Below are 72,089 nucleotides of genomic sequence, written 5' to 3'. Positions count from 1 at the left end.
CTATTAAAAAAACAAGACATGCAGAAAAAAAAAATCTCAGGAAAAGGGCAGCCACGTTAAACAGGACTTTCTTAAGTTTCTTTATTAAAACTGTAACTCAATTAGTTTCCAACGTCAGCTTCAGAATTTCAAATGATCTCTTCACTTTAAGAAGTGTTTACCTGAGAAACAGATTCAACCTCTACCATCTAATGTTTTTCAGTGTGTTTATAATTGATGGACATCTTAGACGTGGATAAAATATATGATGAATGTATAGTTGCAAAGGACCTGATAACAAACAGCTGATATACCAAAACAAGTATGGTGTAGTGGACATATTTGAAAATCTGCACAACTAATTCCACAAGCCTAAAAACTGCTGTTGGTGGTAATTTCTGAAGTGATCCGTGCTTGAACGCTTATTGAGAGCATATTGAACATTACGTGACCTGACAACAGGAATTCTCATAAGGAAGGCTTGATAAAGGAAGAATCGCGAGCCAGAGACGGTCATGTTTAACTGTATTCAATTATACCATTCCATGTAAGAAAAGAATTTCTTAAATTTTACTGACAATTCAACATAGCATTATTAGAAAGGGAAACAGAACAAATAATCTACAGTATCGTGGGACAAAAATAAAACAGTTCAATATTGGAGCACCTGGGTGTCTCGATAGGTTAATCATCTGACCAGCTCAGATCATGATCTCATGGTTCATGAGTTCTAGTCCCGCATGGGGTGAGCTCCTGCTCCACTTTGGGTAAGTTTGAGCCCTGCATCAGGTGAGCACCAACCCTGGTTTGGGTGAGCACTGCTTCTCTCTCTCTCTCTCAATCTCTCTCTTGGCCTCTTGTGGGATTCTTTCCCTCTCTCTGCCCCTCATTCACTTGTACCTTCTCTGTCCGTCTCAAAAAAAAAAAAAAAAGGTCAATATTGTTATATTATTAAATAGGTAATATCTGTTTATATAGTCCTATTACAATTGTATCCTCCCTTTAAAAGTCATTTTTGTAGCTTAAGAATATGTAATGATACAGCATACAGAATTTAAATACTCAATGAAAAATTAAAACATAAAGAAAATAAATGTTAAAATAAGTGTTAGAGATCATTTGAAATGTTAAAATAATGGTTAAAAACCAGCATACAATATTTTACCCAATGTTTTGCCACATGTTTTATTTGTTTAATTAGTCCTATCATTATTTACTAGTAGCTGCCACTGGTATGTGGCAAGACGGTTGTTTCGTTTCAATAACAGCATTTGTATAACAAAAAATAAATAGAACAACACGTAATTTCCAATAAATTACAATATTATTTTTAATACAAATTAATAAAATATGTATGTATGATCATTTATTATATATATATATATATATATATATATATATATTGTTGTTGTTATGACAGTGTCCAAATTTGGCTCTTTAAAAAGTTGATTATCATATGACTTGCCTTATAAACAAATTAAGTGTGCAATTCTCTCTTATAATCTTAAAAGGTTTGCATAAATTTATTCTTTAGTCTTCAAGTTTTGGTAGACTTCACCAGAAAAGACTATTAGTATCAGAAATTTTCTTTAGGAAATGTTTATTGCAAAACCAGTGCCTTCAGTAGACATGAGCTTTCTTAGTTTCTCTTTTTTGTTGCATTGTGCCAGTTTTTGGTAGTTAATGTGCTTTGTTTGTGTTAGGAATTTGTCCTTTTTGCTATAAATTACCTTTTTCACTAGGATGAACTTGCTTCTAATGTTTTTATTATCATTTTATTAAATAGTACTTATAATAATGCTCCTCCTTTATTCTTGCTCTTGATACTTTGCATGTAATATATTTTTACCTACATCTGTATCATTGGGTTATACCAAGTTTATTAATCTTTTCAAAGAATCAAAAATATTTTGGTCTACTGTTTGTTGTTTATTACATTGATTTCTACTTTTGTTTTTAATATTTCTTCCCCTCTACTTACCTTAGAGGAAAGGGGAATGTGAACTTTTAGAGTAATATGAACTATACTGCTCTCCATTTTTTAAGTTGTAAATTTAGTTAATAAATTTTAAGCATTTCTCCTTTTCAATATAACATTTACAGCTGTAAACATCTCCCTACGCACTAAACTACATCCCATAAGCTGTGATAAATTAGGTTTGTATTGTCCATCCGTTCAAAATACCTTGTCTGTTTTCTTCACCATTTCTTTTTCCACATAGGAATTATTTAGAAATTTTGTTCACATACATTTGTGAAATTTAACATATCTTATTGATATTTATTGCTAATGTAATATTGCTGTGAGTCAGAAACTATGTTTTGCATGATTTCAATTTCTTAGTATTTATTGATTCTTACTTTTGACCCAGAATATAGTCAATCTTCATGAACACCGAATGTGCACTTGATAATATTGTGCATTATAGTCTTGTATAATTATTGGCTAAGTCAAATTTCTTGATTCTATTGTTTTCATCTTCTATATTTCTACTGAGTTTTTTTCCTTTGATTTTTTTAATTCATTTTATTATTTTTAATGTTTACTTATTTTGAGAGAGAGAGAGAGAGAGAGAGAGAGAAAGGTGGAGGAGGTGAAGGGCAGAAAGAGAGAGTCAGAATCTGAAAGAGGCTCCAGGCTCCGAGCTGTCCTCCCAGAGTCCAACGTGGGGCTCAAACTCGTGAAACATGAGATCATGATCAGAGCTGAATTCAGATTCAACTAACTGAGCCACCCAGACACCCCTATTTTTGTTATTTAAAAAAATGTTTAGTTATTTGTTTTGAGAGAGAGAGAGAGAGTGCATGTGCACATGCTAGTGGGGAAATGGCAGAAAGAGAGGGAGAGAGAGAATCCCAAGCAGGCTCCATGCCCAGGGCAGAGACCCATGCAGGATTTGATCTCACGACTGTGATTTCATGATTTGAGCTTAAATCAAGAGTCAGAGGCTTAGCTGACTGAGCCATCTGTGTGCCCCTTACTTGATTTTTATTTACTGAGAAATATGCATCAAAACCTTAGCTATGATTGTGGGTGGATTTGTTGCTTTCTATCTTAAAATCTACCAATGTTTATTTAACAATTTGCAAGCACATATAGTATTATACATATTTTTGAGTAATTAATATTTTCCATTATAAAATGTTCTTTAACTCATAATTATGTTTTCTTGAAATCTTTCTGTTATTTATTTATTTTTATGTTTATACGATAGAACTTGCATCAGCTTTATTCTTTCTACCTACTGGGTCTTTACTTTTACAATTTTTTACAAACAATACATAATTTGGTCTTTTGCCTTTTTATTTTGATTTGTTTTCTCCGTCATTTTAGTTATTTTTAATCCAGTTGATAATCTCTGCCTTTTTAATTTGTGCATAATCTAATCACATTTAATACAAGTATTGGTCCAATTGTGTTAATAGTTTTTGTATTTGCATTTATTTTATATTTACCCCTTTTTTTCTGTTTGTTTGCTCTCCCTTTCCTGCCATGTTTTGGGTAAAAGATCCATTTTCAATTTACTATTTTTTTGCATTATTTTTTCATTGGTTGCCCTAGAAATTATAATTCTTATCTTCAAGTTATGGAAGTATGTCTTTAAATAATTCACTACCTTATGGACAATGTAAAAACTTACAGGAAATGTAAACTTGTTGACCCCCTTCATACTTTTCCTTTCATTGCCTTAAAGTTTGTTTCTATAACTATCCCATAAACACTACTGTATCTTTTATTATTCTTACCTTATTTACTCAATACTATTTTCAAATATAGGGAGACAATTATAAAAGGATATTTCATATTTAACAATATATTCATTGTTTCTGTTGTTCCTTATTTCTTCCTGCGTAGCTGGATTTTCCTGGTATTATTTCTTTCACACTAAATTTTTGTTGTTGTTGTTAGCATTTTGAGTTGTACAAGTCTGCTTGAAAAAAATTCTTTCACATTGTGACTACATAAAAATGACTATTTTCAATTTTGAAAACTATTTTAAGCAGATACAAAATTCTACTTTGACAGTTTTTTCAATGTCTTATTTATTACCTTCAATATTTTGTTTATCTTCTAACCACCTTTGTTTCTTATGAGAAGTCATTATTTTCTTGTAAGAACTGGTATTTTTTCTTTGAAAGCATTTAATATCTGTTCTGAACCTTTACTTTACAACATTTTTATAATGGTGTGTCTATGTGTGGTTTTCTATTGCATTTATACTTTGGGGGTTTACAGAACTCCTTGAATCTGTGGGTGGATTTTTTTTAATCGATTTTAGAAAGGAAATCTCTTCAAATTTTATTTCTGCCCATTATCTCCCTTCTCTCTTTTTTTAAAATTTTTTTAATGTTTATTTTTCAGAGAGAGAGAGAGACAGAGAGACAGAGAGACAGAGAGACAGAGATAGAGCATGAACAGCAAAGGGGCAGAGAGAGAGGGAGACACAGAATCCGAAACAGGCTCCAGGCTCTGAGCTGTCAACACACAGCCTAATGTGGGACACGAACTCACGAACCATGAGATCATGAGTCGAAGTGGGACACTTAATGGACTGAGCCACCCAGGCGCCCCTCTCCCTTCTTTTTTGAGGGGAGATTCCAAGTATACATACACTTATACTGTTTGGTACTAAACCTTAGATCTCAAATTTTCTGTTCCATTTTGTTCCATGGTTTGTTCTTTGTTTCAGTTTGGGTATTGTCTTTTTATCTGTCTTCATAGACACTGATTTTTCCTTCTGTTGCCTTCAATCTGCTATTAAGCACAAATCAGTTATTCATGATATTGTGTTTTCATTTCTAGCATTTCTATTGGGACTCTTCTCATTTTTGTGATTCTACTGAAATGTCACATATTTTCATGCATGTTACCCTTATATTTTATTATATTAGTTATTTTTTTTCCTTATAATCATTTCAGAGAACTGCTATATATTTATATATGACTGCCAGGCTTTTGTATCATTGATCTATTTGTTTTCCAGCTTAGTCCACTTTTTTCTGTGCCTCTGGTGATCTCTTACATCTTTATTTCTCCTTCCAAAGACTTTGAAATGCACATGGCAGATGCCACAGGCTTCTTGAAGACCTTGAGGGGTTCTTCTTTTCCTCTCCTTCCCTACATTCATTCTTCAGTGATTGAAATATTGGAATGATGGGCTTCCTGTACAGCCTTCAGTTTTCTTTTCTTTTTTAAAAATGTTTACTTTTCGTTTTGAGAGAGAGAGAAAGAGAGCGAGCATGCACGTGAGTGGAGGGAGGGGAAGAGAGAAAAGGAGAGAAAGGATCCCAAGCCGATCCACAATCTCAGTGCAACACCTGAAGCGGAGCTCATTCTCATAAATCATGAGATCAAGACCTGAGCCAAAATCAAGGGTCAGACCCTTAACCAACTGAGCCACACAGATGCCCTAGCCTTCAGTTTTCTTAAGCTGAAAGAGAAATACCTCTGATGGTTTTTTTTTTTTTTTCTGTTTTCCTGCTGTCTTCCATTCTTATGTGGGACTTCATATTTGGGAGAGATGCCACATGGCTGAGGGAAGATATCTCTAAACTCTTCTTTATAACTTAGGCACTTGAACTACCTTCTGCCATTGCAGTCCCTGAAACCGGCTGGCAAGTACAAACTTGTTCCAAGTGTGGGACTCTTCTGGATTCTAATCAGTCACTCCAGCAGACAAGTGATTGTTAAAATTTGATAAAAAATTAGTTCTTTAGTACTTTATTATTTTATTCATTCATCCATCAATCCATGCAACAAATACTCCTTAAGTGTCTTTGATATGCCTCAGCATGACGCTGGCGATTTAACAATGTGCAAGATAGAAATAACCCTGGCCTCTTGAGGCTTAAAGATTGGGGAATAACAGCTTCCAATTTAGCACTTTCTTCTTGATACCTTTCAAGGAATAGTGAAACAAGATAGAAATGAATATCCTGAAAACCCTTATCCATGGCGGTGTCTACAACAAATTGTTTCCACAAATGGGCAACAAATAAATATTCATAGACCATTTTGACTAGGAAGTCGTGCTGTAAATAATTCAAATATCATATTTTTATGTGTGGGTAAATATTCAGTTCAAATTATCTACTTATTCTCAAGGATTTATATATTACATCATGATATAATATATTTGTGCTGTGCTTTTGAGAATTGGCAGAATTTAATTCCATGGAGGTGTTCTTAGTGTGCACCATATGTGCTCATTCATCTCTCATCAATGGCCTATGGTAATTGAGATGACTGGCCATGGTCCATACCATCATCTGTCCTTTCCTGAAGATTTCTTCACAGATTCTCTGAAACATTACCTTCATAGACTGTGTAGAGCTACCAGTGTATAATATGAAGTAATGTCTCCCAATGATTTTGAGTTTCTTAATAAATATAAAGTATAATACAACTGGTAAACCATAATAATGATGGTAATGAAGAATGGAGCCCGGTGTTTAAAGCAGTGGTTGTGTATTTCATAAATAGTAACTATGGTGTCTGCCGTGACATCAACAAAATGGCAGAACAGTCACTTCAAAGCTCTCACCCACCCCACCCCCGCAGAAACACTAAAACACAAGCAGAAACTGTGAACCAATTTTGTCAGAGCTTTGGAAAATACACAAAGGTTTACAGCATCCAAATGAATGCTACATCAAGAAAAGGGCAACGTGAAAATGGGTGGAAAGCCTGGTGCCATTCCACTCGCTTGCTCCATTCCATCCAGTTTACACAGTCTTCCTTAAATCTTGGGCAGCCTGTATTCCCAGTGTGCGACCCTCCTCTCAGATTGCTGAGGAAGCAGAGCACACCTCACTTGCAAATTATTTCAACATTTGCTCCATCCTGGCTGGGGGCTATTTGAAGGACTGATATAAGGCACTTTTTTCCATTTTGCTTAACTAGGAATTCGAATTATATATATAATTATTATGTGTGTGTGTGTGTGTGTGTGTGTGTATGTGTGTGTGTGTGTGTGTGTAGCCACAGTAAATAAATAAATAAATAACTAGGGTGTCTGCTTTAAGATAAGCATAAGCTTTGTTCTGTGCAACTTTGTATGATGGTATTTTGGCAAAAGGCTTTTCAGTGGAGCCAGCATTTTGAGAGCTGTACTATACATCAATTTTATTAATTCATTCTTTCATTTATTTAATTACTAATAAAACATTCATTAATTACCAAATTTTGCTATGCTTGTTTCTAGATGCGGGTCATAAAATGATGAATTTGATAATGTTCCTTTCTTCAGAGTACTTACAGCTACTTTGAGGAGATTAAGAAATTGTTTTCATGAAGTGTCCTAAATGCTATGGTAGAGACAAGGAAGATAAAATAATTAGCAGCAGGGCACAGGTACTGATCGTAGAGAATGACTGCCAGTTGTGTCACAAAGAAAGGACGTTAGGCCAGTTAGTTGGATTTGTAGACAGTGTGACATATCTTAGGAAAGGAGATGGCCTCTCTCACTTGGTCAAGGCGGACTAAGTTGTCATGGTGGGTCACTAGTATGGCTTGTGGGAATAGCTGTGTACCACATGGTATGGAATTCTCTCAATAATTTTCCATTGATGTGTGTACCTCTTCCAGGGTTCACCCACTGGATGTCAGGCCTAGAGAGAACTAAACAAAGGTTCTCTAAGATCTAGAATTAAGACAATATAGAGTTAATCAACCCAAAGTTTATGGGTTAACAGGTTTTACCATTGCAGCTGTGGTAAGGCATGGGTAAGAATTATTCATATGAAAAAAAAAAAGGGAAGAGTGTCCAAATTCAGTGAGGCTAATAGTGTACCAATGAAGGGAAGCTTGAGGAATCACACAGTAGTTAACTACTGCTGGCCTACAATACAAAATGTTTGGGGACAATGAGAAGAAGTCCATCAGGAATGCTTCATAAATGCTTTGTACATAATGTCACTTGTACCTTTCAGTGAATCAAAAAGTGTTTAAGAATTGCTTAAGGGGGCGCCTGGGTGGCTCAGTCGGTTGAGCGTCTGACTTCGGCTCAGGTCATGATCACACAGTTTGTGGGTTCGAGCCCCGCATCGGGCTCTGTGCTGACAGCTCAGGGCCTGGAGCCTGCTTCGGATTCTGTGTCTCCCTCTGTCTCTGCCCCTCCCCTGCTCACACTCTGTCTCTCTCTCAAACATAAATAAAGATTTTTAAAAAAAATTTGTTTTTAAAGAATTGCTCGAGGAACTGATATAAAACATTTGCCTCTTAAAAAATCTCACTGTTAAGTCCATTTATAGTTCAGAAGGGGCAAAAATGAAAGCAAAGCATCATTTTATCAAAATAAAAGTCTAAGTGATAATTGTCACATTATAATAAATAAACGAATCAAAGTAACATGCCATAGGATTTAAACTTATGTAATGTTACATGTCAAATTTATTCCATAAAATAAGGAAATTTTTAATTTAAGAGTAAGAAAGGAAGGCTGAAGGCCAAAATTAGGATTGGAAATGAAAAAGAGAGAACAGAGTTTAATAATATCTAAGCAATTTTAAAAGACAACTTATGTATGTGGGTTCTGTTTTCTGCTTTGTCCAGCAAAGCCAAGGATGGCAGAAAGGATTACCCAAGACTTCATGCAAGTCAAGAGAGGTGAGAAGGATGCTGAGGGAAATCTCCCTGAGCTGCTTACAAGCTCCCATATTTATTGGGCACACATTTAGGGAAACAATGAACAGTATGTCAGTGGGCTATGTGCCAGTAAGAATGTGTAGAAAACATGCAGAAAAACAAGTTAAGACAGGGTAAAATATTCCATGGGATAAAACCTGGTCTAAGGAATTTATGAGTATAGGTAGGACCTAATCCCCTAGATATGCATGAACTAGATAAGTAAAGTGAGTGCCCCCTCCATAGACATGAACTAGATAAGCAAAGTGTGGCCACTGTTTTCAGCAAGGCCAGAAAGCAGTTTTCTGCTTTGCAATGTGTTCCCTATAATCTCCTAGCTCATGATATAACTGTTATGATTTCCCACATACGTACATCTGTTATTTTGGTCAAAAACTTACATGATGCCTAACTGATGAAACAAAATACATAACCTAGCCATATACAATCTTATATTCACATACATCCTTGATGGATTACATAGTGTCCCCTAACCAATGGCATAGGTTTAAGAAGTGTTTTATGAAGGCATGTTGTTGGAGCCTTGACAAGATAGCAGACCATAGCAAATCATAATGTGGATGCGTGCATGGAACTATAGGAAAGGGACGACTTGTTTTTGGCCATAGAGTCCTGTTTGGAATTATGAGTCTGAGATTTACAGGTTACTGCATTTCTTCCAGTGGACTACAGAGCTGTATATATAGTAAACAGGAGGACACCATAGAAGGCAGGCCTGTGAAAATGTAGCCCATCTATTAGGACATCTGGGGGAAGTTGGCTCCAAATAGGGCTATTCACCAAAGAAAACAATGATTGATGGAGTCAAGGAACTATTTAAACAGTTCTTCATGGAGACACACACTTTGTGGAACAGATTTTGAAATATACACAAAACTTGGGAATTGGAGGCAGACTGATCGGCTTTACCGATCTGTTTTTGTTTTTGTACTACCTGTGTAATCTAGAGTTGGTTACTTAATCCTTGTGAGTCTTAGTTCCTTATTCACAAGATGTGTAAATGAATAATGTGTAAATTAATTCACAAGATGTGTAATATTAATAATATGTACTGTGTTTCATTATTGTATAGATGAAATAATATACTGTATATAGAGATTCAGTTTTTACAGGGCTGACACAACGAATACATTAGCAGTTGTGCCCTCTGCCCCTTTGCCCATCTCAACACAAACCCACTGAATATCTGGCTAAACATTGTCCCCTCACCCCATTGTGATATTGGTTTATTTAAGTTTCTTCCAGACATCTAGTAGAGTCTGAACTCAGTAAATTAGTATCATCCTTACCATCACCTTGTAGATGAATGACCTAAAAACTCAGTGACACTATGTGAGATCAAAGAGTTTGAATTTTCAAAAAGAGTGACTTCTAGTTCTCATCTTTTTAACCCACTGCTCTGTCCATGTTAGCCTCCTGTCTTCTAAGAGCTGAAGGAATTTCTGTTAGTTCTTCCTTATCGGGGATACATTTTGTTCTGTCTCTGGTGGTGCCTGGGCGTTTGTCCATCTTCAAAATATGTATGTGAATTTCACAAGAAAAACTCAGAGCATTGTAGGCTCCATCAGGGCTATGTTTACCCCAAGTCAATTTAAGAGTCTATGGGAGAAGCATCTAAGTGATAAAATGCACTAGAAATTCCCATGCCATACTATATCATCCTTACATCAACCAATTATTTTTGTATTTTATTGATTGGTAAAGCAAGTTACATACTTAATATGATGGAGAAAAAACAGTTGGCCCTAGATCTCTCAGATTACAAAGTCCATCATAGCAGACCATAACTATCACTAAACTGAGTCTGTGCTGGAAAGAAAAATTTTATTAATTTCTAAGAAATTTTAATCAGTACAGTCCCCATAAGAAATTCTGTCTGGCTTATCAGAGCTCCTAGTACAGTTAGATAATAAAAATAAAAATAACTGTTACATCGTTTCAGTCAGTGCTCAAAGATGTGATTCATGGAGTATAAAGATAGAATAGGAATACTATATACATCTACACTCTAGCTTAAATAGATTTTTACACATCTAATTTAAATAGATATCTATATCCATAATTTTATATAGATATCTACACCTCTAAACTTACATAGATATCTACATTCCAACATTTATGTCAATATCTATCTTTCTAACTTTTATCTACTTCCTATGCTCATATAGAATTTATACCTGTAACTTAGATATTTATGCCCTTAACTTAAATAGCTATCTACAACTTTAGCGCTATAAAGCTGTCCACAATCCTAAACCTATATAGATAGCTACACCTCTAAATTTATATAGGTAGCTATGCTCCAAACTTAAATAGATATCAATGCTCTTAATCATATAGATGTCAACATCTAATTTAATTTATCTATAACTCTCTAATTACATAGACATTTATATCTCTAAACTTAAATAAATATCTATATATCTCATTTATGTAAATAGCTGTACCACTAACCGTATATTAATATTTTTATAAAAGAACACTATTTTTACAAATTAAAATTGGGAACAAATTCAGTGGCAAGAACTCTGTTTCCCTACTATAGTGATCTTTTATTAGAAGACAGATATTATCATTGAAGGGAGCTATGCTGTCATTAAAAAAAAAAATGAAAAAACAGTCAGGACTTTTTTCCTAAAGCTCATAATTTCTATCTGCACAACTTTAATCCCATTTGCCCATCTGCTTGGTCCAGATGGAATATGTTGCTCTTCTACTACCATCTGTGTTAGAAATTGACTGATATTACTCAGATTAATAATTAGATGAAGATATATAAGAGGTTTTAAAAAATCACCTTGTGAATATGATGGCTTTGTTGGGGATCAGTTTTGATTTGTGACATAATTAAATACAGCACAGACTCTCTATTGAATTTGAGTAATTACTTATCAGAAAAGGAAGATAGAAATGGTTCTGTGTCTCCCAGAAAAGAGGAAGGAATCTCAGGAGGCTCTCCTGGCCATGGAGTTTCCCTCCTTCTCCCCACCTCCCCCCCCCCTTAGAATAAATTTATTGGAAGAAAATTGAATTGCCTTTTCAATCTTAAGAGCCACAGGCTCTAGATCTGTGCATAACTATACAGGTTACTGATAGAGTGAGGGAGTGGGGTAAAAACAGGGGTGGGTGAATCATTAATATGCATAATTTGTGCAAAAAGAAGCAGCAAACTGTCACTTAAAGTCCTGCCTGTGTACTCAATAAAGGTTCAAAGTTGGCTTTCCCTGGAACATCTCAGTAACTGAGCAATGTCATTAGGAACCCAGGACCCCCCTTGTTGTCATGTGGCCATCAAAGTATGCCTGCTCTTGTTTCTAGGCTGGTGCACTTGTGTCTTCAAAGTGGTTGGCTGCGATATCTACTTCAGGTGTTTTCAAACAGCTTTATGTGAGGGAAGGCTATTCTCAACTATTGTTTCCCTGATAATGAGCAAAAATTTTTCCCACAAGCTTGTCAGCAGACTCACCTCACATTTTATTGTCCAGAAGGGGTTGCTTGCTTACTGTCAAGCAGCTTGCTTTTAGCACTGGTGTGATTGGCCTGAGCCAATCATGATTCACGTCAAAAAGTCAATAACTTGAGTTTCTGGACTATTTGAGAGAGAAAGAGCTTTTTTTGTGGATAGGCACTATGCCTGTCCCCCCAAATTCACACATTGAAATCTAACCCCCAATTTGATAGTATTAGAAGGTCGGGTCATTGGCAGATGATTAGGTCATGAGGGTGAATGAATCCTTTGTGACAGGATTCATGCCATTATAAGAAAAGACAGGCCATCTAAGCACCCAGTAAAAAGGTGACCATCTGCAAACCATGATACTCATTCTCACCAGGAAGCAGATTGGCTGGCACCTTAATCTTGGATTTCAAAACTGGGAAAAAAGTGATTGTAGTTTAAGTCCCTCAGCCTACGTTATTTTTATTGCAGCAGCTCAAACTAAGATACACGACCAGAACCATCAGAAGGAAGGCTAGATGGTCCCTTCATGTCCTCAGAAGCACATATGTCACTTCCCCCTGAACTCCAACTTTTCCTTTTAGTTCGTACTAAAGTTTTAGTTCTTAAAAGTCCCGTGGTATCTCTGAGGATTGTATCCTGCTGTCCCTTACTTACTTCCTGATTAGCCTTCCAAAACCATGCGTTCCAGTTCCAACAATGAAGTTAGCATGAGGCCAAGCCACCGAGATAAATTCTAGATCTTAGGTGACAACAAAATTTACACCATTTTCTTGCATTTTGGACTTTTGTCTTCTTTCCAGGTACCAATATATATGGTAAAGAAAAACCTGTAGATTGGAAGAAGAGAGTAAGAAACCCTCTACAAGTTTCTATGGCAACATAAAGATGTCACATCTTGACTTCATAAATTAAATTACATAGGCTAATGGAAGGTTTGGAAAAGCTCTGTTACTATCACTCGTTTTTCAGATGGTCTCCTATGAAATAAATCAATTTGGTATATTGGAGACAGGTAAAATCAGAGCTAAATAATTTCTATCTTGAATTATTTTGAGTTTTATTACCAAGACATGACTAAGGGAGACTTTTTTCATTCATTGGCTGTAGCTCTGGAAGATCCCATCAATAAGTTAGTATTTCATGCCAACAATACATTATTTGGACAGCTGCATACTTCCAATTTCTTCCTATTTAAATATCCTTTCATTAATTCAGAGTGCATCAAGGCAAATGTTTCAATTGAGCACTAAAGATTTTAACAAGAGTGTTCAACACCTGGTAATCTTTTACAGGAAGAAGGTACACCAAGAAAAAGGCAGTGTGAAAACAGAGAGGAGATGAAAGGTGACATTGGATTGACACCCAGAAGTGATTTTTTTAAGTCTCTGAAACTAAATTATTGCACCTGATCTTTATGGAAGACTATATGAATGAATGCATGACTTATAGGACTTATAAACTTTTGGAGCTGAAGGGATCTGAGAACTCATGTCTTTGATTTCCCTATATTTTATAGATTAATAAATCAAAGCATAGAGTGCTTGAGATAACTTATAAAAGATTATTCATGCATTTTTTGACAGAACCATGTCTAGAACCTTGAAGACTTAATAAGCATGCTTTCCGCAATACTATACTACATCTGAATCAGAAAATTGATGAACCACTAAATAGATTTTATTTCTCCCTTGTTAGGATATTCTGCAACACTTGCAGAAACGATGAACTTTTCCACATGGCCCATGCTTAGTCCTTTCTGATGCAACAAGCCCACTCATCTGAAACAGCATTAGTAATTTCAAGATAGTTATAGTTTCTTACTCACTCACCTCTTCTCTGAGCTAAGTCACCCCAATAAATCATTGTCACAGGCAGTGGCTGTATTTCTTCCCTTTTTCATTCCATGAAAACCAGACCTATTATTTTACAGGATCCTAAAATAGGTTCTCCCCTTGCTCAATGCAGTTGGCATCCTGCAGGGCAGAGCATATTTACAACAATGGATTAATAGTAGTATATTTTCTGTTTGTATTCATATCCATCTGTGTTTCGGCTTCCAAATTAAGAGATTCACACCTGTTTTACATTCATAGTCGATGATAAGGACTAAGAGTACTCACCCACAGGTGACTAACCTCTCCTTCTTGGCCAAGAAAATACTACACTTCCCCTCCCACTTTTCGTTTGGTGTAGCCATGTGACTAATTCCAGCTCATGAAGTTGAGTGAGCATGTGCTATATCATTTCTGGATGCAAACATTTCACAACGTATGTATTACCCTTCCACACTGTTTTCCTTTGTCATGTCAACCAGGGGATCATACAGGTTCCAGATGGTAAAGGCACAGGGTAATGGAGTTGCTATCTCCCTGGGTCTCTGAGAAGGTGGATGGTCTAGAGGGCTGCTGCCTTCTGTGGCAAATTTTGCATGAGTGGGAAGTGAAGCTTTGAGATTAGGAAGCTCTTTGTCTCTTCAGCATTATTTAGCTTATCCTGACTAATAATCTTTAGTCAGATAACTTAACCTTCTTCCAAGATGCTTTTAATATTCACATTTGGGAGAGTAAAGTTTGGTCATTCACTTATCTAGTCACACTCATCTATGAAATCTATTTGATTCTAAGAATTTTGCTAAGTACCAGGAACCTTAAAATGAACAGAACCCAAAATTGACCTGTAGTACTTCACAGTTTGGTACAGAAAACAAACAAAAGTATAATGGAGAGATAGATGCTAAAAATGAGGCATGTACTCAGCACCCTTGTTGAACCAAGAACAGATCTAACTCTGCATGGAAAGTCAATGGGGCTTTATCCAAGAGTTGACATTTGAGCTAAAAAGGGAATGAACATGAACTCACCTGTTGGGCAAAGGTTGGTTGACGACAAACCACAGAGAGGAAATAGCATGTGCAGTGGCACAGGGTGATAAAACAACATATTTTAGCAAATTTTCATGGCCTGGTTAAAATGAAGGACAATCATTAGAGATGAAGTTAGAACAAGAGGCGAGAGCCAGATCATGGAGGGATTTTGTGTCATTCCATGGGTTTGGGTTTTGGTTCTACAGATCTATGTTGGTACACAGGCTTTACCATGTCTGCAATCTACAACAAATTGCAGCAGCTCCCTGAAGCTCTGGGCCAAGATGGATTCAGAATGTGTTTATACTTAATTTGTAAAGTCCACCATGGGAGAACAGAGTAGTATCATACATGATCAAATCTTTGCAATGAATTAGCGTCAATCCAGTACACATAGGAGTAATTCACTAACTGAAGACCATACAAATACCCAGGGGTTCCATTTTGTGTTTTTGTTTGTTTTTTGTTTGTTTTTTTGTTTGTTTGTTTCATGAAAAAAAAACAACAACAATAACCACACACACACACACACACGCGCGCAGAATTCTGTAACTGTTACATCAATGAGAGTGTGAAATGGAATTCAGAGCTGAAATCAGCAGATAGAATACATCTTTCTAAAACCAATAAGTAAAAAGAATATAATCCTTTAGGGGTCTGTAAGATGTTTCTCCCTTCTAGATGGCTGTGCAAAGAGGAAATTATTAATCTCAAAAAATAATAAATTAAAACAGGAAGCTTCAAATAAGAGCATGGGGAAACTACACTGTCTCCAAATTCCAGCATTCAGGAGTAAGTGTCATTAACAATTGGAGGTCTTCATTGTAGATAGCATTCCATGTGTAAACACAGGTAAAAGATTGAGAGATGAATGTTTTGGGAATCAATGTGTTGGGGATGCAAAGCTTCTGAGTATGAAATTATATTATTGGCTATTTCATATTTATTTACAGGAAGTGCTACTACTTTATGGGGCATTCTTGGATGGAAAAACCTAATGGCTACCATGGAGGCAAGGAAACTAATTGTCACAGACTGAAGCTGTGGGTTCAGACAATATACCCCTACAGAGTCAAAAATTGTGTTTGTAGGATTTGCTTTTTGTTCAGGGTTACACAGCTGACGGAGACCATAACATATGCTTGACCTAAGGTAATGTTGACTGTGTGGTACATATCTTTGTTCTCCCCATGAGTTTGAGGTTTATCTTCACATATAGAGAATTTCTTTCTGAAAGGCAGAAGAAACAGCTGTCTCTGGAAATCATGTCTTTATCAACAGATTGTTAAACCCTAAGAAACTGAGATACCATATTGCTATCATGTGTTTCCCTTTACAAACATAATCTGTAAATATTGATTATAAAAAAAATCTGAATTACTTGAGTTGACCAATGATTTGATTAGATCACATAATAAGTATACTTCTCTGATTTTTACATTTTGTAAATCGTTTGGGATGTTAATATTCTGATTGCATTCTAATAAATCTTACTGGGTTCTCAGTTTAATCTTGTCTTCATGAAAAGTGGTTTCCAAATCTTCTCATACATCTGGAAATCTGAAACTAGAGTGCACAGAAACTGGGAAGTCAAAAACAGAGATCAAGAAAAAGGGAAGAATGCCCCAGGATCTATCCTGGCAACCAGAAAGCTCAAAGACTGTTGATTTTATATATAAAACTACTATTACAAGAATGGTTCCCACCAGAGCATTACAACACCTGAAGAAAAAAGAAATCCAATGCTTAGAGATTTCAAAGAAAATTATATTTAATTGACAACATTTTCCAAACAATCAATAGCTTACTGTCGTAATTTGCTATTAAATCTCATATGGCTCTAAGCAAACCATAGTCAGTTGAGTTATAATGTTGCATAAAGGCGAAATGAAAGCAATTATTATCTATTTTAATATAGAACTATAAAGTCACATAGACTAAAAAACGTTTGATAGTTCATATTCTAAAGAGTGTCAGAGGAAGCATAAGAGCAAAGTGGCTAGAAGGGAGTGTCAGGGTGAATGAAAACCGGCTTTCCATGACTTGCTTTTGTGCATTCCCCATAGGCATCTTCCTTTAAAAGGGCCAGGGAAGGAGATGCCAATCAAAGGCTACATTTCCTCTTGCATATGACATCTTCCCTTAAGAGGATAATTCTGGATTACTTCAAAGAACTATCGGCTAACTAATAAGAGGGACATACTCTATCATATATTTTACCATTTAACACAAAAAGCTGCAAGATTCTTGGCATGGATTTACTGCTGCTAGCATCTCTTATGGTCTACAATATGACACAAATTTACTTTTCCAATGCAACTTGAGTAAATATATGTCTGGTGGGAAATATTTTATCTGATGGGCATCTCAATGAAAAATTTTACTTCTAAAGTGGGAGGAACTTAAAGTGGTCAAGAAATATAGCTATAATAAAATATATATTCTAGGGAAACAGTGAAGAAACAGCTCCAGAAAAGAGAAAATCCAGAATAGAATAATTTATGCTTACAAATAAAAAACATGATGAGAGTCTTAATAGATTTGTTTATTTGGAAGCTATAAATGCCAAGAGAGGGTTTTTTTTTTCTTTTGGCACTTCTATATTTTTGTTTGAGGATAGAAATATTAACAGTAATGGGGTGAATCACAGAGGCAAGAAAAGCCCACAGTCACAGACCTGTGAACTGTATACAGGCATATAAACTTCACAGTAAAAATTCAAGGAGTGTGCACTCTGAGATGAAAAATGATAAATTTAACCTCAAGGTTTGATTGGCTTCAAATTGATGGTACGAAAGGAAAGAGAAACACCATAACAGAGACTGGATACAAAGTCCTAGCCATCCTAGTGCCTAATCCGTAATTCAGATGGCTGGGAAATTGACTCCCCAGATTCACAGCACTCACTGGAGTGCAATTAATTTGTGGTGTGGCCCCACCCTGCTAGGTAGGTGCAGGTGTATGTTCTCCCGAGCCAAATTTCCCATTCAGAGGAATCTTTAAGGTCACAAAAGCTACACTCCTGGACTGAAGAGGAAATTGGGCAAGCACTCAGGGGATAAAAAGAAAAGCAATGGAGGAAAATAACAGATATCCTTCCAAATGATTGAATTTCCAATCAGTTTCTGCTTGTGCAGCTGTACAATATTCTACTCACATTTTCAAAGACTTTTCACAGAAACACTAGGAATCCAGCTCAGTGTAGCTATTTAAAAAGAATATGATACTAACCATGATGACAATTATGATGACAGAAATTAGTATGATACTACTCAAAATTTTACATTTTAATCAAACTTTTGGCATTCAAGACAGATTTTAAATTATTGTTTTATTTCATTTTACAACAGTCCTATTTGGGAGGTAATCTCCAAACAAATTATTCTAGGAAAATCAACTTACTAAAGGCCAGAAATTAAGTCTTTGAAATCTGAGAGTAGCAAAGCATCCAATAGATTATGCTACATTATGTCTCATCAAAATGGTTCCTATCAGCAGAGCTAGAAAGACATATTTATCAATTTAAACAAATAATGTATTAACAATCTGGTGTATGCAAGTCACCGTGCCAAGCCATAAATATGTAGGAATACGTAAGAAATAGTTCATCTCATCATAGCCAATAGGGAGATAACTATGTAAACAAATGGATTAAAATACAATATTAATTTTTATGATGGCTGAGGTATAAGTTATAGAGGTAATGCAGGAGGGAGTGATGGTCACTCTGTCAGAGTGGAGAAAGACTCAAACAACATTTTCTGAGGTTAACAGTGCTTTAGAATGCCATTTAATGTTTTGAAATCTTTATAAGCCGTGGAGACTGATAAATTTTCTATCTGATAACTCACTGAAGTTTAGTAAAAGTTACAACGCAACTCAATAAACAAGTATTAAATCCCGCCTTACGCCAGACACTATAAATGCCGCGTGTAGTGCACGCCCCCATGAAGATTATGGAATGGGAGGAGATACAAACATATAGGAGCAAGTTTTCAAAATATTATGGCAATGCTCTGATAAGGAGTAACACAATGTGCTCAGTTGCTCAGTAACTTTAGTCTATAAACAACTTGACCTGAGAGATCATGCAGAATGGGGGGTAGAGGAGCTTCTGAGAGGATGATATCTGAGCAGAGTACTGACTCTGTAATAGGATATAGCCAGGGAAAGAGAATGGGGTGCTTGGTGGGAAGGGGAAGAAGATGGCAGAGTGTGGTGGTTGTAAAGGAAACACTCCAGACAAGAGAAACATAATGTGCCGGGGGGTACAGGAAAACAGAAGCTCTATGGTGTAAATAAGGCTGGAGGAATTAAGGCTTGGTGGGTTATATGGCCAAGGAAGGACACAGTCACCTTAGTGTTTCCAAAAAAGCTCACTTGTTGTTTTTGAAATTTGTTTTGAAAGGAACAGTATTTGAGACAGGGCAGCAGAGAGACGTCTATTTTAGAGATCCAGGTAAGAGGCAATGAGGACCTGAGTAAGACAGAAGTAGAAGGCAGTGAGAGGAAGAGCAGGTCCAAGAAATATTTTGATGATAAATTGATAGGATGCCTTTATTGTTGTGGGAAGGTGAGAGTTTATGGCCTAGCTAACTTGATGGTTTCATATGGCAGGAATTTAATGGAACAATAGCATTATTTCCTTGCTTTTTAATGGAACAATAGTATTATTTCCTTGCTCCATCTACAGAGCATAATTATAAAGGTGCTGTGTTTCATCTTCTGTAGCCAAAAAATCAATATATGTATGTGTATCTATGACTTTAAACTCTCTCTCTGTATATCTCTCTCTCTTCATATTATCTATTATCTATCTATCTATCTATCATCTATATCTATCTGTCTATCTATCTATCTATCTATCACCTATCTATCTATCTATCTATCTATCTCAATATCTATATCTGCCACTCAAAGCTTTGCTTTATTGCCACTCAAACAAAAAGGCAATTCTAACAGGCATTATTAAGAAGTTTTAAGCACTGGGGCATTAGTCTAAAGGTTTTCACTTCCTTGATAATATAAGGTAATCATAGTTTCAGAAGATTTGCTAGTTTTTGTTTTAGTTATTTGAATATTTCTCCTTTCTCTTTTAAAAACATTCCAGAAGGTCCTGAAAAAGAGGAAAGTCATTTATAAGATAGGAAGTATCCTTGCTCATCATTGATCACTTCAATAATAGTTTCATGCATTTTATTGATATTTATTTTAAAGTTGTGCTAGTTCAGGGGCGCCTGGGTAGCTTGGTCAGTTGAGCATCCAACTTCAGCTCTGCTCATGGTCTCCGAGTTCATGAGTTTGAGCTCCCATATCGGGCTCTGTGCTGACAGCACAGTGCCTGGAGCCTGCTTCGGATTCTGTGTCTCCCTCTCTCCTTGTCCCTCTCCCAATTGTTCTCTCTCTGTCAAAAACAAACATTAAAAAAAAAAGTTGTGCTAGTTCATATTCCCCTGGGAAGCAGATGGTGTGACAGAGTTAAGAGTGCAAGAGACTTTCTGGTACAAAACAAAGTGAGGAGAATCATAATTGGGCAAGTGAAGCTTCCGAAATGTTGTGCAAATCTACTATCTGTGGAAGAAAAGGATGGTAGGAAATCAGAGGGGGGACCCCACTGTGCAGCAGAAGAGTCCTACTTAGGACAGAAATGGCCAGACTCTCATATCTCCATACTCTCCACTCAAGGGCTGCCCAAGGAGAGTCTTGCTTGAGATATAATGCTGGGGGGATTCTTGCAACATAACAACTGTTCCTTCCTTGAGGGAGCTCCAAATGAAGGATCACTTGACTTCTGTTATCCACCCAACACTATGTGGTCCACATCTCCAAACACATTTGGGGAGCAAGTTTCCCCAGCTTATCAGTAAGACTTTTTTTCTTTTTCTTTTTTTTTCCCACTTAGGAGGATTTTGAAAAGAAAAGTTGGTGGGATGAATGACATTCTCAACACTGCACTTGGTCACATGGCCTGAACTTGTACTCCTTCACTCCCTCCCTACACTACACTCTGGACATATTGTCTCTGTTGGTCTTGGAGGCTTGCCTAGTGGTGTGAGCCATACCCTCATCGGGGGGCAGCCTGAGTCTCTGGTAACCATTCTAGTTTATTTCAGAAACAGAACCACAAGGGGCACTCCAGTGCATAGGTACTGCTTTCTGCCTTCCTAGGGTATCAGCAGCCCTACCTCCACCCAGGTAATCAGGGTCAATTACCTTGTCAGGATGGTGACTCCTCTTCTTACCCAAAAAAATCTGGTGATGTCAACTGGCCATGTCCTTTTGTCTTTCCTCTTTTTTTTTTTCTTGGATAGACTTGCTAGAAGTTGATCAACTTTAGTGATCTTTTCAAAGAACCAGATAGTTCATTAATTTTCTCTGTTATTGTCTTGTTTTTAATTCTATTGATTTCTGATCCTTTTCATTCCCCTTGCTCTGCTTGCTACAGATTAAATTTGCACTTCATGTTTTAGTATTCTGAAGTGAAAGCTTAGGATTTTGATTTTAGGTTTTCCTTATGTCTATTATGTACATTTAATACTATAAGTCTCCCTCTAAGTACTACTTTAGATGTATACCACAAATTTTATTCAATTGTATTTTATTTTAATCTAATTCAAAATATTATTTAAATCTCTTCTAAAAATCTTCCTCTACCAATGGATTTAGTGGAGGCATGTCTAATTATCAAATTGTTGGGTATTTTCTAGTTACCTTTCTGTTAGGATTTCTGATTTAATTCTGCTGTGGTCTGAGAACAGACTTTGCTTCATTTCTCCTCTTTTGCCCTTGTTAAAATGTGTTTTGTGGCCCAGAATATGTTCCATGTGAGCTCAGAAGAAGGCGTATTCTGCTGGTTTGGGATGGTCAATTCCAAAGATGTCAATTTAATGTAGTCTATTAATAGTGTTATTCAAAACATCTATTTGCTTTTTACTGAATTTCTGCCTGATTGATCAGTTAGTGACAGAGATATATTGAGGTCTTCAATTATTCCTCCTTTCAGTTCTATCTGGTTTTGCCTTGTGTATTTTGATACTTTATTGTGGAGTGCATACATGTTTAGGGTTTTTATGTGTTCTTGGAGACTTGATTTACTTATGTATGATTATGTAATCATTTTCTGTATCTCTTACAGTCTTCCTCGTTCTGAAGCATGCTTTAGATGAAATTAATATAACTGCTTAAGCTTACTTTTGATTAGCATTGCTGTGGTATATTTTATCCTTCCTTCTACTTTCACCTTATCTGAGTCTGTATGTTTAAGGCAGTTTATTTCTTGCAGACAACATGTTGTTGATCTTTTTTAAGTCACTGTGACAATTTGTCTTGTAATTGATAGGTTGTGATATCTGGCATTTAATGTGATTATTTATCTAGTTAGATAATATCTACTGTCTCTGAAACTGTTTCCTATTTGTTGCATTTGTTCCTTCTGAAATGGTTAATAATTATTTTCAAGGGTTAAAATGCAGTATGTCATTTTCTATTGATGAGAATGGTACCCTGCTGGTTTTTCTGTATAAATGCTGTCATAAATGATGATTTTCAAAACTGTCCTTCCTACTCGCCTGAAAGCTTCTGATGGTAGGGTGACTGCATTATTCAATATCAGTGATGGCTAGCTGAGTCCCTGTCAATTAGCAAGTTCCTAATAAGTGTTTATTGGAAGAGAAATGAAAATATAAGTAACAAATTCTGGGGGGTAGCATGAGGAAAGTAACAAAAATGTAAAGACGAGATGAGAATCAACATTAGTAACAATAATAATGTTTTAAAGTAAAACACTTACTATATACTACACAATATGATACATGGCATACAAGAATTATCCTTAAGTCACTACAACAAACCTTAATAAATCATAAAAACATATAAGTGAGGAATGTAAGAGTTTTAAAAATGTTAACCAAACTTCTCAGGAGTTCACAGCTTGTAACTTTCAGGGCCAAGACCCTGTCTAAGGTTTTCTAGGCCTCCAAAGATCAAACTATATTTCCACCAAAGACATGCTCCCAGATGCTAACATCAGATTGCTCACAAGGCTGTGATTAACCAGACATCTATCCTTAAACCCCTTACTAACTCCTCAGTTTAAGTGCACAGGTTTTGTAACGAAGCCACAGTTACCAAAGAATAAGCTTCCCGTACTAATTCAGGGATTTGCTTTCAAGACAGCTCTCGCCTCTAAGTTTTAGTTGTGTTCCTGAAATCATTCTTTCCTTTATTTGTCACCAGCAACCCGCTTCACCCTCGAGGAGTGACACAATGCACCTCAAATATATTACTGTACATGAAATTCACCCTTCTGATGCTTTTTGGAAAAAAAAAATATGTGTGTATAAATATTGGGCCAGGCATAAAATATTTGCTCAGATAGCCAAGTGGGTAGAATATTTATTTCTAGAAGGGGAATAACAGTAGGCAGGAAGAAGACATAGAAGGTGTCTCCCATGAAAGTCTTCATTCATATCACATAAAAGTGGCCAGAAACAGAATAAACTCTTTATAGAAATAAGTAGAGGGAGAAATGTGCTAATATATTTATCTGAGAATTGTAGACTACAGCAATGTGCTGGGATCTTCCTGTCCATCAGCAGATTTTGACTTTCTGTGGGGAAACATCTGGATGTGTAACGGTGAGGAACAGACTAGGGGAGAACTTCTGGGCTTGTCTAATCTTGGGATCACATCTGTGGTAAGAAAGGAAGAGAAGAACTGTACTGAATGCAAAAGTATTGGAACTAGCATAATTGCCCACACTTATTTGTTGTGGTTTTGGGGTTTATTACTGCATTTCTTACCGCCTCAGAATTTTTCTTACCTGGAATATGGAGAAAACAGCACTTTCAAGGTGGCTGTAAGGGATTATTGAGGTAACGCATGAGAACTGCCTAGCACAGAGATCGGTGCTTTCTGTGCCAGTGTTTTTTCTTAATATTGGGGAACATTTTTTCAAAACAAAGACTGTATGGTATTAATGCTGGAATATCACTTATTTTCAATGCACTGGCCTTTTGAGTGATTAATATGTACTCTGCAATGTTGTACAGGGAGCCCCAAAGATTTCCCCCAGTGATTCCCAGTTCCTGGTACTCATGCCCTTGCTCAATCTCTTCCCAGGGAGGATGGCCTCTATCCAGTGACTGTCATCTAGTGAATGGAACACAGCAAAAATGATGAAATGCCACTTTCAGTGTTAGGTTATAAAAGACTGTGACTTCCACATTGCTTATCCTCCCTCCCTCATTAGCTAGTTGGTTGCAAAGGAAGCCAGACGCCATGTTGTGAGCTGCCCTCGGGTGAGGCCTCTGGTCAATAGCCAATGCTGAACTGATGGTCTCCCCCAGTAGTCTGTGGAGAATCAAATCCTTCCAAGGAGGCAAGGAGTCAAGGAAGCAAGGAATCAAGGAATTCAAGTCAGCAACGAAAAGGATACTTCTTGAAATCTAGTTTTGCAATAACTGAAGTTCCAACCAACACCTTGATTGCAGCTTTGTGAGAGACCCTGAGACAGATTCATTCAGCTAAGCTGTGCCCCAGTTCCTGACCCACAGATGAGTGAGATAACTTATACATGCTCTTTTCAGCCACTACACTTTGGAATATTTTTTTACACAATAATAATTAAGTCAACTCTTCCTGGCATCATGAAGACGTAAGGGAAATTGAAGATCCTAATAAATCAACAGATATATTCAAATGTCTGTCATACTCTGAAATGTTGCCAGACCACATTTCTAGTCATATATATTCTTTATGCTCCAGATGCTAAAATATACCAGGATCTGAAACTGATGGAGCATCAGTACTCCTGGTAGAAGCATGGCTGGTTGCGATGATAGAAGACATAGTAACATGTTATATGTTATATGAAGTTTGGCAATTGACTTTAGATAATTATTATATATTCAATTTCTTTTTGTTTGAAGCCTTCTAAATTATTTTGATTTTGCTGTTTGTTTTATTTTATTTGATGCTTTGCTTTCTTTCCTTTCTTTCTTAATCCCTTCATTGAAAATGATTGACATGTGAAAAGCTGTCTGTAGCTAATGTGCACAACTCAGTGAGTTTGGGAATATGGCTACACCCATGAAAATATCACCAAAGTCAAGGTCATAAACATCCATCACCTCCCAACATTTCCTTCCCTTAACATTATTTTTTGTGTGCCCTGGAAAAACACATAACAAAGTGGTAGCAAATTTTAAGTACATAATAGTATTATTAGTTATAGTCACTAAACTGTATAGTGGATCTCCAGAATTTAACTGTCTTTTTTAAAACTTGTCAATAAAAAGTCACCAAAGTTGATCCTACATATAAATATCAAGTCAAAGAATAAAAACACTTTTGACAAAAACGATAGATTCTCATTCAACCCACATAGGCAGATTATTTTGATGGTTTGTATGGGAGTATACGAGTGTGTGTGTGTGTGTGTGTGTGCATGTGTGCACGCTTAATTCTGGTGGCAATCACTATGGCTCTAAATAACAATCTTGTATCTCATTTCTTACTTGTTAACGTTAGAAAATAACTATTGACTCTTGGATTTAAAAGAAAATTGTTCTGATATAAGATTATTATACAACAGTGCTTTATATTACGTTAGAATGTATTATTCTTATAATTATTACTTTAGCTGCTTTATTTATTGCCCTTGTCACTTAAAAAAATATGATAACTTAGGGGCGCCTGGGTGGCTCAGTGGGTTGAGCGTCTGACTTCACCTCAGGTCATGATCTCGCTGGGTTTGTGAGTTCGAGCCCTGCATCGGGCTCTGTGTAACACCTCAGAGCCTGGAGCCTCCTTTGGATTCTGTGTGTCCTCTCTCTGCCCCTCCCATGCTCATGCTCTGTCTCTCTCTGCCTCTCAATAATAAATAAATGTTAAAAAAATGTTTTAATATGGTAACTTACCATTAACCTAAAAAAGACTAAAGATTTCCTTTTTTATAAAACATAAGAGCAGTCTGGGGAAATCCACAGAGAATTAAAGGGTTTCCCAAACAAACAAAACCTATAGATATTTAGGAGATACATCTTTCACTTTTGGACATTATACAATAGCTGTGCTAAAGTGATAGTTTTATATCATTCACTTGATTATTTCCTTACTTTTCCTTATAGTTTTTCCACTTATTTGTCCACCTGTCTACCTCTAAATAATATAATTTAGCTTTACAAATGTCTTCACTCCATATAAATACTGTATGTGATTTTTCAAGGCTTGCTTATTTGTTTGTTTGTTTGTTTGTTTATTTATTGTAAATGTTTATTTAAAGAGAGAGACTGCGTGTGTGCACATGTGCATAAGTGGGAGCAGTGGCAGAGAGAGAGAGAGGGAGAGACAGAATCCCAAGCAGGCTCCACGTTGTCAGTGCAGAGCCTGACGCTGGGCTCAATCTCACCAACTAAGAGATCATGATGTGAGTAGAATTCAAGAGTCTGACACTCAGCCAACTGAGCCACCCAGGTGCCTCATCATTGTTGTTGGTTTTTGTTTGTTTGTTTGTTTGTTTGTTTGCTTTTTGTTTTTTTTGTTTTTATTTAAAGGGCAAGATCCATCCATGTTGTTGCAAGTAGCTTGGGTTCCTTTTTGTTTTTATTATTTAATTTGTATGTACACACCACAATTTATCCTTTACATTCTTAAAGTACATGTAGATGGATAGTTTCAGGATCTGGATGCTATGCCCCTATGAACATTTTTGCATACGTATCTTGGTGTTCAAAGTCATAAGTTTCAGTAGGATATTACCTAGCAATTGAATTGCTGGCTGATAGAGCATATGTACGTTCAGTCATATTACGTAGTGCCAAACTATAAGTCGTAATGGTTGAATCGATTTACACTCTCACCAGAAGTGCCTAGGAATTTTTATTGCTATACAAAACCTCAATAATTGATATTACCAGAATTTATCTTATTATTTAAAAAATATGTTGCCAATCGGTATGCAGTGTTATTTAATTGTAATTGTAATTTTTATTTCTCTAATTATAAATGCGCCTGAACACTTTCCCATGCATTTATTGTCTGCATTACAGAAGTTCACAAAGGGAGCTCTCCCTTTGGCAAATGTCTATTGATACCTTTTTAAGTCTTTTGTCCATGTAAACCTCTCTCTATATATATATTTCCTTCGTAACAATATTCAGAATCCTTTTTATTTTGTGTATGTCAGATTATTACTTCTAATGAAGTCTATAATTTATCTATCTTTTCCTTTTTGCTGTACACCACCGCTTGGGCATATACACAGTGTTTATGCACATCTGTCTATTCAGGACTCTTCTGCCTGTTGCACTGATTAATTTCTTTATTCCTGTGCCAATACTATTTTCTTTTAATTACTATGGCTTTGCTAGGGATGTTAATATTTGGTAGGGCAATTCATCCATTTTGTTATTTTTCAAGAATATTATGTCTATTTTGGTACCTTGTATTTCAATATAAATTATAGAATCTGCTTTGCAGATCTACACAGCCACGTAAATAAAAAATCCCTATTGCTTTTTATTGGAACTTCATTGAGTCAATAAATCATGAGCAGATAATTGCCTTCTATTCAATAATAATGTATGCAATCTACCAACAATGCACATCTCTCACTTATTTAGATTATATTTAATATTTGATATTCACTATCACTCATGTTTCTCTCAATCATATTGTTATTTTTAATGAAATACTGCTTAGTACTTGACATTTTTATGCTATTATAGGTGATACACACATATCTAAATGTTTATTATCTAACTTATAAAGGCTATGTATAAAATTATTTTTTACACTTTGATTTTTATTTATTCAAACAACTAAACTCTGCTTGATTTTAATAATGTAACCATTATTCCTTTGGACTTACTACATATGGTAAATTACTTTATGTGCAAATAAAAATAGTTTTTTTTTCTTTACTGACATTTACCTATTGTCCTTTTCATCTATCTATCTGTCTGTCATCTATCTATCATCTATCTGTTTTATTCAAAATACATACTCTTTGGGCATTCCAATTGAATCTGTATAGGATATTTCATTGCTTATTACATATATATATACGTATATACATATGTACATTTATATATGTATATACATATGTATATACATATATATACATACATAAATATACATATATATACATATATACATACATACATATATACATATATATGTATATATATATAAACACACACATATGGGAGAGAATATATTGTCTAGCTACAGTTGACCCTTGAATAAATGTTTAAACTGTGTGGGTCCACTTCTATTTTTTTTTTTTGGTTTGTTTATACAGTATTTACAATACAGTAAATGCATTTTCTTTTCCTTATGATTTTCTTAATACCATTTTCTTTTCTTTAGCTTACTTTATTAAAAGAATACAACATATAATACATAGACCATGCAAGGTATGTGTTAATTGACTACTTCTATTATTGGTAAGGCTCCCAGTTAACACTAAAGCGTTAGTAGTTAAGTTTTGGGGAACTCAAAAAATCTACTGTGGATTTTGGACTGCATGAGGGTCGTTGCCACTAAACCCCATGTTGTTCAAGGTTCAATGTATTTTTATTTAATTATTTCTTATGTTCTTGCTCCCTAGTCTCTAAATGCCTTAAGGTATTTACAAATGTATGTCTCTTTATGTATCTTCATTTTGTCTTATTTCCTGTGACAGTTTTTCCTTCTGCTAACCCCCTATTTCCTTTTTCCTCAAGTCCAACACCACCTTTGTCCCCATTGCTTTTACTTTCTCTTTCACACACACTTTCTGATACTTCTGCGTGATTGTGATTTCAATGAACTTGTATGTTTATAGAAATTTTTCCGCACTAACGTTCATCGTTTGCTTAATTTTGCAATGCTTTCACATTTTTAAGTATAATACCTTTGTATTGATACTTTACAAAATATTGTCAAAGGAATGTTTTCAATTATTTGGAGTTTGCACCATCAGTGCTCTGCAGCCCATTTCGGTGCTCTGGGGGTCAGGGCACCCTATGGATTTCACAGCCCTGAAGATCTCCCTTCTGCCTGACACCAGACTCATTCCTCCAACACAGCACCTCAGTGAGATTTCAGCAGTAATCTGTGGTCTCATAGTGTGTCCATGAGGGTTTCTGCCACACTACTTTCCTCACCCACGAAGCCACTGCCCACTTCAAATAGGACATGCAGCCAGTAACTTCAAGGACATTTCCAGCCCTCAGAGTGTACTCTTGCCAACTGCTACATCTTCTAGAGGCTTTCATTAGGGCCCTTCTAGTCTTCCCCTTCCCTAAACTTGTCCCTTGTGTCTCCTGCTGGATTTCTAAATTGCTAATTCTTGCCCTGGTTCCAGTTATCTTAGGCATGATGTTGTGTTTCAGTGTGAGCCCTCCTTTAGGGTTTTCATGCTGGGTTCTTAGCTGTTCTTGTCCTTTCTTTGGCTTCTGCAAGCCCCACTCTGCAACTTGCCACTAAAAATAGGGTGGGTATTATTTTTAATTCTCTATCTATCTATCTATCTATCAACTTTTGTTTGAATTTTGGTCACATTCCCAGGAAGAGAAACATACACAGGCTACATGCTGCTGCCACCTTTATACCACAGTTGTGATTTAATAACAAAAAAACCCAAAACTCACAATTTCTCTTGTTTTTCTTGATATGTTTGCATTCCTCTAAGTCATTTTTATGACACAGTGTTTTTCAAGTACTTTACAAAATCGCACTGTGGATGCTCACAAATGGCTTTATTGTCTTTCATCAAATCTTTTCAGTATTAGTGGTATTCAGGACAATTTCACATCCTGTTTCATTTTCCTCCTCATCTCTGTTTTTTCTAACTCTTCACCCTTGTAGGCAAGATTGTCACCACATCCTTTTCTTTCTTTCTTTTTTTCTTTTCTTTTCTTTTTTATTTTTAGAGAGAGAGAGAGAGAGAGAGACCACATGATCGGGGGAGAGGCAGAGGGAAAGAGAATCTTTTTTTTTTAAATGTATTTCTTTAAGTATTTTGAGAGACAGAGGGAGAGAGACAATCCCAAGCAGGCTCTGCACTGGAATGATGAACTCATGACCCTGGGATCATGACCTGAGTTGAAATCAAGAGTCTGATACTCACCCAACTGAGCCACCCAGGCACCCCTCTCTGACTTTCTTTATCCTGTCTGTCCTGCTCCTCATGACTCCCTGTAACTTCAGTATATTTTCCTAGAGGAGGTGTAGGTGAAGGGAAACCGGGTCACTGCAATAAATAGATTAGAACATTCATATTCATCCAATTTGTTTCTGTTTTACAGTCGATGCTTAGTGAATCAGGCAATGACAATCATTAAGGACATGCTAATGTGTAGCTCCTTGTTCATTCTGGTCTCCATTATCTAATTAATGACGGTTTTCAAAAGGAGGTCTTGGCATATCCAAATGTATTTAAAAAGCAGATTAAAGGCAAAGATTCAGGTTGTGATTTATTTATTATTTTTTTAATGTCTTTGCTACACTAGATTGATAGCTCATGAGGCAGCTTTAGCCTCTTCTAGAATATATTTAGAAGAGGAGTGCCTGCGTGGCTCATCCCATTAAGCATCCAACTTTGGCTCAGGTCATGAAGTCAAGGTTCCTGGGTTTGAGCCCCACATCCGCTTCTGTGCTGACAGCTCAGAGCATGGAGCCTGCTTAGGATTCTGTGTCTCCCTTTCTCTCTACCGCCCCCCACTCACACATGCTCTGTGTCTGTCTGTCAAAAATGAATGAATGTTTTTTTTAAAAAAGAATATTTTTAGAAGAGAACATCTGCTCCCTTCATGGCCTTCCTGTCTTTAAAAGACCCAAGACTGAAACAACTTTTACCAACAAGAATTTAATTACAAACACTGAATTCTAAGAAACCCCAGGCCTATTTTTGCTTTTTTATTTTTATTCTCCTGAGTTTGTTTAACCCAGTCCTTCAGAGCCATCATATGTACTTTTGCAGTCTTCTGGGTTCCTTCACCCTCTCAATTTGATCTCTTCAGCTTTTTGAACCCCTTAAATATTTCTCCCTCCATCGGTATTCTTCCCTTTTCCACCAGTGCTGCCTCACCTGTTTGGATGGACCAACTCCCATAAGATTCTACAGATCTAATCCCCTTTCCTCTCTTTATTATATTATAATTTCTGTTCATCTTTTGGTTTTTGCCTGTATATCATGGTATAGCTCCAATCATATAAAATCCATAGAAACTGTCTTAGCTTAGAAAGCTCCATCTATTTTTTTAAAGTTTTTATTTAATTTCCCAACTAGTTAACTTACAGTGGAATCTTAGTTTCAAGTGTAAAATTTACTGATTTATCACTTACATATAACACCCAGTGCTCAACACAAGTGCCCTCTTTTTTTTTTAGGATGTTTTCTTTATTTATTTTGAAAGAGAGAGAAAAAGAGAGAGGACGGGGAGAGAGAGAATCCCAATTAGACTCCATTCTCTCAGCACAGAGCTCAACGTGGGGCTCCACCTCACAAACTGACATGATGCCCTGAGCCAAGTTCAAGAAGCTTAACCAACTGAGGCACCCAGGCACCAACAAGTGCTCTCCTTGATCTTCATCACCCATCTAGCACATTCCCTGCCCACCTCCCTTCCAGTAACCATCAGTTTGTTCTTTGTAGTTAAGAGTCTGTATTATGATTTCCCTCTCTTTTCTTTCCCTCACCATATTCATTTGTTTCTTAAATTCCACTTATTAGTGAAATCATATGGTATTTGTCTTTCTCTGACTTAAATTGCTTAGCATACTACACTCTAGCTCCATACATATTGTTGCAAATGGCAAGACTTCATTCTTTTTTATGGTTGAGTAATATTTCATAATCTATCTATCTATCTATCTATCTATCATCTATATCTATATCTATCTATCTCTATCTCTATCTCTATCTCTATGTATATCTATCTTTATGTATATGTATATGTATATCATCTATATCTGTACCCATATCTATATCTATGTATCTATGTATCTAGAAGAAATATCCAATTTCTTCTTTATCCATTTATCTATCAATGGACATTTGACATTTGTGCTCCTTCCATAATTTGGTTATTGTTGATAATAAAAGATGAACAGAAATTACAATATAATAAAGAGAGGAAAAGGCATTAGATTCTATACAATCTTATGGGAGTTGGCCCAACCAAGCAGGTGAGGCAGCATTGGTGGAAAAAGGAAGACTATCTATGGAGGGAGAAATAGTTAAGGGGTTCAAAAGCTGAAGAGATCAACTTGAGAGTGTGAAGGAACCCAGAAGACTGCAAAAGTACACAAAATGTCTCTGAAGGGCTGGGGTGCATGTATCAATTTGAATTGGTATTTTGTATCCTTTGGGTAAATACCCTAGTAGTTCAATTGCAGGGTTATAGGGTAGTTCTATTTTTGACTTTTTGAAGAACCTCAATACTATTTTCCAGAAGGGATGGGCCAGTTTGCATTCCCACCCACAGTGTAAGATGGTTCCCCTTTCTCCACATCCTTGCCAATGCTTATTGCTTCCTGTGTTGTTGATTTTAGCTGTTCTGAAAGGTGTGAGGTGCTATTGCAGTTTTGATTTGTACTTACCTGATAATGAGTGATGTTGAGTATCTTTCCATGTGTCTGTTAGCCATCTGTACATCGTCTTTTTTTTTTAATTTTTTTTTTCAATGTTTATTTATTTTTGGGACAGAGAGAGACAGAGCATGAACGGGGGAGGGGCAGAGAGAGAGGGAGACACAGAATCGGAAACAGGCTCCAGGCTCTGAGCCATCAGCCCAGAGCCTGACGCGGGGCTCGAACTCACGGACCGCGAGATCGTGACCTGGCTGAAGTCGGACGCTTAACCGACTGCGCCACCCAGGCGCCCCTGTACATCGTCTTTGTAAGAATGTCTATTCATGTCTTTTGCCCATTTTTTTAACTGGATGATCTGTTTTTTTTTTTGGTTTTGACTTTTAAAAACTCTATTTTTACATCCATGAATACTTGTAACCTCCTAATCACTGCATGGTTGCTCCCCAGTCTGAAGATCCAACTCACTTGTGTTTGGAATAATGCTGTTGATGCTTGCTTGTATTTTTGAAGCAGTTCAAGAAAATGTTTTCTTGAGATAGGCCTGGATTGCAATATATTGTCCTCTCAGGACTGCCTTCGCTGCATCCCAAAGCATTTGGATTGTTGTATTTTCATTTTCCTTTGTTTCCATATATTTTTTTAAATTTCTTCTCTAATTGCCTGGTTGACCCATTCATTCTTTAGTAGGGTGTTCTTTAAACTCCATGCTTTTGGAGTTTTTCCAGACTTTCCCCTGTGGTTGATTCCAAGTTTCATAGCATTGTGGTCTGAAAGTGTGCATGGTATGATCTCAATTCTTTTATACTTATGAAGGGCTGTTTTGTAACCCAATATATGATCTATCTTGGAGAAAGCTCCATGTGCACTCGAAAAGAAAGTATATTCTGTTGCTTTGGGATGCAGAGTTCTAAATATATCAGTCAGGCCCATCTGATCCAATGTATCATTCAGGACCCTTGTTTCTTATCGATCCTGTGTTTGGATGATCTATCCATTGCTGTCAGTGGGGTTTTAAAGTCTCCTGAAATTACCACATTCTTATAAATAAGGTTGCTTATGTTTGTGATTAATTGTTTTATATATTTTGGGGTTTCCATATTTGGTGCATAGACATTTATAATTGTTAGCTCTTCCTGATGGATATGCCCTGTAATTATATTATAATTCCCTTCTTCATCTCTTGTAACAGCATTTAATTTAAAGTCTAGTTTGTCTGATATAAGTAGGGCTACTCCAGCTTTCTTTTGACTTCCAGTAGCATGACAGATAGTTCTCCATCCCCTCACTTTCAATCTGAAGCTGTCTTCAAGAGACAAGAAAAATCCCAAATACAAAATCTAACAGCACACTTAAAGGAAATAGCAGCAGAACAGCAAAGACACCCCAAACCTAGCAGCAGAAGAAAAATAATAAAGATCAGCACAGAAATAAACAACATAAACTCTAAGAAAACTGTAGAGCAGATCAATGAAACCAAGAGTTGCTTTTTGAAAAAATAAAATTGATAAACCTCTAGCCAGGCTTCTCAAAAAGAAAGGGGAGATGACCCAAATAGATAAAATCATGAAAGAAAAATGGAATTATTGCAAACAATCCCTCAGAAATGCAAGCAATTATCAGGGAATACTATGAAAAATTATATGCCAACAAACTGGACAACCTGGAAGAAATGGACAAATTCCTAAGCATCCACACACTTCCAAAACTCAGACAGGAAGAAATAGAAAACTTGAACAGACCGACAACCAGCCAAGAAATTGAATCAGTTATCAAAAATCTCCCAACAAATAAGAGTCCAGGACCAGATGGCTTCCCAGGGGAATTTTACCAGACATTTAAAGCAGAGATAATACCTACCTTCTCAAGCTGTTCCAAAAAATAGAAAGGGAAAGAAAACTTCCAGATTCATTCTATGAAGCCAGCATTCCTGGCTTCCTAAGCCAGGACAGACACCCAGAAAAAAAAAAAGAGAACTATAGGCCAATACCCTTGATGAATATGGATGCAAACATTCTCAATAAGATACTAGCAAATTGAATTCAACAGCATATAAAAAGAATTATTCACCATGATCGAGTGGGATTCATTCATGGGCTGCAGGGCTGGTTCAACATTCGCAAATCAATCAATGTGATACATCACATTAATAAAAGAAAAGATAAGAATCATATGATCCTGTCAACGATGCAGAAAATGCATTTGACAAAATTCAGCATCCTTTCTTAATAAAAACCCTCGAGAAAGTCGGGATAGAAGGAACATAGAAGCCATTTATGTAAAGCCCACAGCTAATATCATTCTCAATGGGGAAAAACTGAGAGCTTTCCCCCTGAGATCAGGAACACAACAGGGATGTCCACTCTCACAGCTGTTGTTTAACATAGTGTTGGAAGTTCTAGCATCAGCAATCAGACAACAAAAGGAAATCCAAGGCATCAAAATGGCAAAGATCAAGTCAAGCTTTCACTTTTTGCAGATGACATGATATTATACATGGAAAACTCAATAGACTTCACCAAAAGTCTGCTAGAACTGATACATGAATTCAGCAAAGTCGCAGGATACAAAATCAATGTACAGAAATCAGTTGCATTCTTACACACTAATGATGAAGCAACAGGAAGACAAATAAAGAAACTGATCCCATTCACAATTGCACCAAGAAGCATAAAATACCTAGGAATAAACCTAACCAAAGATGTAAAAGATCTGTATGCTGAAAACTATAGAAAGCTTATGAGGGAAATTGAAGAAGATGCATTGGAAAATGGAGAAATGGAAAAACGTTCCCTGCTCATGGATTGGAAGAATAAATATTGTTAAAATGCCAATACTTCCCGGGGTGCCTCGGTGGCTCAGTCAGCTAAGCGTCCGACTTCAGCTCAGATCATGATCTCGCAGTTTGTGAGTTCGAGCCCCGCATTGGGCTCTGTGCTGACAGTTCAGAGCCTGGAGCCTGTTTCAGATTCTGTGTCTCCCTCTCTCTCTCTGACCCTCCCCCTTTCATGCTCTGTCTCTCTCTGTCTCAAAAGTAAATAAACATTAAAAAAAAAATTTAAAAATGCCAATACTTCCCAAAGCAATCTATACATTCAATGAAATCCCAATCAAAATTGCACCAGCATTCTTCTCGAAGCTAGAACAAACAATCCTGAAATTTGTATGGAACCACAAAAGACCCCGAATAGCCAAAGTAATATTGAAGAATAAGACCAAAGCAGGAGGCATCACAATCCCAGACTTTAGCCTCTACTACAATGCTGTAATCATCAAGACAGCATGGTATTGGCACAAAAACAGACACATAGACCAATGGAATAGAATAGACACTCCAGAATTGGACCCACAAAAGTATGGCAACTAATCTTTGACCAAGCAGGAAAAAATATCCAATGGGAAAAGGACAGTCTCTTTAACAAATGGTGCTGGGAGAACTGGACAGCAACATGCAGAAGAATGAAACTAGACCACTTTCTTACACCATTCACAAAAATAAACTCAAAATGGGTGAAGGACCTGAATGTGAGACAGGAAACCTTCAAAACCCTAGAGGAGAAAGCCAGAAAAAACCTCTCTGACCTCAGCCGCAGCAATTTCTTACTTGACTCATCTCCAAAGACAAGGGAATTAAAAACAAAAATGAACTATTGGGACCTCATGAAGATAAAAAGCTTCTGCACTGCAAAGGAAACAATCAACAAAATTAAAAGGCATTAGACGGAATGGGTAAAGATATTTGCAAATGACCTATCAGACAAAGGGCTAGTATCCAAAATCTGTAAAGAATTCACCAAACTCCACACCTGAAAAACAAATAATCCAGTGAAGAAATGGGCAGAAAACATGAATAGACACTTCTGTAAAGAAGACATCCAGATGGCCAACAAGCACATGAAAAGATGCTCAACATGGCTCCTCATCAGGGAAATACAAATCAAATCCACACTGAGATACCACCTCACACCAGTCAGAGTGGCTAAAATGAACAAATCAGGAGACTACAGATGCTGGAGAGCATGTAGAGAAATCGGAACCCTCTTGCACTGTTGGTGGGAATGCAAATTGGTGCAGCCGCTCTGGAAAACAGTGTGGAGGTTCCTCAAAAAATTAAAAATAGATCTACCCTATGACCCAGCAATAGCACTGCTAGGAATTTACCCAAGGGATACAGGACTGCTGATGGATAGGGGCACTTGTACCCCAATGTTTATAGCAGCACTTTCAACGATAGCCAATTTATGGAAAGAGCCTAAAGGTCCATCAACTGATGAATGGATAAAGAAATTGTGGTGTATATACACAATGGAGTACTATGTGGCAATGAGAAAGAATGAAATATGGCCCTTTGTAGCAACGTGGATGGAACTGGAGAGTGTTATGCTAAGGGAAATAAGTCATACAGAGAAAGACAGATACCATATGTTTTCACTCTTATGTGGATCCTGAGAAACTTAACAGAAGACCATGAGGGAGGGAAAGGAAAAAAAAAAGTTACAGAGGGAGAGAACCAAACCATAAGAGACTCTTAAAAACTGAGAATAAACTGAGGGTTGATGAGGAATGGGAGGGTGGGGAGGGTGGGTGATGGGTATTGAGGAGGGCACCTGTTGGGATGAGCACTGGGTGTTGTATGGAAACCAAGTTGACAATAAATTTCATATTTAAAAAAAAAGAAACATGTTTTCATACTTTGTAGATGTTGACCACTTAATTAATCCACCAAGGTGACCATTGACAGTTTTCTTAAAAAATTACCATTTTAGGGGTGGAGACAGCCACTTTGAATATCAAGGACTCATTTAGTTACAATAAACTCATCTAAATGTGACTTAGATAAAAATGGGAATTTAATGAGTTACTTAATTAAAAGTTACAGGATCTTTACAGGGTCCCAAATGATGGCATCAGAAATTTCTTTTTGTTTTTTAATTTTTTTAACATTTATTCATTTTTCAAAGGCAGAGAGAGACAGAACATGAATGGGGGAGGGACTGAGACACAGGGAGACACAGAAACAGAAGCAGGCTCCAGGCTCTGAGCTATCAGCACAGAGCACGATGTGGTGCTTGAACTCAAGGACCACGAGATCCTGACCTGAGCCAAAGTCAGCCGCTTAACCGACTCAGCCACTCAGGTGCCTGCATCAGAAATTTCTTTATCAAAATCAATATCAGGGTGTTTAAGTGTAGTAATCAGTATTAACAGTTGGCTTCCCAAGTGATTCTGACAGAAATAGTTCAAACTTTACAGAACTTTTCAGACTAGCCTTTGGAAACAGTTGAACTAAAAAAATATACATCTAAAGCCCTTCTCCATGTTTGTACTTGTGTTTTTATCTAGGCTGATCATGTTATCACTGTTTTTAGACTGAAAGTGCTTTAATGTTACTAGTGGTGTCTTATAATTCTATATATTAGGCAGTTCACAACATTGGGTACCAAAAGAGGAGCTCAGTGAATATTTGATATATTTTCCAATGTCTCCATAGAATACTGTTAAGGATAATTGAGTAAACTGATAGGAGGAGGTGTCAAAATAGGGGTGCCTGGGTGGCTCAGTTTATTAAGCACCCAACTGAAGCTCAGCCCATGATCTCACGGTTCATGAGTTCGAGCCTTCCATTATGCACTGTGCTAACAGTGCAGAACCTGCTTGGATCCTCTGTCTCCCTCTCTCTTTGCCCAACCCCCCAAATAAATAAACATTAAAATAAATTTTTATAAGTGTCAAAATAAAAAGCCACTCCTGTTTCTTTATTAGTGTGGGTCCTTCCTGGGGTTGGTGGGAGAATACACATTTCCTGAGGAGCATTTAGTGATAATGTTCAAACTTTGAGCAATGAGTATATAGTGTCTAAGAAAAAAGATCTGATCTGTAAATGGGTTGAATTATTCTTCTTTTACATCTGTCTCCCAGTTAGTTTCACAGTTTTTCACATTTAAGTAAATTTCTTTCAATCATCTAAATAAAGTCTTGATAGATGTGAATTTCAAATTGAATATTGCATATAGCCTCCATTAGCACTTAAAAAAATGTGTCAGCAGAACTATAGTAAGTATTTACTTCCCCCAACCCTTTTTTCCCCAGGTTTTCAGAGTACTTTCTAAGCACTAGGCTGAACACTCTCGGTTTATGAGAGGAAGATGGTGACATGGGGATTTCTTTTCTCTTGTAACTCCATAGAAATGAGTGGCATTCCAAGAATCTAATTATAACTTGAGTCTTTCGAAATGCTTTATCACTATTGTTTTGAGTGTGAAGCTATAAAATAAAGGGAGTAAACAAGGATGTATTGAAGTCATATCATGTGTCAAGCCATTCTCATAAATTATTTCGTTTAATTTAAGGAATCTGAGATCTAATATCTTTAGATACAGCCTATCTTAAGTCTTGCTGTTTATGGTCCAAATGAAACTTTTTCACAAGTTATCATTTTTTATACATTGTATTTTTATGCTTTGTCTTCTATAATAGTAAAAAAAAAAAGGGGGGGAGGGAACTGATGTAGAAATTAATAATGAAAGAAATGACTCTCAACAATTATCCTAGATAATGACCCTAGATAACTGTTTTAGTATTTGGTATATATATTCTATGCACAAGATACTTGCACAATTAATACAATGTTACATGTATGATTTTCTATCCTTATAATTAACATTATGTCACCAGCATTATTTTATGCAAAATGATGCTATGTGTGCTATCAATCTACATGTCTGTCCTAACTCATGGTCAAGAACTGGTATCTAGTTGAAATTTGAAATACAACTGTCCTTTATCTTCATAACATGGAGCTCAGACAGAAATTCCAAAATATTTCTCTTCAAGTTAATACTAATTTGTATAGATGGATCTGTTGTTAAATCAATCTATCCTCTTGAATGGGGTACACAGAGAGTACAAATCTTAGAATGAAGCCATATATAGAAACCAGAGAAGAGAATCGATTGGATTACCAGTGGATCAGGGGCAGATCCTATTTTCTTTCTTCTAACCAACTATGTGACCATCTGTCATTTAAGAAAATGCTGAACTAAACATTGGATGTTTAATTCATTTGATTCCTGAGATTTTATATTAGATGATCATGATTATGATGATTTTTAAAGCATATGAGTGATATGTATTTATTATAGGAACATGATAACATGAGATCTTTGAAATAATTTGGGGTTGGAAGAGATTAATCTCTTATTTTCCATGCAATTGTCTACAAACTCTTTTTAATACTTTTGTAAGTTGCTTCTAATAAGATGCTTGTATTCTTTGGTACTTACTATAGCTTTCATTCCTTTTGGAACTGGAGAATTTAAAAATGATGCAGTATTTGAAAAATAAATGTTAGCAAGCACTTAGCAAATAATTCCTATCTACTTACCTACTCCACTGGGCCCGTAGGCTGTTACCTTACTTTATCATCGGGCCCTAACGTTAAGCCAAATTGAAGTGCCCACTGTTTGCAGTCTTGAGTTTCCTGAAAATAAGTCCTCAGCAGCTATGTGGTTCTCAGAGGCAGATCCCTCATTGACCAGTCTGCATCACCCCTACTTGGTCCCAGTTTGTCCACTGTCATGTCTCCAGAGTGCAAATTCTTGGTTCTCCAGCCTGGGCTGTGACCTCTGCTTTGTCCCCTTTGGATTTGCTGTCATTCTGACCTGCCCTAGAGACTTGTGTATTGCACTGGGAGTTTTTCTATTTCCCAAATGTCATGTCTCTCCTTGTCCCAGTGGGGGTTCTTCTGTGAGTATTGAGGCCTCTGGGTCCCATCCTTGCACCAGCTACCACAACCCCTCCATGAAAGATTTCGGGGAAATATTATGGATCTCCCATGTAGATCAATAAAAATAATCAATGCAAATATATTTTTTTCTAATCTCTTTGGCTAGCAGTTGGTCAGGTTCATTACTTTCCTTCTGCAGTTACACTTAAAGTCCCCTGAAATCACACAGCAGCAACTCTTTGCCTTGCACAGATCATAATGTCATAACTTCCCAAATATAATCCTCCCAAGGCACAATTTGCCAGATGAAATATATCTACAGATCTTCCTTCCTGATTAATTATAACTTTCAGTTCAGCTCCTGATGTCCTTAAGGAACTTTGATTCTATTCTATCGAACTCTCCTCATATGGCTTATGATGAATATCCCTATTCTTCCTCAAGGTGGCCTTTTAAAGTCTCATCATATGACCTCCATGACAAGGTGACAGGGTGCAGAAGGGAGGTCACTCAGGATCTGCATGAATGCACAGCAGAGCCTGACAGACTGGCTCTTCCTCAACATCCTCCCCTACTCAGTCCAGCCCAGGGGAGGCACAAGGGAGGCATCACATATCATCTTGCCTGGACACATTTGTGATGATGAAAATAGCCAATAACATTTTCTGGACACTTGAGAATAAGTTTCCAGAAGGTGCCTCATCTCTGACATTAGAGATTTCACTTTCTTGTGGATACCGTGATCCTTGGGAACATAGCATCTCTGTCCTTGAAGCATTTTAACCACCCGCCAGCTTTGCTACAGATCCTACCAAAAGAGGTTGGGATGACCCTTCTTATGTTGTGCTTTTCACCTTGGGGACTTGGGAATTGAGAGTGGATGTTGATATGCTGCAAAAAAAGTGATCATTAAAAATGCCCCAAGACATAAATAGTTTTTTTTTAGTCATGATTGTTAAACTTGATATCTTGGACCTTTTCCAACTTGAGTAATTATATTTTGACAAGTCCAATCTCCCCATACCTCTTTTTAAATTGAGGATTTATCTTTTCTTTTCCTCTTAAAACCCACTCAAGATGGTTTGTGTGTTTTTTTGTTTTTTTTTTTTTTTGGTTGTTTGTTTTTTTGTTTTTTTGTTTTTTCATTTTAGCAAGGCAGATGGGACATGGTGTCCCAAGGCATCCCCACCTGATTGGTGAGGCAGTCAACATTCTGAGAAGATGGTCCGTTCTTGAGCGTAGTAGTGGGGCTTTGAAGGAGGAGTGGTTAAGCAAAGTTCATTTGGGTATTTTTGCCAATTGTTACCTGATGTTGGTGATGCCAACAAGAATCAAAGATTTGAGAAGAAAATGAAAATATATTTAACATGAAGAAAAAAATTGGATTATTTGCATACAGTAGACGAGCCCCAAAATGACCAGCTCTGTAATAGAGCTGAACAGCGGAAATATAAACCATAACTTTTTCTCAAATGCTTATCACAGGTTACAGTTCACAGGGTAAATGGAATTAGCCTATTTGTGTGTGTCTGCCACAGTGTCAATGCAATCTCATATACATAAAGCTTTAGTAGGCCTTATAATAATACACTCTTATTTGTACTAACATTTGTTTCAGGAGATTGAATGATCTATAGATTGGCTAGATTAACTACATTATTCTCTTCCTTTTTGTTTCGCTTCTATTATCAATGCCTTCTTTATAATGAACAACTTCATAATTATGATGACAATAACAATTATAACACCACCAGTTTGGCAGTTATTTTACTGTATTCTAGAACTGACCCAGAAATATTAAATATATTATCTCATTTGATCCACACAGAAACCCTCTGCAATTATCACCATTATTCTGATTCTGTATGGAGAGAAAATGAATCTTCAAAGGGCAGATAACATACTCAAAGTTACTCAATTTCTGGGTGTTAGATCAAGATTTCAGAGTGTATCAGACTTTAACCTGTTCCCATAACTGCCATACTTCTTGCTTCTCTTCCAAAGCCAGAGGTACAGTTAGATCAGAGCTTTATAAAGCCCACAGACAAGGAAAAAAAAAAAGAGCCAAGACGATGAACTATCTGCTCATACTGGATTGGAGAGTTTAGTTAGAATGCTTGCTTGGAGCTACCACAATGCCTTTTGGAAAAGTTGCTCAAGCTTGAAAACTGTAAACTCTGATGTGTTTATTTTTATATTATAAGATAACAAGGCTCTAGGTGACTGTCTTTATAAATTCTCAACACTCTGAAACTAGACGTTCATTTTATGAGGATTCTTTGGGACGATTAATCACAGTCAAGAGGCTTAGGTACAGCCTCTGTCTAGCTTGAAAAAAAGTGGGGGGGAGTTCACTCAGAGGTCACCTTAGGAGGAGCATTTACCCCAGTTCCCCATTCTTAAGGCAGAGAATTATAGGGCAGCAACCACTCAGTGCATCTTTCATACTATTTGCCTTTGCGATAATTAATAAAATGGGTATTTATATATCCCATACAAAGAGTTCCTTAATTCATTATCTTCATTGGATAATAGGATCTGACACAGGACATAATGAGTGAGAAAAACTCAGATTTTTATGTTTGCAAGGGGAAAATATATTTTTTTAATTTTTAGTAAGCCATACCACATAAACCTGTGAGGAACAAAATGACTATAATGACTATGTAAGTAGATCACAAAAACACCAATAAGGAAAATAGTCAAAATACCCCTGGGGGAAATATGGCGTCCTGACCAGGAGCCTTTCCAGTAGACCATGCCTGGTTTCTCAGTACCCTATGATGCATTTCAAAGTGAGCTTCTCAATGTCACCAGTGATGTCTTTGAGAACAATACTGAGCCAGCTGGGAGCAAGTCTGCCTTACAGGCCTAGGGGGCATTAAGTCCTGTGTTACTGACACCTACCAACTTTATTTTCCTGATAACCTCTCAAATTTGCAACTATTCTCATCATCAACAGATGAGAAGCCTGAGGTTCTAAGAGATTAAATGACCTTCCCGAGGTCGTACAGAACAGTGAGAACCCCTTCGGTCAGGTCACCTTATCTCTATCTCGCCAAAATGTAGCATCAACAAACTGGTGGTATTCTACTTAATGAAGAGAGGCAATTGTGATCGAGCATTGCATGTGTTTTAGGAATTATACCAGCAACCACGCATGCGCATAATCTCATCTAATCTTGTAGCCAACTGGTGAGGTAAATATCACTACTGTAACTTTACGAACACAGAAAATAAGAGGGAGAAAGAACAAACTGCCCCAAAAGACCATTCTGCTTGTGTCAGCACAAGATTTGAACCGAGGTTTAGTTCTCTGCAAAGCCCAACTTGACTTTCCTAATTTCTTGAAGGAAGACATTTTATAAATGGTCCTTATTGTCATCACAAAATGTCCTTTATTGTCTTCAATGGTTAATGTTCCACAAAACATACTGATAATCCACAATGGCAGAATTTCCCCAACAATAAAATGCAATTACTTTCCTACTAAATTATTGCCTTTAGAAGATATTCTGAAGAAGGACGCTCAGAGCAATTGGGCTCACTCACTTCTGCAATTTCAAAGGAAGAATGAAATTTAATTGTTCATTAAGTCAAGAAGGATTCCAGGTAGAATAATTTCCTAATATCTCACTTCAATATATTGGGCTTCAAGCCTATCTCAGCTCTTCGAGGATTGTCAGCTTACTGCTCTGGGTAAAGGGAATGAGATGATTTCCCTCCTAATTTCCAACTTCATTTAAGTAGTGCTCATTCTGCAAAACTCTGCTGATCTCCTAAGGCTGAACCAGAAAATACAGCACGGTTGGAATTCTGCAAATGAAAGATCCATGCTAATATAAATTCTTTCAGATCTGGAAAAGCACAGAGCAGGGAAATATCACCCCATGATTTTTATGGGTTTTTTTTATTTTTTATTTTTTACTTTACTTATTTGGAACTCTGCCTTTGGCCGTGAGAAGCTCCACAAATATTTACTGAGCAGTGTTTCTGTGTCAGATCCTGACATAGTATATGGAGTATATGCTGGGAGGATATGCTCGGAAACAAATAAATAAGGTGCAGTCTTATTGCACCCTCTTATAAAGCCCTCTACACACTTGTCCCACGCAAGATGTGAGGCACAGTCATGTACTTGGGTATCTCCCAAGGCTCTGCTTCAGGGACTGGGGTGTCTTCATCAAGTGCCATCACAGCCCTAGTCCTCAAGGAAAATTTGAAATTCTTGGTGGCAAAGTAGATCATTAAATACATGAAAAAAAAAAAAAAACAGGACCCTCTACATACAATCTATCATTCCATGAAACTCATCCCCAGGAGTGCACCTGGACACTTCTGCTTTTAAGATGTGACTGCAAAGAGTAGGAGGAAGTATTTGGCTCCGGGACATGGTTTGAACTCCAGCTCTGATACTTACACATTGTATAATCATAAACCAATTAAAGTCTCTAAACCATGAGGTTCTCATTTGAGTAATGCCTAGCTACCACTTCACAAGATTATTGAGACACTCTAGAGAAATGAAGTATGGAATGTCAATGCAGAGGACAGCTTCACTAGTTGGTAGCTTCTTTATATTAAAAACATAAAAACAAAATGGTCTTCTGGGAAACATATCAGCTCATTTCCAAGTATGAGATCCTGTGATTAAAGGAAATGCAGGCTTTTCTGGAGATTTACATTTATTGGTGTCACATCTAGATACATTCCGTAAAAGCTACGTTTCCTTTTTTTTTTTTTTTTAATTTTTTTTTCAACGTTTATTTATTTTTGGGACAGAGAGAGACAGAGCATGAACGGGGGAGGGGTAGAGAGAGAGAGGGAGACACAGAATCGGAAACAGGCTCCAGGCTCTGAGCCATCAGCCCAGAGCCCGACGCGGGGCTCGAACTCACAGACCGCAAGATCGTGACCTGGCCGAAGTCGGACGCTTAACCGACTGCGCCACCCAGGCGCCCCATCCTTTTTTTCATTTGAGTCAAAATAAATGTCCTTTTTTTTATATTTATCCACTGATCTTCATTTAAAACACAAACAACTAATTCTTTATTTCATCAGGAAGTATTGAAATATCTAAAAATAGTTTCAGATGGAGTCACTTATATGCCCCCATCTTAAGAAATCTTACTGCATCCATATGTGGGTAGGGTAAGTAAACTTCCTATCTTCCTGGATGTTTGAATGAAACTTTATATTTGTAAATAAAAGTCACTGGCATTGTTGTGTTTGTGATACTCATGTTCTAGAGATAAAATATTTTTCCACATTGAGACAGAAAGGAAAATGTGGATAATTTTGACAGAAGAGGAATGGTTTCCAGTCACACTAAAGAGGGACCTAATGCTATCAGATCCTTCTGCCCTAAGGAAATTTTCTGGTAAGTACAGGGGGAGAATGGGTGCCTCTGTGCACTGAGAGAAAGCAGGATGCCCATGATCCTGAGTGTGAAACATCTGAGGATGGGATGGGAGACAGGTGGAGTAAAGGAATTCTTAAGGGATTCTTAGCTAACTGGAGAGTTTCACCAAAGGCTAATTCTGATCATAAGGAGCTTAAAAGTGGGTATCTCACAGCACCTGTGTGGCTCGGTCAGTTGGGCATCTGGCTTCAGCTCAGGTCATGATTTTGCAGTTTGTGAGTTTGAGCCCCACATCAGTCTCGCTGCTGTTAGCCCATCAGCACAGAGGCTGCTTTGGATCCTCTGTCCCCCTCTCTCTGTCCCTACCTCACTTGTGCTCTCCCAAAAATAAATAATAAAAAAATGGATATCTCGTTGCATTTAAAAAGAAGGAAATAGACATTGAAACAATTGTAATACAAAAAAGGCTTAAAGGATCGTCTGTCCAGTAAAGTCCACATTTAACTGATAATCTGAACCACCAGGGGAGTCTTTTCAGAGTATAAGTTCCTGAATTCCACCTTAAACTTTCTTGAGCTGGGCATAAGAATATTTATGAATCAAGTGTGATTCTTTATTCCAAGTGATTGACATCCCAAACTGACCTGGGCTGACTTTAGCAAAAGGAAAGTATTGAAAGCATTATGGGGAGGCTCTTAGATTGAACCAAGCTTAGATAGAACCAAGCTTGGGGAGCATGCAGTGACACAGAGCAGAAAAGTAACCAGGACCACCAGGAACCTAGCCAGCCTCGGAGACAGGGCTCCTGAACCTCCAATGGTCCTGCAGGTACCACTGCCCTCAAATGGGGCAGACACAGCTGCCGCCAGCACCAATGACCCATGAGATTCCCCCCCACCTGCTTCTTTGTGCCAGTATCCCCAGGTTCAAGATCCAAGTGGCTGTATCTGGTTGGCCAAGACTAGCTCCTGTGTCCATGTCCCACTAGCTGGGGAAGCTTGGAAAAGTGATTATCTGCCCTTCTCTGACTCTGTAGACAGAATTAAGCTCCTATAGCAGAATTCTGGAATAGATTTAAATTGAGAAACAAAGAGAGTGGATGATGTCAAACAGAAGCTGGATGTAGGATCCAGGCTTGGTGCAGCGATTGTCTCTATTTTATTATTCTCCCATCCTCAGCCTCTTAGCTTGTCACCTCTTAGTCATAATATGCCTGCTACGCTCTAGGCAACTTCTTCCCACACCAATACCAATTTGAGACAGGAAGAAAAATGGCTTAGATTTTCTCTTCAGAAGACTTCAGTTTTTTTTCTGGGAAGAAAATAGTTCCCAGAAAGTTCTCCCACCACACTCCCAACCCAAAACATTTACCTTACATTTTATTGCCCAGAACTACTTGCTTGTCATTTCCTAACTCAATTACAATCCAAACGTAATGGAATTGTCATGGTGGTGATCAATTTGTAATTGTTTCTGGGTTTAGGATGAGCACCTGCCTTAAGATTGAAGGAACCACTGTCTTAGGCAAAGCCAGTCTGAGTAGGTTGAGACAAAGGCAAAGAATTGGCCCAGTGGTAGGCAATGAATGACCTCACCATTCACAGATAACAGAAAACACATAACAGCAGACACTGCACCATGATCATCTTCACCAAACCTATATATAGCTGAATTATTTGGATTTTGTTCTGTGCTTGAGAGCTACCAGAGCAGATGAGGTGATTATTAAATGATCGATGGCAACATGGTAGACTTCCCAGTGAATATTGACCCTCATACACATTTCCCATAAACCTCTGTCTCTCCCCAGTGCAAACTAACCCAGTTTGGGTTAGGCATTATAGAATTTAGATGCAGGTGAATATCAAAAGGTGAATAAATTTTCTTGTGTAAATAGAATTACATATTTTAGCCCAATCATGTAAATTTAACAATGGCTTTGTTTTACAAACACAAAGTCATATGAGTCATATAGAAGAAATAAGAAAATAAAAAGGATTTCATAATAAATGGGCACTTAATTATGCTTGTTATAGCACTCTCAGAAAAAGGCATACATAATTTTCTTCTCCCTCTTTGCTCTCCTTTATCAAGTGCATATTTAAATTCATTATGAAAAAAGGGGAAAAAGTTCATAGTGTTTTTGTGATCAAACACCTTTTCTAATTAATCTTGGCATCTCAATGTAATGACATTGAATATTATTAAATTAACTTTTTATGCCCTATTAGGGGCATCTTTATAAAAAATGTGTCATTTGTGGAAGTATTTTTTTAGATCAAAAGATACAACTCACCTTCAAAAGTCTTTGAATTAAGGAATACTAGAAAATCATTTATTTTATTATATTTCATCTTTCCTTTATTTATATTTATATTTGCTAATTCAGATGACAAACATGGTATATGTAATATATAATAAAAATATAATTTTACAAGAACACTTCTACAGAAATAACCCAAATGATCTTTTACCTTATTTCTCCCAAAATGAAGAACCACAATTTACCTTCATCATTCAACTTCAATCCTTCCACATTCATGGCCAGAAGATGTTCAATAATGCTAAGTATATGAAAACTTGGATGTAACTATGGGATTTATACAGAGGTTTTCTTGGGGTCTTTGTTCTATTGTCTCCTTTGAGAAGCCTTTGGCAAAGCAAATGTTAAAATCTCTTTATTTTCTCATTAAAGGCTTGGGTGCAAAAAAAAAAAAAAGGTAGAATATAAATTGCTCCCTAAAATGAAGCAGGAAAGAGAAGACAGTTTGGAAGGACCTAATCAAAATCTTGTGAATTCTGTTCATAAGGGCCATAATTATACACATAAGATTTTTTTTTTGGACTCTACTTCCCATGGCAAACAAGTGTTAGTCTTGGGAGAAGTGAGGGGTTCACAGAAGTGAGGGGTTCACAGAGGACTGCTTCAGGGACGACTGAAGTCACTTACGCTATACTCTTTCCTATAATACTATAATACTGAGCTTCTCAAAGGTACAATTTGTTGTTTCTCACTCATTTTGTGTCTTGAGCACTCAATCACAGCACCCAGTAGAAAGTAGATCAGGGTACATTTTGATTCAACTGAATGGAATTGGCTTCTTTAATTAGGTCCAAGGAGGATCTATGGATGCCTGACAATCTACTTCCACTGGCCAGATGGTATGTTCTTTTTGGCTTATAATCCTTCAGTCAAACACTTGATGAAACAGGCATTGCCAGGTGTTCTTAGTACCTGTTCTCTAGTAATCCATAATGTCTGGGGAAGTGAATGAACCATTTTAAATTATCCAGCACTCCTTCCTCCATTCTTAATTCCCCAATGAGAAAAGTTGAAGGCAGTTAAAGATCAAAAGAAGGAAAACCCAAGGATGTCACAGGTGGAACTTTAGATCAATACAACTTGTCTGTATTCATTAATACCCTTAATCAGGTAATGTTTCTGGAAGAGTCACCCAACCTCGCTCGGGAAATGAGGCATATTTGCCGAGAAAATTCAGTTATGGTTTGAAATCAAAGCCAATGCTATCTTTTATTGGTGCTATGACTCTGGATAAATCAGGTAAGTCTAAGGACCTCATCCTCTTCATGTTTAAAACAGGGGCAATGATAATTGATACAGAGGATTGTTATGAGAAACATGTAAATAAAACAATGGATATGAAAGAATATCCTGTAGTGCGCAGACTTCTAAATACTCCTCCTCACCGATGTTCCCATCTCCTCGTATTCTCGGCCATGTAAAACCCCCTCATGTTGAGTAACTTGTTTCTAGCTAATAGAATGTGGTAAGAGTAATAGAATGATTATTTTGTGACTAGGTTAAAAACACTGTATCTAGGTGCCTGTGTGTCTTACTGGGTTAAGCACCCGACTTCAACTCAGGTCATGATGTCATAGTTCCTGAGCTCGAGCCCTGCATCAGGCTTTCTGCTGTCAGCACAGAGTCTGCTTCAGATCCTTTGCCGCCTCTCTCTCTGCCTCTTCCCCACTCACTGTCTCTCTCTCTCTCTCTCTCTCTCTCTCTCTCAAAAATAAACAAACATTAAAAAGAATAAGGATATTTTATTTTATGACTCTCTTTCTCTTGCTAGCTTTGAGAAAGTCAACTGTCATGTTGGAGAGACCCACATGGGGAAAGCACTAAGGGTGATTTCCAGTCAAGAGCCAGCAGGGAACTGAGGTCCACAGTCCAACATCCTGCAAAAAGTTGAATCTTGCCATGAATGAACTTAATATCCTTGGCCAGTTGAGACCGGACCTGAGACCATAGCCCTGTCTGATACCTTAATTGTAGCCTGGCAGAGATCTTGAAGTAGAGGACCCAGTTAAGCCACGACCAGATAAGAGACCTCAAAAACAAATGTGAGAAGATGAGTGCGTGCTGTTTGAAGACACTAAGTTTTTGATATGTTAAGCAATAATTGATAATTAATAAAAATAAAAGCTAAATATATATACACATATGTGTATATATGCACACACATATGTGTATTATACATATATGTGCATATATACACATTCATTTGTATGTACATATGTACATGACACACCATAGTTTTATGTAATGTAATATATATGTAATACAAAACATGTAACTATGCTCATATAAATATGCTGTCCCTTAACTGCATTATTTTTCTTTAACCGCAATGAGAGCAGCAGCATGAGATAACAATGTCTTGCTACTAACTCAAAAACTTTGCAGTAAACTTTCGACAAATGATGAGTATCACTAGGAAAATGCTGGCTGGTCAAGGGTCACTATGTGTCACAGAGAAGCTGTCTGGCCCTTTGCCTCGCAGGTGTAGAAACTTGATTCATAAGTGTCTTTAAATGGAGTGGATTTGAAGGCTGTTTCATGCAAAAGAAACACACAGGAGATAAATCTAAATGTAAAAGAAATGGATAAGTCATAATGAAAACTGTCAGGTTCCATGAACTAGAAAAGCTTGGGGCAGGATCTAGAGCCTTCTCTCCCTGAAGGCTCTCTGGCACACCTGTCAGCCTGCCATTTCTATCTCTTCATGTGTCCCTGTAAGGCTGGGAAGGAATGGAACTTTAGTCAAAAGACCAACCTTCCTGGAAACTTCTGGAAAGGAAGTGCTGATACTGTTGTCTGTGCTATTCCTTTCAGAAATTTCTGTTGCTTAATGGCCCTTATGACTGTCAAAGCCTTTCCTAGGAGGATTATGACCTTGTTCACCCAACTGTGCACCCAGGGAGTATTTTGTCTCCGAGATGACTTTTGTCCCTCTGTGCTTATTAACTGTGTGTTAATTGCACACTTAGCTTTCCCTATCTGCGCTTCCATATGTGTGTGTGTAAATGGTGCGACGCGTGCTCTCCTGCATGGCCCATGTCATAGAATCTCTAACATCGTGATGTCACAAAAGCATGCTTTCCCAATATTTATTGCTTCATGGATTTATGTAAGAGCAACCAGGAAGTGTGTACCGTGGCGAGCCAAGCTCCGGTTTCCGGTATCTCTCACAGCTTAATCTCCCTTTTCCTCACCTCCAACGAGTTAGGTATTTATCTAAGCTTCAGGTACTCCCTTCCATAGCTGACATAATAATTCCTACTTTATACTTTTAATTTGAGGGCTCAAGAAGTAAAAACAAACAAAACCAAAAATGAAGCAAAACAAAAACAAAGAAGAAAACAGTCATTAAAACTTCCAAACTTTTGGCTAAGACCCGTATAGAGGCATTGATTTGGGTCATTAAAACTGTAAGATAGGAATAATTGTTATTCTAATTTTATTGACACGATAAGGCTCAGCTAAGTTAAACAATTTGTCCTAGGTTATTGAATTTATAAGTGATGGAGCTTAGAGTGGAGCCTGTGTTGTCTTCTCTTAGAAAGTCTATTATTCAACTGCTCAAGCAGTTGCTGGTATTTCTGAGCCAGCCATTGCTCCTCTGCAGTCTATTCCTTCCATAACAGAAAATCTATGTTAAAATAAAATAATTAATATGTTAATTATTGAAATCATTTGATAACATATTAAATAAATAACATTCTGGTAATTAAATTATAAATAAATTACATATAGAAATTAATAAATTAAGTTAAATCTGTTTGTGTAGAGAACCCAGAATAGTTCCCAACACATAGTAGTAGGCAATATATGAGACGTAACAAATACTTAATTCTTAGCTAAGATCGTTAAGATCCATTTTTTTTTAATGATTATTTATTCTTGAAAGAGAGACACACACAAAGTGCGAGCAGGGGAGGGGCAGAGAGAGAAGGAGACACAGACTCCGAAGCAGGCTCCAGGCTCTGAGCTGTCAGCACAGAGCCCAACACAAGGCTCGAACCCACGAACTATGATATCATGACCTGAGCCAAAGTCAGATGCTTAACTGACTGAGCCACCCAGGCGCCCCAAGATCCATTGTTGGACATACATCATTTAATTTCAACCTTTATCCTTAGTCACATGTATGATACTAAGCTTTGTGCCTCTGACTTCTTTTGTTCTGGAAAATTTCAAGGGATTAGCCTAAAGGGATGTAGATGAAAACAGTTCACTCCCTCCTGCTTTATTCTCCAACTTCTTTCCTTCCTATTCATTCAAAGAATACTTATTGTATGCCTGCCATGTGACAGATTCTAGTTACTGCAGATGCAGACCATGGTGAAGGTTGGATTGAGGTAAAGAGTCTATAACAAATCAGCACGAAGCCATGAAGGTTTATGTCCAATCCATGTGATGTGTCCATCTCAAGTCAACAAGATGGTCTCTGCTCTATGCTGTCTTCACTTGGGGCCCTGGATGGTGGATACCCACCTATGTGCTACCATGACAGCTGAGACAAGAAAAAAAGGAATGTGGTAGCTATGCATTATTAATAGTGACATATATCACTTCCATGAATTTCTTCTGGGCCATGGAGTCCCATGGCCACACCTAACTTGAAGGAAAAGTATAATGTTCTCTTTTCCCAGACAGCAAACCTAGTAAACAGCATAGAAACCTTGAAGGACAACTCCAGCTATTTGTCTCTCACCTCACTTCCAGAAAGTTCAAGGAGGTGTGCATATAGACAGTAATCGTTCACTGTCTTGTTCCTAATTAATCACTTTATTCTCTTTCCATTTCTTTGCATTCAGCCATCCAATCATGTATTGAATGTAATAGTACATGTTAGGCATTATATACAACAAATAATAATTTTTTTTAAAAAAAGAAAGACATGCTGTGCTTGTGTCACATGTTGTAAAAGATAAAAAGTAAGTAAAATATTTATATGTCAAAGGATGATTATGGTTTTATACTAAGGAGAAGTAAAAGCAGGTAAGTTGGGGGGATTATGTAAAGACAGAAGATGTGTGAGAAAAATGTAATTAGGACCAGTCTTGCTGAAATTGATGTTTCATTATGGAATTCATAAGTAAATCTTCTATATCTAAACAAGTCTAGAAGCAACTTCAAACACTTGCTTATAAGAACTGTTTGGTGACCTGTGAAAATCATTGATTTGGAATTACATACCTGCACCTCAACAATAACAATAAAAATCATTGGATCCAAAAAAAAAAAAAAGGACACCAAATTAAACGAAATGCAAACAAACATAAACAAAAACAATTTTCAAAAATGAAAAATGAAATATGAACTCAAGAATGGGGTGGTGTAAGCTATAAAGTAGATGAATTGTAGATTTTCTTAAAAAATTCAGAGCCATATTTTCTATCTTTTGGATAAAGGACAATAATTTTCCAATTCTAAAATAATAAACATGCATGTGTACCCAAAATATATTTAAAAAGAGAACGAATAAGGAAATATATTTTTAAAATATTTTTGTTGCTATTGTGAATTTATGTTTTCATCATGCACAACTGTAATCACTTAGCATACAAAACCTTTTTCTTTCATTTAATATTAGCAGTTTTTAATGGCATGCTGTTATCTTTATGTAAATCTTATCTAGTGTTTTTTTTTAATTTTTAATGTTATTTATTTTTGAGAGAGAGAGAGAGAGAGAGAGAGAGAGAGAGAGAATGAGTGGGGGAGGGGCAGATAGAGAGGAAGACACAGAATCCGAAGCAGGATCCAGGCTCTGAGCTGTTAGCACAGAGCCGACCCGGGGCTTGAACTCATGAACTGGGAGATCATAACTTGAGCGGACGGTGGAGGCTTAATTGACTGAGCCACCCAGGCACCCCTCCAGTGGTTTATAATATACCTTGGAGCGGGCATGCCATTGTTTTGCTTAGTTGCATTTTTGTAAGGTATTTAAGTTATTTCCCAGTATTTCAATGTGCACCTTATAAAAATCATTTTGTCTATTAAATATTTGGCAGAGTGAAATAGGACTTGAGAAAATAAACACATAGATTAATAGGATCATCCTTTCAAAGTAAACATGGGGAGCGCCTGAGTGGCTCATTCTGTTAAGTGTAGGACGCTTTGTTTCAGCTCAGGTCATGATCTCATCATTCCCGAGATTGAACCCTGTGTCAGGTTCTGCACTGATACTGAGAAGCCGGCTTGGGATTCTCTCTTTCCCTCTCTCTGCCCTTTCCCTGCTTATGTACTCTTTCTCTCTGAAAACAAATACATATTTAATAAAAATAAAGGTAAATCATGGGATTTCTAAGAGATGCAGAAATTGGTAGCCCTACTTTGGCACCCAGTTGTGAAGAACGAGCCTGTTCACCTCCAACCCCCTCAGGAATAACCATAGAGTCTTTATAAGGTGCAATATATCATAGATATTTCAGCTTCATTCTCCATCAGCCAAAACTTGGAGAGACAACATCAAGTCACACTTCAGCATGGAACATCCATAAACAGACCTGTGACACTTGTACCATTCAAGTGCAGTGATAAGCCATGTTAATTCATAAAACAGACATTGATGCGTATTTGGCATTTTATTTTGGAAGATGAAATTCTTTGATACGTGAGTATGGAAGTGTTAGGCTATTACATGGTTTTAGCCAGGGTTCTGTAATTTGTCTATCCACTTTTTTTTTTAACTCCAATATAGTTAGTATACAGTGTTATATGAATTTCAGGGGTATAATATAGTCACTGAACAATTCTATATATTACTCAATATTCATCAATCGTGGTAAGTGTACTCTTAATCCCCATCACCTGTTTCCCCCAGACCCCCACCCACCTCCCCTCTAGTAACCATCTGTTTGCTGTCTATGGTTAAGAGTCTGTTGGCTTGGTTTCTCTCTCTCTCTTTGTCCCTTTGTCCCTTTGTTTTGTTTCTTAAATTCTACATGTGAGTGAAATCATATGGCATTTTTCTTTCTCTGACTGACTTATTTCACTCAGCATGATATTCTCCAGCTCCATCAATTTGTTGCAAATGGCAAGATCACATTCTTCTTTATGGATGAATAATATCAATCTATACCTACATCATCTATATTTGTATCTATCTATAGACATATCTATATATACCACATCATCTTTATTCATTCATCTGTCTATCCATCCTTTAAAGTCAGCTCTTGAGACTTTTCTGTAGAACTGAAAAGAAAGACCACCCTACAATGAAGAGACTTTCCAGTCCTTTGATCTCAGTGGTGTGATTTTTTCCTACATACTCTTCATTCACTTATCATTTAAATAAATAAATTCCCCTGACTTTATAAAATTAACCCATTATTCTATAGTTAATGATGATTCTTTTTGTCTGTTCTTTTTGTTAACGGATAAGGAAGAATATCCAAGACAAAATTACACCCTGAACATTCACTGTACCTATCTCTTTGACACAGAACAGTGCTAAGCACCATGGAGAAGAGAACAAAAGAAGCAGACATGTGCCCTAGAGAAGTTAATTTCTATCAGGTGTGTGAATATGCCACAGATAATATTCTGTACGAAAATGTACTTATTTTCGTTTTGTGACATTTGGGCAATGAGTCCTCATGTTACAATTACTTTTGAGCTCACCCCTTAATTCCTCCAAGCTTTCTCCAGGGACAGGAAACATCTCCAGCCTAATGAAGCTTCTTTGAGAGGAAGAAGGCATGACCATCAACTGACCGTTTACAGTGTTCTCTCTATACCACATAGTAGGATTGGAAAACACATTATTTACCAGTTTTCCTCTCAACTATCTGCTGGGATTGCAAAGCATTTTTCCAGTGCAGATGAAAATATTGAAACTCCAAGATACTTAAATAAATCTTGTTCAAGGCAGGTGAGAGTAATTATATAAATATGGTCTTGTGTATTAGTTGGAAAGTATCAAGACAAACACTGGTATCTGATTGTGCAACATGGTCAGAACAAAGTACTTATGTGCTTTCCTACTAAATACCAACAATTGTTCATGACTGTGGTGATAGGTATAAATCATAGAAATAACCACTTACACAAGTCAACCAACGGAAGGCAGGAAAAAGAACTCCATCACATGATAAAACCTATGAATATTCCTAAATTAACTAATAATTCTTGATAAGATCTAGAATACTCTTAAGCCTACAAGATATTACTGAGACAGGGACATCTGAATGGCTCAGTCGGTTAAGCATCCGACTTCGGCTCAGGTCATGATCTCAGTTTGTGAGTTCGAACCCCACTTTGGGCTTTGTGCTGACAGCTCAGAGCTGGGAGCCTGCTTTGGATTCTGTGTCTCCCTCTCTCTCTGCCACTCCCCTGCTTGAGCTCTGTCTCTCTAAAAAAATAAATTAACATAAAAATTGTAAAAACAATATATTACTTACTAAGACAACAAAGAAAAGAGTTACTCTTATTGCATTTATTAATGTTTTTAATAAATTAATATATTAATAAAGCAATTACATAGATGTCATAAAAAGAAATAATCAGGATTCAGTTCTGCCATTAGTCTGTCAAGTCATTGTAAGCCAGCTAGTTTATGACTTTCAGCCTCAAATTCCTTATTTATAAAATTCTGGTATTGGTACAGGTTGGAATTCCTCTAATCAGCAAAACACTGTTTCTATTCCTGCAGCAGACAAAGGAGAGCATATAACTTTGTATCTTCCATCAAGGGTGATCTGCAAAAAAAAAGAACAGAGTAGGAGGTAAAAGGGTAGAAATAGAACCATTGGCTTCTACTATGTGCAAGGCAGTGTGCAGGGTGCTTTACATAGAACACCAAAATAGATCTCACCAAAACTCTCTTAAACCAGGACCGCTATCTGCACTTAATAGAGAAAAATATGCTATAAAATATGGTTGGGTCAGAATTTTAACTATGCTACAAAGCAGAAGGAAACAACTAGATAATAGAGGCAGACGGAATTTTGAGATGACAGAAGAATGAATAATTCCTTTTCAGAAGACTCTTTTTTTTTTTTTTGATGTCATTGAATCTAGGAAAGTTTAGGTTGCAAACAGTAGAACTTTTCCAAGTCCCTTACTTGAGGTTGGAAGTGAAAGAGCCAAGAATGTATCACGGTCATAAAGATTAAGAAATTGATTCTTGTTCTAAATATCTTTGCTCATTTGGCTGCAAACTTGCAATGCTTCCTTGGAACTAAAAATATAAATCTAGGCAGTCATGGCTCATTCTTTATAGTAAAACTTCTTTGAATTCATCTTGCTGAGAGTCAATTAAGAATTGAATGTTAGTCCTCAAGTTTTCCTACATGTCTGTTTGGGCCCTCTCTTTTTTCTAAGCTAATGAGGTCTCCACTTTCACTTTGACCTTATCATGCTCACATTTGCACTTCACATTTTTCCAGGTGAGAAATGTCATTTTGCTGGTACTCATCATCTTCCTGCTTTGGAAAGAATCTCCTGCCCATCTTTTCTTGGGTTCATGTGTATTAAACTGTATACCGTTGTCTCACATATGGGGATTGAACTGCTATTCTTAAAAGGGAAATTAAGTGACATGATCAGAAAAACACTAAAGACATTGCTTGAAGCTGAGAAATCCATCACTTCCCAATAATTTTCAACAAATACATGATTATAAAATATAGACAATTCTATAGTCCAATGGTAAACTTAGGACTCCCTTTAATGTAAAATGAAATATAACCACTAGTTAGATGCTTAAAACTATTTGAAGAAAAAATTAGCCCCTTTTGGTTACCTGAGCTACAGGGTGCTCTGAGAGGCATCTTGATAAATGAAGTTCCGTAACTATTTATTGGTAGAGGTTTCCAGAATATCTTTAAAGTGGTTTGTGGGAACAAAAATGAAATGCGCCTTCAACAAAGTTTAGAAGTAAGAGCACCACTCAAGATAAAACCACAAAGTTGTTGTCTGGTTCTGGAATATTGAATTTGAAGCTATCTGGGAATACACAATGGAGAGATAAGGAATGTCTATAGCAGGAAGAGCCTTAAAGGCCAGGCAAAGGGGCTTCACCTTTCTGTGAAAGCACTAGAGAGTCAGGAAGTTATTTTTTAAGGAGGTGAGACACTGGAGTCAAGGATTTCATTCATTCATTAACTCTTTCTATTTCTATCATCTAGCTATTCCTCCCAATTGGGGACCTCTTTTCCATTATGTATAGTATTCAAGGAAGCTACTGCCCACATCGTGCAATAGAAGCAATGCAGGCAGAGAGACCCTTTTTGGCTTGACCAAATGAACCCTCCAAACTGGGGTTTTAAGTATCAATAACAACATTGGGGTGTTAGGGATTCACAGCCACTAGGTCACTAATATTGATGGCCGCTGGTTAGTACAATAGCAATGATGATTTACTGGCTAGAATACTAACATACCAGCTGCTAGAAATGCAGCCAGCAAAAGCCCCAAAAACATCCTGAATGAATCCCAAAAGGACATGTAGACGGTTACTTGTCAGACAGCTGTGCCAACCCAAGACCTCAGCAGTGGTGACCTGGGCACAGAGACAGAGTTCACTGACACAACTCTGGATCTGTTCCTCTTGCTGCTAATGGAACAGAGGAGATGACTATGTGTAGAAAATACGCAGAAAGTTCTTCATTTTAACTTTGGTATTCTGATTCAGAAGTGGCTAGAGGTGCAAGTGGCCGATCTAACATGTCTGGAGTATGGTGCCTCTGGCTTCTTTAGGAGTCCATCTGGCACGGTGGAATTTTGTGTAAGTATCCACAGTCTATAAGGACCCAGGAACAGAAGGTGGCTTCTGAGACATAGTCTTTGCAAAGCCTGATGGGGGTTCTACCAGATGTTATAGTAGAAATTCCTAGAGTGGACAAATGTTGGCTGAGCTGCAGTCTAATTCTGGAGTCTCTACTGCAACCCCTCATCAACAAGCATTTGATTTACTGCCTTTAGGATATAATCCTGGGATTCTCAGATAACAGTACCTCTGTTGAGGGATCTACCATGATCACATCAGTATCAGGTACTCCGGGGTAAGAGGATGGATGTCTCCCCTTAGCCATAGATGGGAAATGGTTGGGAAAGGAGAACTACTTTGCTACTGAGACACCAGTTGGGAAGCCTGTGCCCTCTGGAATTGGGTTTATCTCAGAAGTCCTGCTTGGGGTCTCTGTGGAAATCTTCTTCCCAGTTCTACTCCATTTGTAGCAGGAGATAGGGCAATGTATGTGCCAATAGCATGCATACCTATTTCTATACCTGTAAAAAGAGTATATATGACATTGTCTGCTTCTTGTCTTGCAGAATAGCTTTGGCTTACACCCATTATCCTATCCATATTTTTTAAATCTCTCCCATTTATTCTGTTATGTATCTAATACTTATACTCAATTATTTGGTGTTCAAGCTAGCCAGATTCATGCAACTAGGAACTCTGCATGATTGAAAAGTTTTGAGCAGAGGAATGACCAAGTTTGCATTTAAGGTTTTACACTTAGGGCTGAACTTGAATAGACTGAGACTGAATCAGGTTTATGACAGGAGCACATAGGCAGTGGCAGTTAGAAAGGAGGAAACAAATAATTTTTGTGTGATTATGTAACGATGCTTCCCCAAAAAGTTCTATTGGATTTTGAACTGGGAAACATTCTTAGTGGTCTCCCATCAACCGTATCCAGTCAGAGACAAAGCATATGGTGCAATATGTTGCACATTTAGGCAATTGCTTAAAAAAATTTTGACAAACTTATATTGGGTCACTAGTTTAATGAGAACCCACACATTATTGCTATACAGTTTGTGAAGCCATGGCCTAAAATGTATGATATAATAATAAGGATGTCTCTATAATTTTAGGGACTTAGGTTTAAGTTTCCTTTTAAGAGAGGTGTGTGTGTGTGTGTGTGTGTGTGTGTGTGTGTGTTTACTAATAACATTCTATGGATATAGAAGAATATGAAGAGAAAATATCTTTCAAGGACCTAAGAGTAGTGATGTGTAAATGATTCTGTTCTTAAGAAGCAAGATAAAACCATAAAGTCTGGAAATTTCCTTACCAAGAATATCCTTACATTTTTTTTGTACACTAAAGAAATGCATTTTTCAAACTTTTAGTATCTATGTTGATCGTATGGGATGTTGCTAGAAACCAGAGTCTTAATTGGGCTTTTTTTTGTGTATGACACATAGGGAATGATAAGCAAATGTGAGACCCTCATCTATGGACATTTCCAAGTTTATGTACTACATCCCATACCTGGCTATAACTCATCCTCAAGGAAACCACATCTAAGTATACATTCCTGAGAGTGACATCATTATGAAGAAAACTTACTAATTTAGTTCATTTTTTATAAAAATTATATATTCATCTGTTATTTAAATGAAGCATATTTTTAATAATAAAAAAAGTGACAGTACCATTTCCAAACCTCTACGTCCTCAAACTCTGTGTCTAAAGTCAACTTCATTCAAATACCTAATATTGGTTTATTCTTTTCTACTTCCTCTGCTATAATTCCAATAGTAATTTGGCAGGATTATATGACAAAATCCTACATCTTGATCATAATTCTCTTACTTTTTGATTGAATCATCAAACATGTCAGCATGTTAACTGTTGTTAGCAATGAAAGTTTGTAATTCATCTGTAAGTTATTTACACTAACAGGTTCTGAGTCCAGCTTTGAAAACTGACAATCTGCCAAGTGGAGACTGCTGCTTAGATCCCCCTATTTTGGGATAGCCCACATTATTAGAATAAGTCCACTAGATCATATAACCAGACGTTCCCAATGAACCCATACACTCTCTATGCTCCATACACTATGATCTGTCTTACTTCCCAGCCTCTACTTGTGATTTTCTCCCCACTTTGGCATACTAACCTTTATTTCACTAAGCAAGCTGTCCATTCAAGGCCCAAATGAAACTATCTCTTCCATGTAACATCATTTGAGTAAAAAGATACACTATAAACTTTCCTTTTCACTACATTAATTTAGCAATAATATTAATGAAGTCAATATTTATCGACTTCAACAGTTACTCCTGGTGTCTCCCTTACCCTTTCCTCTTCCCAACAATCTGTGAAAGCAGATTAGTGATCTGATGCATAGATCCAACGTATAGGGAACCGAGGCATGAAGAGATTTTAAAACCTTCTCTGGGCCCCATAGTTCTGTGATTCTAGGGCTGCGATTTGACTGCAGCTTAACCTAAAGTCAAAATGAACAGTGGATACATTTAATCATCCTTTGCTGATGCTAATTTCCCTCAACTTCTGTGTTGCCTTTTCCACCACACTAAACTTGCTGACGAATTCATACTCTGACTTCTGATAAATTGTTTATGTTTCTCAACTTCTCGTGTGTGTCTTCCAACCACTGCCTTGAGGGCAGTGTATCCTTCCAAATGATTAATCCATAGAAGGGAGCTCAAGAAATAGCTGTTGAATAAATATCTGTGCACATTATGGAGATCATTCCCTGTTGGCTGATATGCAAGATCAAGGCTCTATTGATTCGAGACTAAAGTGACTGAGAAAAATGCAAAATTGTAATAGGCATCACAATAGGCCAAACAAGTCTAATAAAGCTGTTTGTTTGTTTTGTTTTGTTTTGTTCGGGCTTGGTTTGGTTTGGTGGTTGTGTAGTTCCTGAATTTACTCAGCAATAGAGTCAAGATAGCTAATAATGTCAGTGATGGTAGGAATCTAGTGCCTAGAATCCTGTAGAGCCTGTACTGAGGATTTTATTCTAAGCTTTCCCTTTCTTTGTGATTCCCAGTTTCTGAAGAGTGCTTTATTTAGCATAACTTGGTAGGATTTGAGATATTATATTCTTATAAAGGGGGAAAATGAGGTGTTTCAAAGTATCTATAAATATTATTCATTTGGTCTTTAAGAAGATTTTGCATCAGTTTGGGTTCTAAAAATAGAAGAAAGAAATCTCTTTTACAACATAAACACACAGGAGCCAAAGTCCCTTTCAGCAGAGAAAGCTCTGTGGTTACTGGAGTGTATACAATTATAAACTCAATTGTTAAATCAAAACACATCCCAATCACCCTAGCATGTCGCTTTTAATGGGCAATACATTCCCAAGAAGGCAAGTTCTCTGCTAACAATATTGAACCAAATCATCAAAATTCAAAGACGGGTCTATAAAATGTGAAATTCCATCAACAAAGTGCGCAGTGGGCCACAGTGTGTAGATTAATGGGCAGCCTGTCAAGTATTTTAATGTATGCCTCAATCGTTGAAACACATGTGATGATTAGTAAAGTATTTGGCCCAAGCAATAAAAGATATAAAATAAATTAAAATCATGACACCTTCTGAATTAATAAAGCCTTTGGTTAGGCTGTATTGATAAATCACAAGCACAGATTAAAAAGCCCCCATAACTAGATACATCCCCACCCACCCACCCCCACCCCCCTGGCACGCTGAGCTCTCACACTGACCTCTTCCAATGGCATCTTCCTAAGTGAGGATCTCTGTTAAAAGGTGAATACTATGTCTCTGAAGAATCTTAGAATATGACTACTCATTGGTTTAAGCCTTGAATATAAGCCATCATCTATACCTAACATCACTCACTCACATTTCTTTTGGCTTCCAAAAATTAGATTTCTTTTTCCTAAGCTCTTAATGTCAACTTTGCCCAACAGAGCACTCATAATTTGGAGGGGTGAGAGAAAATCTTCATCATTAAATAGTGCCTTTTGTAGGTAAGCTATTCCAGAAGGTAAGGCACATTACTGTTATTGAAGGATTAAATTGTATTCATGGTTTGCTTTCCTCGGTTTGCTATTCATTTCAAAAGTCCATTCGATCCAGCACCAGAAGTTGAAACACATGTGAAGTATTTTTGCACCAAAAATATAAAAGCCAAAGTATTTTTGCACAAAAGAAAAAAAAAAAAAGATTCACGGTCATTGCTTTTTAGGACCTCACAGTTCAAAACCTGAAAGTTACTTACAATAAAAATACAACGTGGAAAATTCTATGAAAAGAGTAACAGCGGGATGTGATGTGAGTAATTTATGTGGGACCTAACTGAATCGGGGTGTTGCAAGAACATCAGGGAACTTTCCTCAGGGAGTCAGTACAAGAGGGTCATCTTGGACAATGATAATGAAGATATTTCTGGATGAGGATATGAAATGAAGAAAGTATTCTTCCATGCAGTGGAAGATATTTAGCTTGGACAGGAGGAGACACTCAGGGTGACAAATGGGAAAGAGTTGCCGCACATCTCTTTTCAATTATTTGACATTGGATTAACCTTTTCCCAATAATCAAAAGACAAGAAATCTATCAGGAGATAAATTTAGCTCTTTCTTTCTTGAACAGCTTTCAAAAAAATAAAATGAACTATTTCTGAAGGCAACAAGCTCCCCATTGATAAAGTGGCTCAGATGTTGAGCGACAGTGTGGCAGCATTGTGGAAGGTTTCAGCCTTGGTGGTCTATATCCCTGTGAAATGAGTCAGATGTTTCAAAGGGGAGAGCTAGCCTCTGAAAGTCATTTTCAGGGCAGTGTACTCATGATAACTCAAAGTTGCCTTTTGCATAGAATTTTGCAAGAAATAGGTAAATATCTTGTCATATAGTTACACTTCTTGTCATATAGTTACACTTCTTGTCATATAGTTACACTTCTTGCCGGATATGTAAATACCTTGTCTTCGGCCCAAATAATGAAATGTATGTTTACACTTCTGTCCCTGTTTCTCCTGTACTTTAGTAAAATTTCTCTAGGTTATGTAAATTGGTAAATTGTTTTAGTTGGTTAATGGTTTGGGCAAAACAAACTTTGGGATGAAAAATAAGAGAGTTAACAGCTATCATACCCATGGAAAGTAAAAATGTACGTGTGTGCATTTTTAATGATTGAAACAGAGATAAATGACCACTGCAGAAAATACTGGAAAATAGGAAAAGTAAAATGCACACAAAAATATGTTTTTAAAAGTCTCAGCTATTGGTTACCTTTTTCCCAGGATATGCATTTTAATTTGGAATCACTACTTTGTATATTGTTTATATATCATTTTTTTAGTGTTTATTCATTTATTTTGAGGGAGAGAGAGAAAAAGAGAGAGAGAGAGAAGAGAGAGAGAGAGAACGCATGCAGGGGAGGTGCAGAGAGGGAGGGAGAGAGGACAAATCCCAAACAGGTTCCATGCTGTCAGCACAGAGCTTGACATGGGACTCCATCCCACAAACCATGAGATCATGACCTGAGCTGAAATCAAGAGCCAGATTCTTAACCAACTGAGCCACCCAGGTGCCCCTATATAGCTTTTTAATTTTCTATTATATAATGAGAAACTTATATATGATTAAGCACTATTGAAACTTTTTAAAGCTGTACAATAGTATATCCTACATTTGTACCATAATTCATTTAATTGATCCCCATTGTTAACTTGACCTATTATCTACAATCTGACAAAACTTGTATTTCAAACAGTATTTTTAAGCTCAACCAATTAAAAATATTTTTGTATTTCATTTTTCTTAAAAATGTAGAAGCAATAAAGGACTATGTTCTTATTTTTAAAATATTGAGATAACTAGAAAGAGATTCTATGATCCTTCCTAGAAGTAAGAATTATTAGAAATTGAGGGATCACATGTCCCAATTTGTACCTGCTGATCTGGTGTAGTTGTTAATGTAGTGGAGATATTTTCAATTCATAAAAATATCCCAGTTGGAATGACAAATCATATAATCACCTTAGTTAAGAGTTTGTAGGGTAAATGTGTATTTCTTTTACATATTTGTAACTATATAACTTCTTTTATATTTATATATATAAATTTGTTGTCAAGTTAGCTAACATACAGTGTATATACTGTGTGCTCCTGGTTTTGGGGGTAGATTCCCATGATTCATTACTTACGTACAACACACAGTGCTCATCCCAACAAGTGCCCTCCTCACTGCCCATCACCCATTTTCCCCTCCCCTTGCCCCCCATCAACCTTCAGTTTGTTCTCTATATTTAAGAGTCTCTTATGGTTTTCCTCCCTCTCTGAAACTATTTTTCCCCTTCCCTTCCCCCATGGTCTTCTGTTAGGTTTCTCAAGTTCCACATATACAAATTTTAAAATAGAGTTATTGCATATATTTTAGCAACTTAGTTAATATTTCTCAGAGAACTTTCCATAACGAAATATGTGGCTCAGACTGACTTCTTTTAGCTTTGTGATATTCCTGAATGTAAATGTACAAAATGGTATTAATTCAGATGATAATTGTTTCTAATTATGATGTCAAAGGATGATTTTTAAAAGGCAATATGATGACTTTTACACGGATATAAAATGAAAACTTGTCAGATTTCTTTATCAACGAATGAAACTAATGAGATGCTAGATCTGGTTCAAAGAATTTAACACAGAGACAAATAAATATACAAAATGAATCTATAGATACATTCAAAATTGGTCAATATTTACAGCTCCAATGGATATAATTCAGTTGTATTTAAATGTAAATACACTATTAACATTATTACTAGTTTTCTACAATTTTCTACAATTTTTCAAAGAAAATGACAGGCAGAGGTAATTTGGAGGGTGTGCTAGAGGACCTCTAATAGAATTTTATATTCTATTCATGTGTTTGTCATTGTTAAGACTGCTACAAGGGACATTTTTATATGTAATATTTTCTCATGTGAACAAATATGAGATACTTACCTGGAACCACTGGGTCAAAGTGTCAAATTCCATCCTTCTTCCCTTCCCTTCCTCTCCCTTGCCTCCCGTTGCCTTCCCTTCCCTTGCCTTCCCTTGCCTTCCCTTGCCTTCCCTTCTCTTCCCTTCTCTTCCTTTCCCTTCCCTCCCTTTCTTCTTCCTCTTTCTTTCTTTCTATATTTTTTTGTTTATTTCACTTTATTTTACTGCCAGCTGCCTTAAAAGTACTATTCCAATATATATGCTACCATGAACTATCTATAAATGTATCATTTCTCCTACAAATAAATTCTCCTTAAAATTTCTGGAGTTACATTTCTCCTTAAAAATACTGGAGTTACTCTTTTATTTTATTCTTTAATCTGATCATTGTTTTGATTCCCATTACCTCAATTACTAATAAAATTGAGCATCTTTTCACATATTTTTTTACTTTTGTTGTTTTTCTAATTTAAATTAATTATCCATATGCCTTTTCCATTTTAAGTTTTTGTTCATCATTCATATAAGAGAACTGCTTATATATTTTTGATAGTTATTACCTTGTATATAAGTTGAAAATGTTTTTGTAATTACTTAGTTGTCTTTTAAAAATATTTCTCTAATATCTATAATCTATCTATCTATCTATCATCTATCATCTATCTATAATATTTATCATTTGAAGAATTTGTGAGAGTAGAATTCAGTGCCATTAAATACATTTACAATGTTGTGCAACCATCATGATTATCTATTCCCTGCATTGCCTAAATGGGGTTTCTCTTAATTGGATGGGGGCTCCCAAATTGGGGCGACTATTGGGTGCAAGCATGTGGTGGGGGAGGTGAAAAAATTCACCTGATGTCAAACAAAGGAGATAGAAGTTTGTTGAATACATTGCCAAGGGAGTGGAGGCAGGACAGCCAAAAAAGCCTGTCTGCAATGAGGTAGTGGGAGAGGGCTGCTTTTAAGGGAGGAAAGTGAGAAGGTATGGGGATGCATGAAATTTTCCCTTTTTTAGTAACTGTGCCTAGTTGTAAGTAGTCCATTGGGTAGTTAGGGCTTATGGACTTTTTTAACTTTATTTATTTATTTTGAGAGAGAGCGAGAGAGCAGAAGCAGAGGAGGGTCAAGGAGAGGAAGAGAGAATCCCAAGCAGAATCTGCACTGTCAGCTCAGAACCATATGCAGGACCTCAAGTCACAAATTTCAAGATCATGACCTGAGCTGAAAACCAAGAGGCGGAGGCTTAACCAACTGAGCCACCCAGGCATCCCGGGGCCTATGGATATTTTGAAGTGTGTTGCCTGGTTGGCCTATTTGCATTCAGCCAGGTGGTTGCTGCGGACCCTTTGCACATTCCATTGCTCAAGCCTGTTTGCCTGAAAGTGGCCTCCACGTACCCCTCTTTTTTATCATCCTCAATAGAAACTTCACCACATCAACAATAATTCCCCATCTTTCCCTTCCCCCTCTCCCAACCTCTATTCTACTGTCTGGTTGTCTAGGTATCTCGTATATGTGCAATCAGACAAGATGTGTCCTTGTTTGTCTGGCTTATGTCACTTAGACTGATTCCAAGGCTTATTTATGTTGCAACATATACCAAAATGTATTTTCTTTTTATGGCCAGTAATAATACTTTTTTATTGTACTATATGCCACATTTTGTTTATGCATGCATCTGTTGATGGACATTGGATTGCTTCTACCTTTTGGATATTGTGAATAATGTTATTATGAACATTGGTATAAAATATATGTTTGAATCCCTGCCTTCAATTCTTTTGGATATATATGTAGGGCTGGCATTGCTGGATGATAGGGTAATTCTCTCTATGACTTTTTGAGGAATTGACAGTTTTCCACAGCACGTGCATCATTTTACATTCCCACCTTCAACGCACATGCCCCAATTTCTCTACATACTCCTCAATGATTATTGTTTATTTGTTTTATCTTTTTATCCTCCTTTTTCTTCTCTTTTCGAATTTTTGTTCAAATTCTAGTTAACATACAGTGCAATATTTGTTTCAGGCATAGAATTTAGTGATCCATTGCTTACATATAAGACCCAGTGCTCGTCCAACAAGTGTCCTCCTTAATTTCCAGTAATAGTCATGCCAATGGGTATAAAATGGCATTCCATTATAATTTTATTTGCATTTCCCCATGACTAATGATGTGGAGTATCTTTTCCTATGCCTAGTGACCATTTGTACATCCTCTGTAGAGAAGGGTCTCTCCTTCCTTTGTACATTTTTAGATTGAGTTTTCTTTCTTATTAAGTTTGAAGAGTTTTCATAAATTCTAGATACCAGACTCATCATTTCCTCACTCCCATTTTCTGGGTACTTCCTTTGATGCACAAAAGTTTCTATTTTTGATGAAGTTCAATTTATTTACTTTTCTTTGTTGTTGTTGCCTAAGATTTTGCTGTCACATCTATGAAATTGTTCCAAATGCGATATCTTGAATGTTTTCTTCACTGTTTTCTTCTAAGAATTTTATAATTTTAGTTCTTCCATATTTCCCATTTCTGCAAAAAAAGGCTGTTAGAATTTTAATTGTAGACCACTCTAAGGATCTTTATTGACATCATTATTTATTATTTTTTACTTTTACCAGCCCCCCAAAATTATATATATATACACATACACACACATCTAGATAGATAGATAGATAATAGATAAATATATGTAATTTGGGAACGCACATATTACTTTTTACTTATTGTTGTCTGGATATTGTATTATGCTCATGATGTCCTTCATTAACCCCTTCCTTATAGTAATAAGTCCATATTATATAATTTCTTATACTTAAAAATATAATGTTCTTTATAACATCTAAATTTTTTAAATATAATTAATATAGGCATACTTAATTTTATTGTGCTTTAGTTTATTATGTTTTGCAGATACTGTGTTTTTGATACATTGAAGGTTTTTGGCAGCCCTTGATCAAGCTAGTCTATTGGCACCATTTTTCCAACAGCATTTACATACTTCATGTCTCTGTGTCATATTTTGGTAATTTTTGCAATATTTCAAGCTTTTTCATTATTATTGTATTTCTTATGGTGATCAGTGACTCTGTGAAAGCTTACCTGATGGTTAGCATTTTTAGCAATAAGTTAATTTATAATTAAGGTATAATTAATGCTTTTTTATACACAATACTAATTCACACTTAATAGACTCCAGTACAGTGTAAATATTACTTTTATATGCACTGAGAAACCAAAAACAAATCATTTGACTTTCTTTATTATGATATTTGCTTTATTACAGTGACCTTGAACTGAACCTGTCTGTGTATGGATCTGACTTAATTTTTCTTCAATTCCACACTAATTGCTCTAGGAATAACACTTTTCTCAAAGAGTAAGCTCTGAATAAGGTCAGAAAGTCACAACACTCTGAGAATAAGATTTTTTGAGAAGAGTTGTAAAACATTTTGATCTTTTTGAGGAGTTCCAAAACCCATTCACTCATCAACAATGCTGCTGATTCTCAAAACTGCCAAGAGTCTGGAAAAGGGTCAGGGCATTGGTAGTAATGCATTTCTTTCTGTAAAGAATATATATATATATATATATATATATATATATATATATATATATTTGCCTTTTCCAGCATCTATAAGCCATCTTTATCCTTTTTTCCATCACCACATCTTCCATCTTGAAAACTAGTAAAGGTGAGTCCATTTCTTCACATATTGCACCTTTTCTTCTGTTTCCCCTTCACTTTGAACACATGTGGATAACTGTCTATTACCTATCTTAAGATCAGCTGATTAACAGCTTCAATTCCATCCATAATATTAATTCCCTTGGCCATGTATCATAACACATAAATAGGTGCCAGAAATTAGAGCATAGATATCTTTGGAATTATTATTCTTTTTATTCTTTTATTTATTTTATTATTTTATATTCTTTATATTTTTATATATTTTATATTTTATTATTCTTTTTATTATTACTATTATTCTTCCATAGTCACACTCTGGCCCTTCCAAACTTTTGTATCCCAAGGTGGATGGGTCTTTTCACCATGTCTTCATATTTAAAGCCTTTAATTGTCTTCACTTTGCACCAAATCTCTCTCAGAAAAAAAAATTGCATGAATATTTTATATTTCAGAATACATTGTCTAACTACACTGCTTTATTCTATTTATGTTTTCTTTCATACTTGATCACTTAACTTTGCATTAAATTCTAGATTCAAAATTATTTTAGTTCAGAAATTAAGTCACTTGCTCTACTCTATTTTGAAATTAATTTTAGCTGATAATATTTAATGAGACCATTGTGGTGATTATTTGAAATTAATCAAACTTTCTTTGGAATTGCTCTTAGAGTTTCTATTTGGCCTGAGTTTGACAACAGAAATAACCAGATTGATTAGACCCAAGTGATAAACTAACAAAAAAACCTGTGCTTGTTAAGTTCAAGAAAATAAAGCCAAACTTACAAGCCATATTGGTTTTTTACTGCTGACCCAGAATGACCATTGACCGGGAGGTTTCAAACAACATTCATTATCTCACACTTTTGTACTTCAGAAGTCAAAGTTGGTATCTTTGCTCAGGGTCTCATGAGGCCAAAATCAAAGTATTGGCAGGTTGCTTTCTCATCCAGAACTTAAGATATTCTTCTAAAGTAATCTATGTCATTGGAAGACTTTATTTCATTGTTGTTGTTGATGTATGAGGGTTTTTGCTTCTTTCATTGGCCGTTAGCCAGATGCCACTTTCAATTCCTTATAGGCCTGTCCTGGGTTCCTTTCATGTGGACTCCTCCAACTGTAATGCCAGTGGGAGATAGTCCTGAGTGCTAAATCCCTGTTATGCCTCATTTCTTTTATGACTTCCTTACCTCTACACACAGATATAAAGGACTAATGTGATTCGTCAGACCCACTTGCCTAATCTCTTTCTCTTAAAATCACCAGTATCCAGGGGCACCTGAGTGGCTCTTTTGGTTGAGGGTCCGACTTCGGCTCAAGCCATGATCTCACGGTTCGTGAGTTCGAGCCCTGCGTCGGGCTCTGTGCTGACAGCTCAGAGTCTGGAACCTGCTTCCAATTCTGTGTCTCCCTCTCTCTCTCTGCCCCTCCCCCACTCACACTCTGTCTCTCTCCCCTCCAAAAATAAATAAACGTTAATTTTTTTTTAAATCACCAGTGTCCACCCACATAACCTAGTCACAAGTAAAATCCACCCTATTCACAATCCCAGGGATTATGAAGTAGGTGTACTCAAGAGGTGAGGATCTTGGAAGCATCCTTAGGAATCTAACACCATTGCAAGTCTATGAGGAAATTGGAATCTTGAAATTAAAAATCAATGTTGTAGAACCAAAAATGTAAAATAACCCAAATTAAGGGCTAAATAATCAAATTTGTTAATTGCTTAGTCACAATTCAAGAGATAATTAGAAACCTATTATAAATGAGAAGAAAGCATTTATAATAACTCAAGGAGGGACAAAAATATATGAAATACAAGTGATAAAATGGAGATAAAGTGAAATAAATCAGAGAAAGACAAAAACTGTGTGATCTCACTTATAGTTGGAATCTAAACAAACGACCCTGAGCTTATAGGAACAGAGAACAGATTGGTGGTTGCCAGAACTTGGAGAGGGAGCGGTAATGATGGGTGAAGGTTGTCCAAGGGTATAAACTTTCAGTTATAAGTTAAATAAGTTCAGGGTATGTAATGCACATGATGATGACTGCAGTTAACAAAATGATATCCTATATTTTAAAGTTTATAAGACAGTAGATCTTAAAAGTTCACATCACAAAAAAAATTGTAACTATGTGAGGCGATGGAATGTAACTAAAGTCACTGTAGTCGTCCTCTGCATTATATACATCTATCAAATCATTATGTTAACACCTTAAACTGCCACAATGTAATATGTTAATTGTATCTCAGTAAAACTGGGAAGACAGAAAATCTAATATAGGTTAAACTGGAGTCACAGAAATAGAAATAGAAAAACTAGAATTAGAATTTACTACAAACATCCATACTAAAGACACCATAAAGGATGTTCTTTTGGAAGAAACAAAATAATCCCACCACAAAGGTAATAATTGCAGCATGGAATAAAGATAAAAAAAATAAATAAATATGTGGGTAAATTTAAATAAACAATGACATAACAGCAAGAACAACAATAATAATATTTATTTCTACAAGATAATGTATCTGTGATGAATAAAAATATAATCATATAATTCTAGAAGTAAATTAATTTAATTACGAATTAAATTAATCAATTAATAAAGATTGAACATTTTAAGGTTTTTACATGATCTGAGATGAGAAAAAATGTAGTAGATAATGTTGGATGTTGATAAGGCACTTTTGAGATTTTATGCTTTAATTCTTAAAATAATCAACAAAAGAGTAAGGAACTAAGGGCCTACTTTCTAAACTTACAGAAACAAAATGGTTTCATGAGAATAACATTCA

At 36.6% G+C, this 72,089-nt stretch overlaps 1 pseudogene; it reads left to right on the top strand.

Annotated features, from left to right (window-relative positions):
• The first annotated feature begins 49,157 nt into the window (after positions 1–49,157).
• Positions 49,158–58,935, top strand: LOC124514233 (sorting nexin-19-like; annotated as a pseudogene).
• The last annotated feature ends 13,154 nt before the right edge of the window (positions 58,936–72,089 follow it).

Source organism: Lynx rufus, unplaced genomic scaffold, assembly GCF_022079265.1.
Source record: "Lynx rufus isolate CCGP_SWC_20201006 ecotype Redwood Valley unplaced genomic scaffold, mLynRuf1.p SCAF_2, whole genome shotgun sequence".
NCBI lineage: Eukaryota > Metazoa > Chordata > Mammalia > Carnivora > Felidae > Lynx > Lynx rufus.
The sequence above is the reverse complement of the archived record's forward strand: the minus strand, read 5'-3'. Positions and strand labels throughout refer to the sequence as shown.